The 72,089-nt window shown below is 38.4% G+C and overlaps 1 protein-coding gene and 1 pseudogene across 5 annotated transcripts; both read left to right on the plus strand.

The window, feature by feature from the left end:
- The first annotated feature begins 4,809 nt into the window (after window positions 1-4,809).
- Window positions 4,810-27,642, plus strand: LOC104110681 (protein DETOXIFICATION 40-like). 5 transcript variants are annotated; one of them, XM_070196232.1, is made up of 7 exons: window positions 4,818-5,442; window positions 5,531-6,162; window positions 6,258-6,314; window positions 8,894-9,132; window positions 26,324-26,442; window positions 26,702-26,788; window positions 27,421-27,642. In XM_070196232.1, exons 1-7 carry the CDS (start codon window positions 5,119-5,121, stop codon window positions 27,487-27,489), a joined length of 1,527 nt encoding a protein of 508 aa, XP_070052333.1. In that variant the 5' UTR covers window positions 4,818-5,118; the 3' UTR covers window positions 27,490-27,642. The 5 variants fall into 5 exon arrangements, 3 of the variants coding, with proteins under 3 accessions (XP_070052334.1, XP_009618511.1, XP_070052333.1); XR_011414316.1 differs by lacking the exons at window positions 26,324-26,442; window positions 26,702-26,788; window positions 27,421-27,642 and adding exons at window positions 9,658-10,056; window positions 16,418-23,113 and having other exon boundaries at window positions 4,811-5,442; XR_011414317.1 differs by lacking the exons at window positions 26,324-26,442; window positions 26,702-26,788; window positions 27,421-27,642 and adding exons at window positions 9,658-10,056; window positions 12,418-16,377 and having other exon boundaries at window positions 4,811-5,442.
- Window positions 27,643-28,257: 615 nt separating this feature from the next.
- LOC104115289 (protein DETOXIFICATION 40-like) lies at window positions 28,258-45,139 on the plus strand (annotated as a pseudogene).
- The last annotated feature ends 26,950 nt before the right edge of the window (window positions 45,140-72,089 follow it).

Raw genomic sequence — 72,089 nt, forward strand, 5'->3', positions numbered from 1 at the left:
TTTATGGAGCTCATTATGCCCAATTCTTCTGAGGATACCCGGAAGACCCGCTATTTTCTTTCTTTCTTGTCCTCAGCTTGAGCGGTGAATTGCTCATTTATGGTGATCCTTAACTTATTTCTGCATTCTTTCACAGGATCAATCTATACATATTCCTGTAAATCTCCAAAAATAAAATCCACATGATCAAGGTTAGAATAAGAAAACAAAGAAGAAGGGTCAAGTGAATATTCCTCTGGTATGTCCAAGACCATTTGTTTCTCATTCTCTTCTACCAAATGTTGCAAATGTGGAAAGGTGGATGGGGTTTTGAACTCTTCTTCCGTTGCTTCACACTCAACCGCAGCCTTATTTTTTATCATCTCAGTTGAATCAGAGTCCTCTTGTATCGTGGAAATCTCCCTCTGTAGACGCTCATCCTCTCGGGTAGGCTTATTCTCACAGGGTATCTCCTCTATGTATTTTCTATCAAAATGCAATGAGCTTTCTGAAAGTATATTAACTAGTGTACTCACTCGCGTTGTTAGGTTCTTAATTGCTACATTATTTTGCATAAAACTTTCTTCAACACTATTCATGAACCTATGCATAAGCACTTCTAAATTACCATTCCCCTATTGAGGTGGTTGTCTCACTTCGCTTTTGTTCCAGCCATAATAAGGATATTCATCCCAACCAGAGTCGGGATTATGCCTATATGAATTCGCATACCTGTACGGACTAGAAACAGAGTGAGATTGTTCAAAATACGAACCATAGGAAGAATACATACCTGCTTGACAGTCAACCCATAGATGATTTCTATCGCATTTAAAACATATAGTAGACCACTGATAATGTTCAGCTGCTAACTCTTCAACCATTTTTTTAGGCTGGTTGTACTCCATCTTCACATCATTTAGAGTTCAATATCTACAGAATCTTCTCCAACTTGTTAGATACTACAAAACAAATCTTGAAAAGAAGTTAACTAATAAAGAAAATAAAATAGAAAATGAAAAGAAAAAGAAAAGAAAAAGAAAAGAAAAAAATCTAAAACATAATTCCTGAATTAGCACCAAAAACTACTTTGAACACTATTGAATGTCAATCCCCGACAACGACGCCAAAATTTGACGAGCGCAAAACTCGCACTTAAATTATGCTCGCTAGTCAAAGATAGTATAGTATAATATCGTATCCACATGGATTAGAGTTAAACAGTATTTTCATAGTTTCTAGCTTGATTGCTATCCAAGATAATCAACAATCGATATTTATATGATTAATAACTAAAATTAACTAAGAATCTAAAGCTATTAACTAATGACTATCGAAACAAGGAATAAGCAAAGAAGGTTATCAATGGGGGAAGATAGGGTTTTGATAGGATAGGTGCAAGATAATTATTCTGGATCTAACTCTAGATAATTCACTTCTAATGTTCAAGTGAGTCTCTCGAATTCACTCAATTATTAGTTCAAACGTTTAGTAGAAACTCCTCTCTCGATTAAGTCTCAACCTCACAAGATGAACCAATTTAAGCCCTATGAAGATATGCAAGAATTCGTAGTGGATTGGTCTTTGGGATAACTTCTTTCGATTATCCTCCTAACTAGGTTTAATCAATGATTCAACTAGCCTCTTTCGATTACTTAGAAGAATATATGAACTCAATCAACAATATAATGCAAAGATATCACAAGGTATGCCTCTCTCGATTATATGAACAGGTGAATATAAATGCAACAATTAAATCATCCACAAACGATTCAATACATAAAACTAGAAATATAATCTACAAACAATCATCAATACACCAAATCAATCAAACCCTAAAGGAACTTACTCCATAGGTATGGAGAAATTCATCACAAATAAATTAAAGTATAAGAAAACATAAATTCAATCCAAACTCGGGCCTTGAGTGAGGAAAGAATGATGAAATCCTTGTGCTTTTGCTCTTCTCACTCCTCCTTAGCCTCCTTAGGTCGAATATGTGTCAAAAGCCCAGAAATAATATTTTTCCATGTATTTATACCAAGTAGGGTCGGACCCAGACGAAATCATCTTCTCCTAGCAGAAATTGGATTTTCACTCTATAAAATGCGGGGCATTAGTAGGGGAAATTCAGAAAGTTAGTTCTAATATGCAGCAGGAAATTGTACACGCGCGACACCCTACGCGCCGCGGCAGTGGGGATTTCTCATAATACAAATGTTTTCGTGTGTTTTGACGTCCAGACTTGGTCCTCGACCCCTAAACACGATCCCGGCTTAATCCCTTGGGCTTTTACTCAGTCTTCAAAGCTCCAAATTACTCAAATTAGGTCCATAATATCTACATCACCCGGAATCACTCCTACAAGGCATAAACACACAATAAGTGTAAAACACTATCAATTAAAGCTTAAAACGAATAAAGTGCAATGAATTAGAGTGCAATAAGCGACTAAAATACGTAATTATAGCCTAACCATCATTAATTGGAAAAACCTTTAGTTTGAGTCAACAACAACTACTACTACTACACCTTATTACCAAATAAGTTGGGATCGGCGATATGAATCCTAATTCTTTTCATTTAATTCAACTCATATCATCATCATTAACAAATATAATAAAAGTACAAGTAAAAATAGTAATAATAATAATAATAATAATAATTTTCTACCAAGTCTAAAACCTATTCCCAACTAGTAGGTATCACATATATGAATTTTTCTCTTTCGCTATGCCTATCTTTAGTTAAGTGTGCATTTATTTCAAGGATTTGTAGGTCTTCTGAGACAACTTCCTTTCATGTGATTTTAGGTCTATCTTGCCCCTTTTTTATATCTTCCTATATCATAGTTTTATACTTAAAGACCGGTGCATTTGTAGGACATTACCAAACCTTCTCAAGCGACCTTCTCTCATTTTATCCTCAATATGTGCTACTTGTACCTTCTAGTGAATATGGTCATTTTTAATTTTATTTAAATTTGTGTGACCGCACATCCATCTTAGCATTATCGTTTTCGCAACACTCATCTTGTGGATATGTTAAAATTTAGTAGCCCAACATTCACTACCATTTAACATAGCAGGTCTTGTAGTTGTTCTATAGAACTTACCTTTTACTTGAGTAAGTATCCTTCTATCACATAACCCCGGTTACACTCTATTTAAACCATTCGGTTTTAATCCTATGAGTAACAACTTCATCTATCATTCCATTCTCTTGAAACAACGAGCCAAGATGTCTGGATTGCTTGCATTTTGGCACCACAATTCCATCTAGTCTCACCTCAAATTCGCTCTTCTCATGCTGACTAAACTTGCGGTATATGAACTCAGTCTTACTTCTGCTTATATATCTTAAAGCCCTTTGTCTTAAGGTGTTTCTCTTTAGCTCAAGCTTTCGATTGTCACCTTCACTAATTTTATCGAGTAGCATAATATCATCTACAAATAGCATATGACTATGGACATGATCATGCTAAACTTGGATAATGCCCTTCGAGGAATCATATGAGTAGCCCTTTATCCCCGGTATATAGGAATTTGGGAAAGGGGAAAAAGAAAAACAAAAAATGGGAATTTTTTTAAAGTTCCAAAAATAGGAAATGGACTTCTATATTCTCTATGCAAGTATTTATGCATGTATATGCAATAGACATTATGTGGGTATATACATATGGAGATTTAATTGAGTGCAGTCCATAAGAAAGATCTTAAGAGATACATGCATGTGTTCCACTTTGTGCCATGTGGGATTTTCTTATCTTTTAAGAGATACATGCATGGATGTGTTGTCTTGACGGATGGTGCAGAAATTTAAAGCGGCCAATACCACTGGTTTAAAATTCTAGTTTTTAAAGTTATTTAACTTTAAATCAAAATTTTCATATTAAATTTTTTTCAAAACAAATATAAAGTTTAGATCAATAAAATTTTACTTGAGTAAGTATCCTTCTATCACATAACCCCGGTTACACTCTATTTAAACCATTCGGTTTTAATCCTATGAGTAACAACTTCATCTATCATTCCATTCTCTTGAAACAACGAGCCAAGATGTCTGGATTGCTTGCATTTTGGAACCACAATTCCATCTAGTCTCACCTCAAATTCGCTCTTCTCATGCTGACTAAACTTGCGGTATATGAACTCAGTCTTACTTCTGCTTATATATCTTAAAGCCCTTTGTCTTAAGGTATTTCTCTTTAGCTCAAGCTTTCGATTGTCACCTTCACTAATTTTATCGAGTAGCATAATATCATCTACAAATAGCATATGACTATGGACATGATCATGCTAAACTTGGATAATGTCCTTCGAGGAATCATATGAGTAGCCCTTTATCCCCGGTATATAGGAATTTGGGAAAGGGGAAAAAGAAAAACAAAAAATGGGAATTTTTTTAAAGTTCCAAAAATAGGAAATGGACTTCTATATTCTCTATGCAAGTATTTATGCATGTATATGCAATAGACATTATGTGGGTATATACATATGGAGATTTAATTGAGTGCAGTCCATAAGAAAGATCTTAAGAGATACATGCATGTGTTCCACTTTGTGCCATGTGGGATTTTCTTATCTTTTAAGAGATACATGCATGGATGTGTTGTCTTGACGGATGGTGCAGAAATTTAAAGCGGCCAATACCACTGGTTTAAAATTCTAGTTTTTAAAGTTATTTAACTTTAAATCAAAATTTTCATATTAAATTTTTTTCAAAACAAATATAAAGTTTAGATCAATAAAATTATTAGGGTTCGACTGAACTTATAACTTAAACTCTAGCTTCGCTGTGTTTCTATATGGTGGCAGACGCACGCATCTTTAGGCCGCAATTGATATTCATGTCTGATTATAGTCTCTTTTTGGTAGTATCTATTTGTTTGGAAGCTCCAATTTAAATTCTCATTATTGACTTTGGAGACATTAAAGTAATAGTATCACTTTCTCTAATCCTCCCAGATGGTTACACCATGCTTTCATGTCAGCTTTCTGTATAAACCAGTTCTTTTATTCAGAAATATCCCCAACCTTTGGACGTCTTTCTTTCATATATAAAACCTCTCTAACATTTTGACAAAAAACTCCAAATCTTTTTTTTGGGGCCAAGAGTTCACTCACAAGAGGAGAAGGCATGGGTCAGTCATTTCAAGATAAGGGGCCAAATGAACCTTTGCTAGAATCCGAACCGCCAACGTTGGCGGCGGAGCAAATAAGCCCTGAACTTGAAGAAATCCTGTCCGACACAAGCTTGTCACATCTTCAGCGGTTTGGACGGGCCTCGGTCATAGAGCTGAGAAATCTCTTCCGTCTAGCAGCTCCGGCAATCATTGTTTACTTGCTTAACAATACCACTTCCATGTCTACTCAGATCTTCTGTGGCCATCTTGGCAATCTTGAACTTGCTGCTGCTTCCCTTGGTAATAGTGGCATTCAACTTTTGGCCTATGGCGTCATGGTAATTTTGTTAATTCACCTCACAAAGATTAATGATCTCTATACTGCTCTTTTACTTTGTATACTTACAATGAACAATATTGGAACAGCTAGGAATGGGAAGTGCAGTTGAAACTTTATGTGGGCAAGCATATGGAGCTCACAAGTATGAAATGCTTGGGATATATCTCCAAAGATCAACCATTCTTCTTATGCTTACCGGAATACCACTTACAGTGGCCTACTTATTCTCTAAGCCAATCTTGATTTTACTAGGACAATCCAAGAAATTAGCATCTGCAGCAGCACTATTTGTCTATGGTCTAATTCCCCAAATTTTTGCTTATGCTGCCAATTTTCCAATCCAAAAATTCTTGCAAGCTCAAAGCATTGTCAATCCTAGTGCATATATAGCAGCTGTGACATTAGTTTTTCACCTTTTCTTAACATGGCTTGTGCTTTATGTATTTGATTGGGGATTGTTTGGAGGAGCTTTGGTTTTGAGTATTTCATGGTGGATAGTTGTGATTGCGCAATTTGTATATATTTTGTGGACTGATCGATGTAAGAAAACATGGAATGGATTTAGCCTGCAAGCATTTTTTGGAATGTGGGATTTCTTCAAATTGTCTCTTGCTTCAGCCGTGATGTTGTGTCTCGAGACTTGGTACTTTCAAATTTTAATTTTAATTGCTGGTTTGCTTCCAAATCCTGAGGTAGCATTGGACTCTCTAGCTGTTTGGTAAAACCGTCTACTTCCAAATTCAATAATTGTGCTCATATTTTTATTTTGTTTTCTTATACTTTCTTTCTTTAATGGTATATTTTTTTATGCAGTACGACAATTCTAGGGTGGGTATTCATGATTTCTCTTGGCTTCAATGCAGCAGCAAGGTTAGTCACCGTTTGATCAATTATCTTAAAAAAGATATATCATGCCCATTTTTTGGGTTAATTATCTCCTGTATATAACACTTTCCAAGAAAGTGCTAGTAATACTTTGTATAATACTAATTTTATACAAATCACACATTTTATGCATCAGTACTTAATTGATTTGATTTCGAATTTTTTCAACTTCTTATATAAAATAAATATAAATTACCCTAAATACTTGGTCTGATTATAGCATATATCTAAATTTATCTATATCTATATTATATTAAAAGTGGAAAGCCCTTAAATCAAAAATTAAATTACGAAAATACCCTTTTAAATAATGTAAATACTTTACATATATAAAATGACACAAAATACTAAATTTACTTGAAAAGATATGATCTTTCATATTAGTATCTAATGTTCAAACTGATTTCTAACTAACAGGTGCCTATTTTTCCTTTTTTTTTTTCCAATCGTATTGCCTTTTCAAAAAAGAATATAAAACGTAAGGTTGCCTTTCAAAAGTAGAACATAGTATATCTTCAAAAGCCTTACAAGCACCATTTTATTTATACTCAAAACATCCAACGTCTCTCTGCCAATATAAAACATAAAGTAACAATCATTATTCCCAAATGTTTTTCTCTGATGTATTTAATCATTAGAGTTTCACCGTCAGCTATATATTCTTCTTTCTTTTCCTTTGCGAGACAAATTCTGTAAGTTCTAATATAATTCTTTAGTTTATGTACAACGTTATCTTATTTTATATATATATATATAAACATGCTCAAGTTCCATAGATATTAAACAACCTATAAAAGAGTGTTTATAGGATAAACTTGGATAATGAACTAATACTTCTAATATCAAAAGAAAAGAGAGGAGACTCAGTCAAATATAATCTGAAAATAAAATATTAATAAATAAGATATTTCTAATAAATTATTTGTTAATTAACCTAACAAAGTTTTCCATTAAATATTAAATTTTCAACCTAATCAGTTTTATTTCATACAATTATTTTTATGAATATATTAGCAATATGAGCTTATGTTTCGCTTATTCAATCACTTTGTCACATTCATGGATTATGTTATTTGGCTTAAATTAATTATTTGTTTGCGAAGTTTGTTATTTTTCGGGACAAACTTCCAAAGCATAGTGTCTTTTGGCTTGAGCTTCGATTTTGGAATTGTTATCTTTTTCTTAGAGATTTAAGATTTCATCCAATATAAATTTGTCTTGTGATCTTCCAACAGAGTACTTGGATTATTCGGTCGCATAATTGGTAATATTTCTACAATTTATAAATTGAAATTTTTTCAATATAAATGACTAACATAATAATAATTTTTTCGTTCAAGAAGTAAAAATATTTAACATTATTTTTAATTTCAAACAAGAATGGTAATTATAATAGATTTATTATTCATACAAACTTATATTTTATTCGTTCATCTATAGTTATTTATTTAAAATTTTGTTTCTACAATATGGTACTATTTACATTGTCAAAATTAATATAATTTAACAAGTCGAGAAACTAATTTCTTAAAAACAGACATAACATTGATTCGATTAGCCCGATTTCATCAGTTCAGTCGATTTTAAAAGTTCTTTTAACACCCCTACAGGCTATAACCTGTTAATTACAAGAGTAGATGCTTTTCTGTTTACCTTTTCTATTTTATCTGAGAATTTATTAATTAGAAAATAGAAAATAAAAATAACTCTGGGCGTGATTATTAAAACAGCTCTTAATTTTAGAAGATAAGGTGAAATCGAGAGAATATGAATTCATTGGATACTTTAATTCCATAGAAAAATCTCCTACATATAATATGAGACAGAACATATTTAAGGACACCAATAGACCACGACCACACGTGTATCTTGAAAGGAATAAGACCAAGAAAGTGATAGCAAGACCAATAATTCGAAATCGGCCAAAATCAGAAATGACTGCTCCACTACGCATGGAATCACTTCACTCCAAAAATAGAAATGCAACTCAAGCAAGTTGATCTTTGCATAAATATCTCAGCAAAATCATCATCATGACATTTCGAGAAGAAGTTCTGATAACAGTAATTTGATAAGGATTTTACATAGTATATACTTTCTTAATGTAAATTAATTTTCACAACAAGTATAAATAATTATATTTTTAAATTTAAAAATAATGCTTCTATTTTTTTTAAGAAATAATTATATTTTTAAATTTAAAAATAATGCTTCTATTAACTTGTTAATGCTTCTATTTTTTTTAGTTTGTTCCAAAATAAATAATTATATTTTTAAATTTAAAAATAATGTAACTTAAACTTCTCATTTTATTATTAATATCAAACTTTTATAGTCTCACAAATAATATGACATATTTAAGACCACAAATTTCAAAAGTCTTATAATCATACAGATCACATGTTTAAAATCATATATGACATGCTTAGAAATGTAGGAAGTGGTTTTTATTAGAACCTGTATCATTAAGATTTACCTGTAATTATTGTACAAATATCCTGATTACATGAATATATTTTTTGCAATGTCAGTGTACAAAACTTAAATTCATTTTAAAATGGCAGTGTGAGAGTGAGCAATGAGCTAGGAGCTGGACATCCAAAATCAGCAGCATTTTCTGTTGTGGTGGTGACATTGAGTTCCTTTGTCATTTCTGTAATCTTTGCAATTCTGGTGTTATTACTGCGGCATGTGATGAGCTATGCCTTCACGAGCGGAGAAACCATAGCAGAAGCAGCCTCTGATCTTGCTCCGCTCTTGGCTCTATCTCTCATACTCAATGGTATTCAACCTGTTTTATCTGGTAAGTTTCCCATTAACGTTCTGTTGATATTCTCTTTAATTATTTTACTTTCTCTTGAGTTCTAATTTTTAAACTTTCTAAGGGGTAAAGTTGAATGATTTTTAATCTTGTCTATTATATCAAGAACTGGACAAATCTCATCGGTGATCTTTTGTAAGCACGTAATTTTTGACCCGTACATCAGAATTATTTTCAATAGTTTTAGTATTTTTAGAATATTTATTGAAGTTTATTTCTATAGGATTTTACTTTATTATTAATTTTAATTCTAGTTTTAAAGAACAAAAATTAAAAAATACAAAAAAATAGTTTCATATAGTTTGTCTTAATTAATTAAAATTAATTTTACATTTAATAGTATATATTAAAATTATTAAGTTTCTTAATTTATGGACCTTTAGAATTAAAGAGTCCAAAATTTGGGCCCAAATTCGGATGGGCCATTCCTCTTAGCCCAAAATCCTCATAACCTAAAAAATCCAAAAAAACCCTAAAATAAAAGAGGCTCCTCTCTCATTCTCACAGGAGGAGGGCACGAAAGAAAACAGAGAGAGCTAAGAAAGATTGCAGCAACTGTTGCGCATAGATGGTAGTGATGCAGCTCTCGCTACAGCATCCCGGTCAACGCCATCCTTAGCTCTTCCACCTGTAGCTCATCTTTGTTAACATCATTAAACCAGATCCAAAGTCCTCGATAAGAACACCCCAAACAGTCATTAAAACCATACACGAAAATAGCCATTGCCGAGGTCGGTTGCGGTGGTATTCCGTTCCGATCGAGTCGAGTTCGCGGTTTGGAGGTTTTTCCGGTCGCGGTCCAGATCGTTTTTCTTTTCAAGTTCCGTTATCAATTTTTGGATTTTGATTCCATCTCACAGCTGCTTTGTTAGAGATTTGATTTGGATATTCTTCTTAAATACAAAGGTCCGATTCTTTCCTATCTTTTGGGTATTAAATTCTTGAATTCTCTTATTTTAATTAGTTCCATGTTTACGGTAGTTAGGCGTGAGTTTTTGTTTTATCCTATTACTGTTCAATTCATGGATACTAAGATTTTCATTTGGATAATAAGTTTGTGCTTGTATGACTGAAGTAACTGATTCATGAGTTCAATTTTAATTTGATAATTTAGTTCTTTAGTTGGTTGGTTTCCATTTTAAGGAGTAAAATCGTTTTAGATTAAACTTTTGAATTCTTTTAAGTAATGACGTGATACTGGTCTAATTTAGTCTTGAAAACTAACATGTTATGTTTTTATTGATAAAACTGGAATCTTGCTCATAAGTGGGGTAATAGATTTATTAGCTTTTGTTGATGAGCCAATATGAATTTTGTTTGGATCTGATTAAGATAAGCATAAGAATAATGATACGTATACTGCTTTCATTATATTGTCTTTATTTTTGTTTAATTTGTCAACCTCTCACAATAATTTCCATAATTCATGACCTCACAAGCAATCTCAAAGTAGTTTAAGAAAATAACTCACGAACACGCGCTAGTTGCTTTAGGCGCGACTAATAAGCATCGTGATTATGGATACGGTTCCCGTGGCATGGTCGCGATACGTAAATTCCAATTCGGGTGTACATTTCATGTGACCCGATCATAACTTCGAAAAAATAAAATTAACATGTTGTAAATCGCGGGTGCGTTTCACGTGGCGCGGTTTGCAATGTGTACAAAAACAAACGAGTGCGCGACATCGCGACTTATTCAAATAAATTTCATAAGTACTAAAAGCGGTTTTAAAGGTAAAACGCACAATAGGTTTTTAAACAATGTAATGAATCAGATAATTAAGCCAAGTAGTAATTGTTAAGCGACCGTGCTAAAACCACGGAACTCGGAAGTGCCTCATACCTTCTTCCGGATTAACAGAATTCCTTACCCGGTCTTCTGTGTTCGCGGACCATAAATAACAGTCAATTTCCTCGATTTGGAATTTAAAAATAAACCAGTGACTTGGGACACCATAAATTATTCCAAGGGGCGACTCTGAATGAATAAATAATCCCATTTCGATTAATGTCACTTTAATTGGAAAAACTCCCTATTCTCATATCCCCTCGGGAAAAAGGAGGTGTGACAGCTCTGGCGACTCTGCTGAGGATCGAACCCAGAATCTCTGGTTCAGGGTTCAGAATTCGAGCTTAGAATAGCTGTTATACTTGGTTTTTGTCTATTATCTGATTTTTACGTGTTTAAACCTAATGTACTAAATGTCGTTTTTTACCGCTTTGATATTATGTGAACTTTATATAAACTATTACGAAACTCTCCTTTTCTCTGAGTCTTCTAAATCTTCTGGGGATCGTGCGCTTCGCGTGACTTCTTTTCTGCTAGAATCATATCCTAATTTTAGAACGAGGTTCGGACAAGTTTTAAAGCCGGTGAAGCTTCTGTATTCCCGGTACGCTGTCTCCCCTCCCTCCCTCCCGACTCGAGTTGTCTGCTCGGGTAAGCCAGGTCTAGAACAATACACCCTGGATTTAAACTTAGAATAACACAGCCTCATGCCGGATCCTTAGTAGGTACGTTTGGTTGCATCACGTGCATTTGACTTAGGGGACTCAACACAGGGATTGGGTCCGTCTAGGATAGGTGTACCCAAAATTAAAGGACCATCATGATGCATTCTTTACGTGCTACTTGTGCATTAATTTGCTTGGTTTGTATGTTGACCGGCTTCTTGAGTTAGAAAAAAAAATCAAAAAAACAATAGAAGAGAAAAACCAAAGAGTGAGGTAGGATAGAAAAACGCCTGGTTTTGGCAATCCCGGTATTCAAAAAAACAAACCTCGTTACTCTGTCAAAATTTCAAGAATAAAGAGAGAAAAGCATTTCAAAACAAATCATATTTGTCTGTGCATCAAAATTGACCGAACTACGCGGGTTTGATTCTTATTGGATGTGAGATACGTAGGCAACCCTCATCGGGTCCGGACCCATTTTTGCAAATATAACCAAATAATGCGTCATTTTGTCATTAGGGGATGCCATTTTCTGTCCAAATGGCCAGAAATGTCCCGACGGGATGCCGAAAGGCTTGTTTTGCAAGAATATCCACCTATGACTCTTTTTCTAATTTTGACCACTTAGCAAGCACAGTTTTAAAATCTTCATTTCTGAAGGGCTGAAGGGTCGTATTTGCAAAGGTGGCCTTGAGTTGTTTGAGTTTTATTTTGCAAAAATAATCTTTCTTTTGGGGTGGTCAAAAATAAAAAATAAAAAAAATCAAAAATCACTTGTTTTTAACCAGTCACCTTAAATAAAAATATGCAGGATGAGCACTGTTGAAAATATACCTTTTCGAGTCAAAGACGAGATTCCATTAGGACTCAACATGTGGTGGAACGACCTGGGGGAGGTCGCCAAGCGTTCTGTGATAAAGGCTTTAGGTGGGCTCACTGGTCTTCTGGAGATTAAACCAAGAGTTGATATAATCGAAGCTTTGATACCGTTTTGGGACCCGACACACAACGTTTTTCACTTCTCTAATTTCGAGTTGACCCTTACACAAGAGGAGATAACAGGTTATGCTAGTTTCGAAGGGAAGCTAAGGCATCAATATCCAGTAGCACCAAGAACTGTAACCCCTCATAAGTTTTTGGACCTCTTGAGAATTAGCCGGCAGGCTAAAGATGAAAATTTAGCCGGAGGATTCTGCACATTCCATTTCTTATACAGCCGGTATAGTGACCCCCATAGATTTGAGGCTCCGGACTCTGGTTTGAATCATCAGGGAAATAAAGACAAATGGGAAGCACGCATGGGTTTGGCCTTTGTGGTGGCATTTTTAGGCACTCTGATATGCCCAAAGAGTGGCAGACATAGAATTGGGGCTCGTAGGAGTGGCCGACTTTATGGTCAAAAAGGCCAATGACACTATCATACCGATGATTCTCGCATAAATTTACCGAGATTTAACCGCTTGTCGAGCCGGGACAAAAGTTTTTTGAGGGTTGCAACTTGCTTTTACAAATGTGGTTGGTAGAACATCTTTGTCATCGCCCAGGTTACATGAACTACGGTCTGATCAGACTCAATTGCATCGAAGAATATGAAAACCGAGTAAACGGTCATGAGTTTCCAGAAGGTACTGAGGCATGGTTCGCGTATTTGGGTTCTTTAAACGCAAATCAAATTGAGTGGACTTTCGGTTGGCTCCTGGTCGACGAAGTTATTTACATGTCCGCCGGAGTGTGCTTTCTTTTATTAATGGGTCTTCAGAGTATTCAGCCATATGCCCCGCATCGGGTCTTACGCCAATTGGGCAGATGCCAGACAATCCCCTATGACGAAGATTTGAGTCCACAGGTTATTGAACTATGCCCAAAAGCTACATTCCCAGAAAAAAGGTTCGCCAGATTTGGCACCAATGTAGGTTCCTGGAGCCACAGACTCAAGTACGGGATTTGTCCACGGGTGAAGTAGGATCTAACTACGCCACATGGTATGGTAAAAGAAGTCGGGTCGATCAAGAGCCAGAACAGCCCGCCAAAAGGCCCCATGTCCAATGGAAGAAGATGAGATGGTCGAGTACTTTCTTCAAGCCCTAGAGCCTACTTTGGCCATTTGATCTCAGCCATAGGTAAGTCCTTCAACGATGTGGTAAAGATGGGAGGAATGGTGGAAGAGGGACTCAAGTCAAGCAAGATCATGAGCTACTCCACCATAAAAGCAACCACACAGGCAATTCAAAGTGGCACCGGAAGCCTGTTAGGCAAAAAGAAGAAAGATGATGTCGCTATGTTTGTCTCTGGATCATGGCGTGGCCCAAGGGGTTCGCCTCACCAGTACACCCAACCTCGACCCCAACCTCAAGCCTATACCCAAGCTCCATATAATCCATCCCAACATTATTTCCCACCACAAGACCCTCAATATTCAGTCAGACCACCCCAATACCATGTTCAACACGCACAGTCATATGCGCAACCCCCTCCTTACCCGCAATGGCGTGCTCCTACTCCATAAAATCCTTATCCACCCCCACAACCATACCGAAACCTTACTGGTCCAAGCTTTCGACCAAGGCCGGATTATAGAAAAGAGAGGCAACAGCGGAAAGAAACCTTCACCCCTCTTAGAGAGTCATATACCAGTTTGTTTCAAAGGTTGAGGCAGTTGGACGTTTTGAGGCCGATTGAGCAAAAGACACCAAATCCACCTCCAAGGAACCTTGATTATTCCCTCAGATGTGCATATTGTTCTGATGCCCCAGGGCACGACACAGAGAAGTGTTGGCATTTGAAGAGGGTGATCCAAGAGCTTATTGATACAAATCAAATTGTGGTCTAGAGCCCGGAGGCGCCAAACATCAACCAAAATCCTTTGTCGGCCCATGCAGAGACATATATGATTGAGATAGTTCATAAGGATGGGGAGCCCAAGAATTCTTCCAAGTCTGTCATGATGATCCGGGCTAGCGAAAGTAATCCAGTTAAAGCTCCAGATTCTACAAAAGCAATGCCCTTGACAGTTGAAGGGGTGTCGGAGAAGCTAAGCACGCTCAACGTGAAGCCATCTGTATTGGTTGTAAAAGGGCCTCTGATTGATGTTGAAGCGAACCAAGAAAAGCAAAAAGTGGTCGTGCCAGGGGTCCCGGGCAAGCTTGTCATAATCGTGGAAGGGGCTCGTATTACCCCCGTTATTATTAAGCCAGTGACCCAGTTACCAATGGTTGACACAAAGGCCGTCCCGTGGAATTACAAACATGTGATAGTAACATATAAAGGGAAAGAAGTAGAGAAAGAAGTCAATGAAACCGGAGGACTGACTCGTTCTGGGAGATGTTTTACCCCAGAGGAACTGAGGAAAGCCAAGCCATTCAAGAATGGCCACATCCCAGTAGAAGCCAGTCACCGAAGAAGAGGCTGAAGAGTTCCTGAGAAAGATGAAAATGCAAGACTATTCCATTGTAGAGCAGTTAAGGAAAACACCAGCTCAGATCTCTCTTTTGTCTTTGCTGATACATTCAGATGAACACCGCAAAGCCCTGATGAAGATTTTGAATGAGGCCCATGTTCCTGATAAGATCACGGTGAACCACTTGGAAAATATTGCTAACAAGATTTTCGAAGCAAACAGGATCACTTTCTTAGATGATGAACTTCCTATGGAGGGTACAGAACACAATCGAGCTCTTTATCTCACAGTGAAGTGCGAGGATTCTACTGTCTCAAGGTTACTGGTTGATAACGGTTCTAGTGCAAATATTTGCCCTCTGTCCACTTTGCAAAAGTTGAAGATCGGCACTGAAAGGATCCACATGAACAATGTATGTGTTCGAGGCTTTGATGGAGGAGGGAAAGATTCTGTCGGTGATATAATGCTCGAATTGTCAATAGGGCCAGTTGAGTTCACTATGGAGTTCTAAGTGCTAGATGTGGCTGTCTCCTACAACTTGTTGTTGGGCAGGCCCTGGATACATGCTGCCAAGGCAATCCCGTCTTCTCTGCATCAAATGGTAAAGTTCTAATGGGATAGGCAGGAAATAGTTGTGCACGGTGATGAGAACTTATCTGCTTACAATGACACAACTGTTCCATTTATTGAAGTTGAAGATGATAAAGGGCCTTGGGTTTACCAAACGTTCGAAACAGTGTCTGTCGAGAAGATTCCTGAGGGAGAATGCATTCCAAGTCCGAAGCTACTCTCCGCGTCCGTCATGGTAGCAAATGAAATGTTGAAGAATGGTTTTGTGCCGGCCAAAGGTCTGGGTTCGTCTCTGCAGGGTATTGCGCATCCGGTGTGTCCACGTGAAAGTTTTGGTACATTTGGTTTGGGATTCACACTCATAGGGAAGGACGTGAAAAAAGGCTAAAAATTTGAAAAGAAAGGCATGGTCACTACCTAAGCCTGTTCCACATATCTCCAAGTCTTTTGTCAAGCCAGGGGTCGCAAAACGCCCACTATCAGCGGTCCCAAAACCTATGGTCGACTTTGATGAAGAGCTGATCAAGAGGTTCCAGAGTCTGTTTGATGAGGTTAATATGGTGAAAATCGGGGAAGGTTCCAGTAATGCCGATGTGCAGCTTGTTGGGCCAAATATGAAGCTTAGCAATTGGAAAGCTACTCTTCTCCCCACCCGGAAGGAGGTTTGGTAGTTTGCTTTGTTTTCCTTTCTGTTATCTAGGTTATTCTAGGGTTGTAATCCAGATTTTTATTTTTTGCTTATTTTGATGTACAAACCCTTCTATCCTTTTATTTCAATGAAATATAATTTTCCGTTTTCCATTATTCCTGATAGCATTTCATTTTTTGTTTTTCTTCTGTACAGTTCTTTTTATGCTGGTTTCAATGACATGATATGCATGGGGAATTTTCAGCCAAATCTTAAAAGCCAATCTAATTCTGAAATAATAATCCAAGAAGTAGAGTGTGATGATGAAACAGAATATGATGAAGAAGCAGCATTTGAGGAAATCAATAGAGAACTAAAACACTTTGAAGGAAAACCCAAGCCTAATTTGATAGAAACTGAAGCAATCAATTTAGGAGATCAAGATAATACCAGGGAAACCAAGATAAGTGTGCATCTGGAACCACAAATCAAGGAAGAAATAATCAAAGCACTGTTCCAATATAAAGATGTCTTTCCATGGTCGTATGACGACATGCCGGGTTTGAGCACTGATTTGGTAGTTCATAAATTGCCAACTGATCCGGCATTCACTCCTGTCAAGCAAAAATTAAGAGAGTTCAAGACTGATATGAGTGTGAAGATCAAAGAATAAATCACAAAGCACCTTGATGCAAAGGTCATTCGGGTCACTCGATATCCCACTTGGTTAGCTAATGTGGTGCAAGTACCAAAGAAGGATGGTTAGACTGGGGTATGTGTTGATTATCGTGATCTCAACAAGGCAAGTCCAAAGGATAACTTCCCATTACCGAACATCCATATTCTGATTGACAATTGTGCCAAGCACGAGATCGAGTCTTTTGTAGATTGCTATGCGGGATATCACCAGATCCTGATTGATGAGGAAGATGCAGAAAAGACAGAATTCATCATGCCATGGGGGACATATTGCTACCGGGTTATACCATTTGGTTTGAAGAATGCTGGGGCAACTTACATGAGGGCAATGACTACCATATTTCATGACATGATACACAAGGAAATTGAGCTTTAGGTAGATGATGTGATCATAAAGGCAAAGAAGAAGTCCGACCATGTTGGAGACTTGAGAAAGTTTTTCCAAAGGCTCCGCAGGTCTAACCTCAAGCTTAATCCGGCAAAATGTGCATTTGGTGTCCCATCTGGGAAACTGTTGGGATTCATAGTCAGTCGAAGCGGTATTGAGTTGGACCAGTCAAAGATCAAAGTCATCCAAGAATTACCACCGCTAAAGAACAAAACCGAGGTGATGAGCCTTCTCGGAAGGTTAAACTACATCAGCAGGTTTATTGCTCAACTCACCACAACTTGTGATCCCATCTTTAAGTTGCTGAAGAAGAATGTTGCAGTTAAGTGGACTAATGAGTGTCAGGAAGCATTTGATAAGATCAATAGTTACCTGTCAAACCCACATGTGTTGGTCCCGCCGGAACCTGGGAGACCTTTAATTCTCTATTTGACGGTCTTGGATAATTCTTTTAGTTGTGTGTTGGGTCAACACGACATCACGGGCGAGAAAGAGCAAGCCATTTATTATCTCAGCAAGAAGTTCACTCCTTATGAGGTTAAGTATACTCTTCTTGAAAGGACATGTTGCGCCCTGACTTGGGTGGCACAAAAGTTGAAGCATTATCTGTCATCCTACACTACTTACCTCATTTCTCGCATGGATCCTCTAAAGTATATCTTTCAGAAGCCTATGCCCACAGGAAGACTGGCAAAGTGGCAGATTTTACTCACAGAGTTCGACATCATCTTTGTGACTCGGACCTCGATGAAAGCCCAAGCCCTGGCCGATCACTTGGCCGAGAATCCGGTGGATGAAGAATATGAGCCACTAAAGACTTATTTTCCTGATGAAGAAGTGATGTATGTTGACGAGGCTGATCATGATGAAAAGCCAGGTTGGAAACTCTTCTTTGATGGAGCTGCTAATATGAAAGGTGTCAGAATAGGGGTTGTACTCATTTCTGAAACAAGGTATCACTACCCCGTAACAACTCAGCTTCAATTTTATTGCACTAGCAACATGGCTGAATACGAAGCATGCATTATGGGTTTGAGGCTAGCTATAGACATGGGAGTTCAGGAAATACTGGTTTTAGGAGATTCAGATTTGTTGGTTCACCAGATTCAGGGAAAATAGGAGACTCGGGATTTGAAGCTCATACCGTATCGAAATGTCTGCATGATCTTTGTCAATGATTCAGGTCAGTAAAATTCAAGCATATTCCCAGGATTCATAATGAGATAGCCGACGCCTTGGCTACTCTGGCGTCAATGTTACACCATCCAGATAAGACTTACGTCGACCCTCTGCATATCCAAGTCTATGATCAGCACGCTTATTGTAATGTGGTTGAAGAGGAAATTGATGGTGAACCTTGGTTCCACGATGTCAAGGAATACATCAAGTCAGGGGTATATCCGGTACCTGCCACAAGTAATCAAAAGAGAACCATTCGACGTCTGGCTAGTGGATTTTTCTTAAGTGGGGGAATCTTGTACAAGAGGACTCCAGATCTAGGATTACTAAGGTGCATAGACGCTAAACAAGCTTCGACTATCATGGCCGAAGTTCATTCCGGAGTTTGCGGGCAACATATGAGTGGGTATGTCTTGGCAAAGAAAATTCTTCGAGCAGGTTATTATTGGCTCACCATGGAACGAGATTGCATCAGCTTTGTTTGCAAATGTCATCAATGCCAGGTGTACGGGGATTTAATTCATTCCCCGCCATCTGAGTTGCACACAATGTCTGCACCTTGTCCCTTTGTTGCTTGGGGCATGGATGTCATTGGACCAATTGAGCCGGCAGCGTCAAACGGGCATAGGTTTATTCTGGTGGCCATTGATTACTTTACCAAGTGGGTCAAAGCTGTAACTTTCAAGTCCGTGACTAAGAAGGCGGTGGTAGACTTTGTTCATTCGAATATCATTTGCCGGTTCGGAATTCCCAAGATAATCATCACAGACAATGCTGCTAACCTCAATAGTCATTTGATGAAAGAGGTATGCCAACAGTTCAAGATTATGCATCGAAACTCCACTCCGTATCGTCCTAAGGCAAACGGAGCTGTTGAGGCTGCTAACAAGAACATAAAGAAGATACTTCGTAAGATGGTGCAAGGTTCCAGGCAATGGCATGAAAAGTTACCTTTTGCTTTACTGGGTTATCGCACTACTGTTCGCACCTCGGTAGGTGAGACTCCTTATTTGCTGGTATATGGAACTGAGGCAGTTATACCTGCGAAAGTTGAGATTCCATCCCTTCGGATCGTGGCTAAATTTGAAATTGATGATGATGAGTGGGTCAAAACTCGGCTAGAGCAGTTGAGTTTGATTGATGAAAAATGATTGGCAGCAGTATGCCATGGTCAATTGTATAAGAAGAGAATGGCAAGAGCATACAACAAGAAGGTGCGTCCCTGGAAATTTGAAGTGGGCTAGTTGGTATTGAAACGCATCCTTCCACATCAGACTGAAGCTAAAGGCAAGTTCGCCCCAAACTGGCAGGGGCCGTTCATTGTGACAAAGGTGTTGCCCAATGGTGCTTTGTATTTAACAGACATAGAAGGTAAATGTGTGGATATGGCTATCAATTCTGATGTAGTCAATAGATATTATGTATAATTTCTTTGCTTATCTTCAATCGTATTTTGTACTAGGCATGTTTAAAGTTGGAATGACGATGACATTTTATTCTGCTATCCCAAACACTTTTATCATTTGTTACCTTTTTTTTAGCATTATTTATTTTCTTTCACACCCCTCTTTTGGAATCAGAAGTAGAGCTGGAAATAGAAAAGAAAAAGAAAAGACAAAAAAAAAAAAGAAAAAGAGAAAAGCAAAAGAAAGAAAAGAGAAAAAGAAAGGAGAAAAAGAAAAGAAAAAGAAAAGCAAAGTAACAAAATCAAAACAACTTTTACTAGTTTGAACTACGTTCGACCTGATTCCTTTTAAGGATATGTAGGCAGCCTTACACGGTTCGGTCCCATCAGAATAAAAATACAAAATTCCCCAGATTCGAAGAAATTGGGGCAGAAGTTTTAGTTTTGTAAAAAGATCTGATTCCAAAAGTTATAATTTTGAACCCCTTCATCTTAAATTATTTTGAGCCTACATGCCACCTTTTCTTTCTAACCCTGTCCAAAACCTACACTACAGTCCAAAGAAAGACCTTCTAATCAACTTTGAGGATGCCAAGTCAAGTGAGATGGAGGTATAATTTACATCATGGGCAGCACCTTTGTTCATGGGCACAAGGAAAAGTTAATAAATGAGTGTCTTATTGGTGAAAACCCTCACGGGCACCATAGGGCGATGGTGAATCGAGAGAAAATTCAAATGAGAGAGTCTTATTGGTGAAAATCCTTACGGGCACTGTAAGGCGACAGTGAGTTAAGAGAGGAACAAATGAGAAAGGCTTGATGGTGAAAACCCCTTGAGGCATTACAAGCCGAATGGGGTTCATGACTTTACAGAGAAATTGAATTATGGAAACCCCGGTTTTGAAGTATGAAGACATGGCATGAACTGAAATGTGATTAGTTGGATGGATTAGGCTGATCAATCCGAAATGCATGTCATGATCATTGGATCCAGTTACTTCATTCAGATAAGTCTCTTTTCCATTTTTCTTCAAATAGTCATCTCTGTTTTTTTCCTTTTTATTCCTAATTCTCGAAGTCACTTCGCTTCGTTTCTTTTGGGTCTATTCTTCTAAGTCTATGTCAAATTAGTCTTTGTTAAGCAAGCAAGAAAGGACTTCAAAGCTCATTACCAACTTTTTATTTGCACCAAGCGAAATTCGGCCAGACACATCACAAGTGACATGATTTAGAATGAGCAATGCGGTGGTAACTGAAGTTCAGGTGGTCAAGTGATTCATGAATTTGTAGGAAATGTAAAGGTTCAACAGTTGTCAGAATGAAAGTACCATACGACAAGTTGAGTGTAAGGGATTCAAGTCATTCAGAGGTTTTGTGGTCGAGGTCCGATCAAAAGGTCAAACAATTCTTTGTAGCCCGAAGAAGCTAATCAAAATGAAGCGGGGTAGTGGCAGAAGCAGACACTTTCAACAAGGATGCCACAAACTAACCACCACATTTTCAAACTGACAAAATTTTCTTTGTTTTAAGCAGGGGCAAAAAATCTTGTTTGCTTTGCCAGGAATCCCCTGTGAGGAAAGCATGTTCTAGATAAGTTCAGTTTTAAGTTTTCAGGACCCTCCTGGATAATGAGAGTTAAGTTCAACTATTCAGGACCCTCCTGGATATTGGGATTTAATTTCAGGTTTTCAGGACCCTCCTGGATAATAGGATCTAGTTTTAAATTTTCAGCACCCTCCTGGATAATGGGATTCAACTAACAATCAATGAATGTTCCTGGTACAAACTGGGGCAGAAAACTCTCTGTTTTGTCTGTGTTGTTGTGATAGCAGATGCCCACTTGGAGAATGAGGGAATTTATTTTAAGTTTTAAGTCAGCATCAGGCGCCCACCTGAAGAACGAGGAAATTCATTTCAAGTGTTAAGTCAACATCAGGCACCCACCTGGAAAATAAGGGAATTCATCTCAAGCGCCCACCTGGAGAATGGGAAATTTATTTCAGTTTTAAGTCAGCAAGCGCCCACCTGGAGAACAAGGGAATTTATTTCTGTTTTAAGTCAGCAGGCGCCCACCTAGAGAACAAGGGAATTTATTTCAGTTTTAAGTCAGCAGGTGCCCACCTGGAGAACGAGGGAATTCATTTCAGTTTTAAGTCAAAATCAGGCGCCCACCTGGAGAATGGGGATTTTATTTCAGTTTTAAGTCAGCATCAGGCGCCCACCTGGAGAACGAGAGAATTCATTTCAGGTTTTAAGTCAGCATCAGGCGCCCACCTGGAGAACGAGGGAATTCATTTCAGGTTTTAAGTCAACATCAGGGGCCCACCTGGAGAACGAGAGAATTCATTTCAAGTTTTAAGTCAGCATCAGGTGCCCACCTAGAGAATAAGGGAATTCATTTCAAATTCAAGTCAGTATCAGGCGCCCACCTGGAAAACGAGGGAATTCATTTCAAGTTTTAAGTCAACATCAAGCGCCCACCTGGAGAACGAGGGAATTTATTTCAGTTTTAAGTCAGCATGTGCCCACCTGGAGAACAAGGAAATTTATTTCAAGTTTTTAAGTCAGCATGCGCACCTGCAGAATGAGGGAATTTATTTCAAGTTTTAAGTCATCAGGCGCCCACCTGGAGAACGAGCGAATTCATTTCAGTGTTAAGTCAATATCAGGCACCTACCTGGAAAACGAGGGAATTCATTTCAGGTTTTAAGTCAGCATCAGGCGCCCACCTGGAGAACGAGGGAATTTATTTTAGGTTTTAAGTCAGCATCAGGCGCCCACCTGAAGAATGAGGGAATTTATTTCAAGTTCAAGTTTGAGAGGCATCAAGAGCCCTCCTGAAGAACAGGGTCAACTTTTAGTTTTCAAGTTCAATTGAAGTCAGCAGGATGCCCACCTGAAGAATGGGGTGAATTTTCAGTTTCATATTGAAGGATCAAGTGGAGATTCAAGGAAGATTCAAGACAAGAAGTAGATAGGATCTTGTATTTTTTTTATTTTTGTTGTAATTTTTTCTTTCAATTCATGATGTAATGGCAGGGACCGCAGACCGAAACCTCGACGGAACCTCACTCAACTCTCTCATCCTCTCCACACACTCCATCACTTCATTCACTTCTGAACAACACGTGACCTGAATCCTTTATAGCCAAGGATATGTAGGCAGCTCAAATACCATGGCTCGGTCACAATCATTTTGAATAAGTGTCGGGTCAGAAATCAATTACGTCGCTTACTTGTTTCTTTGCTCAAAAATACTTTGTGTTTTCAAGTAAAGAGGGGTAGCTGTAAGCACGTAATTTTTGACCCGCAAATCACAATTATCTTTAATAGTCTTAGTATTTTTAGAATATTTATTGAAATTTATTTCTATAGGATTTCACTTTATTATTAATTTTAATTCTAGTTTTAAAGAACAAAAATTAAAAAAATACAAAAAAATAGTTTCATATAGTTTGCCTTAATTAATTGAAATTAATTTTACATTTAATAGTATATATTAAAATTATTAAGTTTCTTAATTTATGGACCTTTAGAATTAAAGAGTCCAAAATTTGTGCCCAAATTCGGATGGCCCATTCCTCTTAGCCCAAATCCTCATAACCTAAAAAATTCAAAAAAACCTTAAAATAAAAGAGGCTCCTCTCTCATTCTCACAGGAGTAGGGCACGAAAGAAAACAGAGAGAGCTAAGAAAGATGGTAGCAACTGTTTCGCATAGATGGTAGTGACGCAGCTCTCGCTACAGCATCCCGGTCAACGCCATCCTTAGCTCTTCCACATGTACCTCATCCTTGTTAACATCATTAAACCAGATGCAAAATCTTCTATAAGAACACCCCAAACAGTCACTAAAACCATACACGAAAATAGCCATTGCCGAGGTCGGTTGCGGTGGTATTCCGTTCCGATCGAGTCGAGTTCACGGTTTGGAGGTTTTTCCGGTCGCGGTCCAGTTCGTTTTTCTTTTCAAGTTCCGTTATCAATTTTTGGATTTTGATTCCATCTCACAGCTGCTTTGTTAGAGATTTGATTTGGATATTCTTCTTAAATACAAAGGTCCGATTCTTTCCTATCTTTTGGGTATTAAATTCTTGAATTCTCTTATTTTAATTAGTTCCATGTTTACGGTAGTTAGGCGTGAGTTTTTATTTTATCCCATTACTGTTCAATTCATGGATACTAAGATTTTCATTTGGATAATAAGTTTGTGCTTGTATGACTGAAGTAACTGATTCATGAGTTCAATTTTAATTTGATAATTTAGTTCTTTAGTTGGTTGGTTTCCATTTTAAGGAGTAAAATCGTTTGGGATTAAACTTTTGAATTCTTTGAAGTAATGACGTGATACGGGTCTAGTTTAGTCTTGAAAACTAACATGTTATGTTTTTATTGATAAAACTGGAATCTTGCTCATAAGTGGGGTAATAGATTTATTAGCTTTTGTTGATGAGCCAATATGAATTTTGTTTGGATCTGATTAAGATAAGCATAAGAATAATGATACGTATACTGCTTTCGTTATATTGTATTTATTTTTGTTTAATTTGTCAACCTCTCACAATAATTTCTATAATTCTTGACCTCACAAGCAATCTCAAAGTAGTTTAAGAAAATAACTCACGAACACACGCTAGTTGCTTTAGGCGCGACTAATAAGTATTGTGATTATGGGTACGGTTCCCGTGGCATGGTCGCGATATGTAAATTCCAATTCGGGTGTGCATTTCATGTGACCCGACCATAACTTTGAATAATAATAAAATTAACATGTTGTAAATCGCGGGTGCATTTCACAAGGCGCGGTTTGCAATGTGTACAAAAACAAACGAGTGCGCTACATCGCGACTTGTTCAAATAAATTTCATAAGTACTAAAAGCAGTTTTAAAGGTAAAATGCACAATAGGTTTTTAAACAATATAATGAATCAGATAATTAAGCCAAGTATTAATTGTTAAGCGACCGTGCTAAAATCACAGAACTCGGGAGTGCCTCACACCTTCTTCCGGGTTAACAGAATTCCTTACCCGGTCTTCTGTATTCGCGGACCATCAATAAAAGTCAATTTCCTCGATTTAGGATTTAAAAATAAACCGGTGACTTGGAACACCATAAATTATTTCAAATGGCGACTCTGAATGAATAAATAATCCCATTTCGATTAATGTCAATTTAATTGGAAAAACTCCCTATTCCCATATCCCCTCGAAAAAAAAGAGGTGTGACATCTTTTGGACGAAATGACAAATTGTAGATATCGTTTACAGAATATGATCGTCACTATACGTTCGGCTGAGAAATTTTGATGGACTGAATCGACAGAAAAGCAAAAAATATACATATTAAAATGTTTTTCACTCTCGGCCTCTAGGGTCACGGGCGAATCTAGACTTATTACACTGGGTCATTTGAACCAAATACTTTAACGTAAAATAAATTTATATGTAAAAGTTTATCAAAATTATACCAAATAATAAATATAAACTTATAAGAATTTTAAAATTATAAGAATTTTAAAAATTGAATCCATATAGTTCAATTCTGAATTTACTTCTGTCTAGGGTAACCTGACATGTTATAGAATATTCGATTGTTGAACGTAGATAGATATTTGCGAATTGTTCTTCACAATATGATACCCTAGGATTCTGATGAACCTAGCCAACTATTTTGTTGTTTAAGAAATCTTCAATATATGCTTTGCATGTTCTTCGAAATGATTTAATATTATTTTTCTAGTTTTATTAGAGCTCGTCAAAAATTATTTTATTGACTAAACTTTTTGAATTCCATTTATTCTATATCCTGAATAATACAACTTTGCAATTAGTAGCTCTTTTTTAACTTCTTAATTGAAGTTCAATATTAGCTTTTTCAGTAGGAATTAATCTTTTGCATTTCTATCTATCTCACCTTTACAAATTATCACCTTAAAAGCCAAGAAATTGGAAAGAGGGGAAAACTCTTAAACCTTCCAAGTGGTAGAGAAGAAGAGAAAGAAGAAAAAATAATAATTCAAGCCTTTGTTTCTAACCTAATGTTTCTGTGAGGAAATGATCTCCTGTGACTATTTATATTTTAAGTAGCGAAAGTAATATTATATATAAAGATATCGTATATTTTATTTATCAATTTTCTATGTTATTTTTTTACCAATCTCCTTTAAAACGGGTTATAATTAAAAGAGCATTTATAATGGATCATAAAACTGATCTCCGCTTTGTTTTTTTCGGAAGAGAAGTTCAATCAGAAGATGCATGTGATTTTTGTTTATGTATACAGATATCTTTAGAAGTTTAATTAATTGATTGGATTATCATGGAGTATTTGTTCTTTAGCGAATGATATGATCACCAACCTAACAATTTGTCGCTCTCATGCATCATCAATTAAAGATCGACATAAATTAATGTATGTTAATTAATTAATATATACATGAATTTTTTTGAAGGGGTTGCTGTTGGGTGTGGATGGCAAACTTTTGTGGCCTACGTTAACGTGGGATGTTACTACGTTGTTGGCATTCCATTGGGTATTGTTCTCGGTTTTAACTTCAAGCTCGAAGCTAAGGTATATTCTCTTTACCAATTCTTTCACAATTTTATATTTTTAAGTTGAAAAAAAAACTTATTAAATTTATTATGTGAATATTATTCCAATCCCCATGACAACTAAAAAAAGACAGAATTAAAACAGTAATTGTTTTTTCTCTTTACGATGGAGTAATATTAAGCATGAGGAAAAATGTAAAATATTATTTTTAATTTGAAATACTTTTTGTTCTTAATTATGACCAACTGATGTTAATTTTGTTTTGCTGAATGGGAAGGGAATATGGTTGGGATTGTTAGGAGGAACAGCTATGCAGACCATCATCTTACTGTGGGTGACTTTTCGAACCAATTGGGAGCAAGAGGTATGTTTTAGAATTTGGTTACTTGTTTTATTTTTGAAAGAAAAAGAAAAACGTTTGCTTGAGCAGTCTTTTGAGGGAAAGAAAAAAGTTATCTTTTTTTGAAGATTTCCTAACTCAGTTTTTCAAATATTTTCAAAAATGATTTTTTTTTGGGAGCTTTTGAAAGATTTGAAAAAACTGAATTTGCAAAAATGGGTCAAACAAACACTTCTTCCCTTAAAATTAATTTCGAAAAACTACTTTCTAAAACCTAGTGTTCAAAAATACTCTACTAGTAATTTTCGATCATGCAATATAATTAAAATCTGACCCTTGATCAACCGTGGCAAGTTAAATTACCTATGTATATTATAAGCATAATCAAATGTTCCAATAGCACTTTAGCTTTCGATGATTTAGTAGAAATTTAGTTGTTCGCCTGATAATATAATGATTCTTCTATAAATTACGTACAAAGCCTTTTTAATTCACTTGTATTTTTTTTGGCTAAATATTGTTTAGGTTAATGTTCGAGCTAGTGGAAGTGTTTTCCTGTAATTATATAGCCAACGCCCAACATGTTTGACGATGAATATGTTGTTTGTTCACTTTGACTGGCTAATTAAGCTCTGTTTTCTACTTGTGTTTTACAGGTGGAAAAAGCAAAGAGCCGATTAAATATGTGGCAAGACCAGAGTAAAAAGCCATTGTTGAATGATTGAGAAGCAACAGCCGGAAAATTAGCTAATTCAATTGGACCAATGACAATACGTCATCCCATATTTCACTGTCTTAATTTTCGTACTTTTCATCTCTAGGCACATTAACCGTTGGAAAATTGTTAAAGAAAATGGGGTATGGGTATATTTTAGCCATTCCACATGCTTCATTTTTTTAGCAACAGAGAGGGGTCTTATAAGATTGGGAAAAAAAAAAGGGAGGGGATCTTAGATGCGGAAATTGCAAAGTTAAGAACAGATTATCCACAAAGTTAAAGTGTGTAGAATTTTGGGGGGGGGGGGGGGGGAGGGGGGGTTATAATATGTATTATTAAATGATAGTTTTGCAAAGTTAAGATGCAGATTATCATTTTCTGTTTTTGAAAAATACCGAACCTAAAAAACTTTTTCGAAAAAAAAAAACAAAGTTCTCAAAAAGACTTTGCATTTGCAACCTAAGAAGGCATTTAATCTGTACATGAACTTATTTGATTCATGGAGATATTAGTGAACGAAAGATTGGGAAGAACTTTTTTAACATCAAATCATATTAGCACCAAAAGATACAAAATTGAGACCTTTTGGAATTTAAACATAATCAAATGATAAATTGCACCAAATTCACGCTACCAGCAGTAGCATATATTCTAACTCTAGGCAAAGAATTTATCTGATTTCCTCTTTTCTAAAAGTGACTCTTCACCCTAGGAATAAGGAACTTCTTAGTAGACAACACTTAATTATCTTCTTAATGGATCAAATCGACGCGAATCTAAATGAGTACGTTTCAAATACCGAAAGCATACAGAAAAAAGATATGATTCTTTAGGTGATATTTGAAAATTGACATATCATTAGTAAACTGTATAACAAAAAGAGAGAGAGAGCAATGGAGTGTAAGAGAGAATGTGATGAGCCCTGTGAATCCATGTCACCATCATCGGCAGCACCAGAAGTGTTAGAACCGAATCATCAAACAATAAGCTCTGAGCTTGAAGAAATGCTATCAGATAAAAGCTTATCTTTTTTCGTGCGATTTCGACGTTCAATCAAAATCGAATTAAGTAATCTCTTGCCTCTGGCAGGCCCGGCAATTATAGTTTATATGCTGAATAATCTCATTTCTATCGTCACTCAAATCTTCTGTGGACGTCTTGGGAGTTTTGAATTAGCTGTGTTGGCCTAAGTGAAGGTTAGTTTTGAAGATTGACAAAGGAAGCTCAATCATGAACCATGTCCATCCCCTGTGTGCATAGACACGGGCAGATTTGAGCACGTGGGATGCACGTGAAGGAGATAAGCTTAACTTGGTCTAATTATTATCTCCTGATCGAAAAGGGTTGCATAATTGATAAGGAGAAAGATTCCTTAATAAAAAAGAACACTATCCAAGATAAGGGAGGAGTTAGAGGTTGAGATCAACTAGAACTCTTCCACCTAGAAAGAATAGCATTAGAACTCTAGTTATTTCTTCAACTACTAACTCTATATAGTGCAAGATGTTCTCACTCTATAGGTGACGCACAAAACCAGAAGTTAAACGTGAATTGAGAGCAAAATAGTATGGCATTTTGCAAGCAGTTCATGTGTAATTCAAGTGTGCGAACCTGAAGCTACATGAACCAAATAGAAGAACCAGTTCCAAGTGTCTGTCTTTTATTCTAGTTCAATTGTAGTAGGTATTTTCATATTGTACCTTTCAGCTTTATCTAGAGACAATTGTAATGGGTACTCAAAATATTCAAGTTAGAGTTAACTTGAAGTTGTCGCAATAGTTAGAGGCTGGTTGCCACAACTGGATTAGAGTTAATCCTAGGTTTACAAAAGTGTTTTGTAAATACAGTTTTTGGCTCAGTGATTTAGTGGAGAATTTGGAAAAATCCTACTGGGAAGTAGGTCGTGGTTTTCTCACCTTTTGAGCGAGGTATTTTTCACGTAAAATACTTGTGTTCTTAAATTTCTGCATTTATTATTTCGCAACAGTAGTATAAGGAACACATAGAAGAACCAGGTCCTTCTATAATCTGTGCACGCGAAAAATTGGACGCCACACAAATCACCCCTCCCTCTTGTGTGGTATTGAAGTTAAAACGTCAATTGGTATCAGAGCAGGTTATCCTTGAAAAGACTAACACCTTAGGAGAAGATCAAGAAGAGTGCACCACCTGAAAACTGGGAAGGGCAATCCACTGCTAGGCCACCACTCTTCAACGGCCAGTATTACTCTTGGTGGAAAAGCAGGATGAGAGATCACATCATAGGAGAAGACTATGAGCTATGGGACATTGTCACAGATGGTCCACTGGCTACCATGAAGATAAATACCGAAGGAGAAGAGGTGCCAAAAACAAGAGCTGATTGCACTGCTGACGACTTGAGGAAATAAAAGAAGAATGCTAGAGCCAAAAAATGGCTTGTTTGTGGACTCGGTCCAGATGAGTACAGTAGAATTCGAAGATGTACCACTGCTAAGGAAATCTGGGACACTTTACAAGTGGCCCATGAAGGAACACCTCAAGTGAAGAGGTCCAGAGGAACACTACTATATTCTCAATATGAGAATTTCACCATGTAGGAAGGGGAAACCATCCAAGAGATGTATACAAGGTTCACCACACTGACAAATAAACTTAAGTCTCTTGGAAGGATTATTTCTGAAGAAAATTCTGACAAGGGTTCTGCCAGTTACTTGGGAGAGCAAAATCACTGTCATTCAGGAATCAAAGAACATTGTCACTTTTAGGTTGGATGAGCTAATTGAAAATCTCACTGCTTATGAACTTAGAAGAAAAACCATGAAGATGGATATACCCAAGAAGGAAAGGAGCCTGGCACTCAGAATCACTGAAGGTTCTGAGCTAGAAGATGATGAAATGGCTATTATCACAAAGGACTTCAAGAAGTACCCAATGAGAGGAAAGGGTTCTTCAAGAAGTGGAGGCTACAGTAAACAAAGGGTTCCTGAAAACAGACCAATGTGGGCTACTACAAGTGTGGGAAGACTGATCACCACATCAAAAACTACCCTCAATGGCTATGGAAAGAGCTAAACGAAGATACAGAAAGAAGGAACATGTTCATCCCAAGAAGAACAAAGGATCAACAAAGGCTATGGTTGCTGCTTGGGGAGAAAGCACAAATGAGGACTCAAATGATGAAGATGGAGATTAACAAGCACTTATGGCAATTGGAGAATCCGATGAGGAATCTGAAGTAAGTATAATCCATCTAAAAGACAAGATTAAGTCTAAAGAAAGGCTATCTGAGTTACTTCTAGATTTCATTGATGAATCTGAGGATATAAACAATGAAAAGAAACAACTGTCTAAGGAATGTATGATTTTAAAAGTAAAGTGTAAGAACCTGAAACTCAGAGTTAGTGAAACTATAAGTGAAAATACTGCACTAAAGAACCAGGTTCATGCATTTGAATCAAATATCCTAGAACTTAGATCTGAAAACATAAAACTGAAATTAGGAACAAGTAAGAAGACAACTGATTGCACACAACTCACTCTAGAAGAAAATGTAGGTAAACTAAAAGATGAGTTGTATAAGAAGGATGAGCAGGTTAGAATTTTGAAGGAGGATCTAGGCAAAGTCAAGCATGAACTAGAAAAAACTTGTAAATGGAACAGGTCCTGCGATGCACTTTCATGGCTACAGGGACATCTTAGTAGCAATAGAAGAGGGCTTGGCTTTGGAAATCTTCCACCTAAATGGAATCCCAAAAGAAAGTACCTTACACTTCCTGAGAATAAGATTTGTACTCACTGTGGTAAAATGGGTCACTATAAAAGTGAATGCAATACAAAAGATAAGGCAATCCAAAAGAACAAAGAATTTATTCAAGGGAAGAATAGGCTATCAAGTTGGGCTAAAAAGAATCTGATTCATCCTTTTGCCTATAGAATGGGACCCAAACTAGTTTGGATTGCTAAGACTAACCCCTGATTTTCTTTTGCAGGTCCAAGTGAAGGGGAGCAGCCAAATATGGTACATGGATAGTGGCTGCTCAAAGCACATGACAGGAAGCAAGAACCATTTCCTTTCACTTGAGGACCTCAAAGGAGGTAATGTCTCCTTTGGAAATGGGAAGAAATGTGAGATCATTGAGGTTGGTAAGGTAGGTAAGACTGACTCTCACTCGATTGAGAATGTCTATTTAAAAGATGGCCTAAAATACAGTCTAATTAGTGTATCACAACTGTGTGATAGAGGTAACTTGGTGGCATTCACCTCTACTAAATGCTTTGTGATTAATCTTACCACTGACAAGATTGTTTTGCAGGGAAAAAGAGTGAACAATATATATATTGTAGATCTGTCCACACTGTCAAAAAATGAACTCACTTGCTTAAGTGTATTGGACAATGATCCCCTCCTTTGGCATAAGAGACTTGGACATGCAAGTCTGAGTCAACTCAACAAATTAGTCTACAAGGACTTGGTGATAGGATTGCCTAACATCAAGTTCAAGGAAGACAAAGTTTGTGAGGCTTATGAAAGGGGGAAGCATGTAAGATCTTCCTTTAAATGCAAGAAAGTGGTAAGTACCACCAGAACGATGGAACTGGTCCATATGGATCTCTGTGGTCCAATGAGAATATTAAGCAGAGGTGGTAAAAGATATGTGATGGTGCTTGTTGTTGATTACTCTAGGTTTACTTGGACATTATTTTTAACATCTAAAGATGAAGCATTTGACATGTTCACTTTTTTTGTTAGAAAAACTCAGAAACAACTAGGTAATCAACTTGCATCAATTAGGTCTGATCATGGCACTGAATTCGAAAATGCTAAATTTGCTGAATTTTGTGATGAGCATGGCATCGATCAAAATATTTTTGCTCCTAGGACTCCAAAACAAAATGGAGTAGTTGAAAGAAAGAATAGGACACTTGAAGATATGGCTAGGACTATGCTTCTTTCTAGTAAACTGCCCCACAGCTTCTGGACAGAAGCTGTAAATACTGCATGCTACATCATAAATAGATGCATGACTAGACCTCTTGTTGAGAAGACTCCCTATGAGTTACTTAGAGAGAGAAAACCAAATATATCTCATCTTAGGGCATTTGGATGCAAGTGCTTTGTGCACAACAATGGTAAAGACTCCCTAGGCAAGTTTGATCCCAGAAGTGACGAGAGAGTATTCTTGGGATATTCTTCACATAGCAAAGCTTATAAAGTCTATAATAAAAGAACTATGTGTGTTGAAGAAAGTGTTCATGTGAGTTTTGATGAAACTAACTTCTTTCTGAGAGACAGGAACATGATGATAAAGCAATTGGGCTGGTAAGAAACTTAAATAAAGCCACAGCCCAGACTGAAGCTGCACTGGAAGAAGGAACAGGTGATGGAATGGGTTCTTCCACCCAGAGCAACATGACAGGGGGAAACAAAACTAAGAGGAAATAATTCCCAAACCTCAATGGAACCTGTCCATGAACTTGTTCCAAGGCAACAAAACACTGAAGGAACATCAAGGGGAAACTAGTTGGTTGTGAAACCTTATAAGTATCAAAGTTCTCATTCCATTGAGAATATAATTACTGATCCAATCTCTGGAATCAAAACCAGATCTTCATTAAAGAATCTTTGTGCTTTTGATGATTTCTTATCTTTTATTGAACCTAAAAATGTTGCTGAAGCTTTGCAGGATGCAGGCTGGGTAAATGCAATGCAGGATGAACTCAACCAATTTGAAAGGAATCAAGTTTGGCATCTGGTACCAGCACCCTTGGACAGATCGGTAATTGGCACAAAATGGGTCTTCAGAAACAAACTTGATGAAGATGGAACTGTTACAAGGAACACGGTAAGATTGGTGGTTCAAGGATATAGCCAGGAAGAGGGCATAGACTATGATGAAACCTTTGCTCCTTATATGGAATTCACCCTTCACCAGATGGATGTCAAGAGTGCCTTCCTCAATGGCTATCTAAAGGAAGAAGTGTTTATCAAGAAACCTCCGTGGTTCTAAAGTAAGGAGAGTACTGATCATGTGTACAAACTTGACAAAGCACTTTATGGGCTCAAGCAAGCGCAAAGAGCATGGTATGAAAGATTATCAAAAGTTTTGCTTGAGCATGACTACAAGAGAGGTAAAATTGACAATACTTTATTCTTGAAAGAAAAAGGTAAAGATCTCTTGGTAGTTCAAATATATGTTGATGATATAATCTTTGGATCAACTATTGATAAGTTAAGTAAAGAATTTGCTACACTAATGGGGAGTGAATTTGAAATGAGCATGATGGGTGGACTTAATTTCTTTTTAGACTTACAAATTAAACAAAATTCAAATGGAACTATGATTCATCAGTAGAAGTATGTAAAAGAGTTGCTTAAAAGGTTTAAAATGGAAGATTCCAACGAAATTGACACTCTTATTGCAAAATCTACAAAGTTGGATATAAGTGAACCTGGTTCATCTGTTGATCAGAAATTGTATAGGGGAATGATTGGCTCATTGTTGTATCTCACTGCTAGTAGACCTGACATTGTTTTCAGTGTAGGCCTTTGTGCAAGATTTCAGACAAATCCAAATGAGTCTCACTTGACTGGTGTCAAGAGAATTTTGAGATATCTAAAAGACATCATTGATCTCTGTTTATGGTATCCAAAATGTAGTAATTTCAATCTAGTGGGATATGCTGATGCTAATTATGCAGGTTTTCTAGTGGATAGAAAGAGCACCTCAGGTATGGCACACTTTCTTGGCTCATGTCTTGTTTCTTGGGCTACCAAAAAGCAAAATTCAGTGGCCTTATCTACTGCTGAAGCTAAGTATGTTGTTGCTGCTTCATGTTCTGCTCAATTGTTGTGGTACAAACCGCAATTAATGAACTTTAGAATTGATGTTGGTTGTATCCCCATTTTTTGTAATAACACTAGTGCTATTAGTATGACCAAGAACCCGGTTCATCACAAGAGAACTAAGCACATAGATGTTATGCATCACTTTTTGAGGGATAACTATGAAAAAGGGTTGATCACTGTGGAATTTTGTGCTACTGACAAGCAAATAACTGGCATCTTCACAAAAGCTCTAAGTATAGATCACTTTGAAAGGAACATGTTAGAATTAGGGATGATTAAGATCACCTAAAAGGACCGGTTTAGAATTCACAACGACAAAAAAAAAATTAAAAAAAAACTAAAAAATAAATTTATTTTTGGTTAGAAAATCTAAAAATGTGTATATAATTAGATTAATTTTTGCTGAGACTCATACTTTCAATAGTATACTCTTGTGCCATGTGTTAAAATGACTCATTAATCTCTAATGATTTTTTCTCTATTTTGGCAAATTTAGACTTACACAAAAGAATTATCAGTGAAGAACCTGATTCATCAAGATAAAACGGTATGTTTTCTACACTCTGCATAATTTGAAATAATAATATTTGGATCATAAGCAGAGTCATACTTAATTCCAAACTCCTTTTGGACCTATCCGTTACAAGTGAACCAGTTCCGTTCAAAAGAGTCCCAACCGAATTGAAGTATCTAGATTCTAGGGATACACTCCAAAGTCTTTTCAAAACTGAAATTCAGTTTGATTAGACTTTCACACCCACTATCATCCCTTCCACCACCCCAACCTCTAAGAAAAGAGTAAAGATGCTTTCTCGTAAGGTTGTTGCGGAGAGAGAACAAATCAAGAAAATAAATGAAAAACTTGAAAACGGCCCTAGAAATCTGATGAATCTGCTACTGAGGGGGAAGAAACGGTTTCTTCTGAAACTGAACAGGTATCTTCTGGCTCTAAAGTTACTCCTGAGATAATTTCTGAAGTTGATACAAATTTGGAGAATAGGTTTGTGCTGGTAGGGTCTATAGGAGGTGTTGAAACTATAGAGTCTCGAGAAGTTGGTGGTAAAAATAAAAAAAGGAAAATAAAAAGAGAGCAAGGGAGTTAGGAGTGATGTGAGGGGAAAGGGTAAAAACCTGTAAGTTTAACCAAAGACACAGGTGCAATGGATGTTTGGAAAGAGAAATCTGGTTGAGTAAACGAGAGTGTACAGAAAACAGGGGGAAGTGGGTCTGGCGAAGCTGCTGAAGGGCTTGTTCAACTTGGGAAAAATATCGATGATGCCAAAAGGGGGAAAAAAAGTTGTGCTTTACACTTTGAACAGTGATGTTTATAACCTAATAAAACCTGGTCCTTTATGATAAGTGGAAATTGTTCTAACGTTGTGTTGATTTTGGGCTAAGTTGAAATATGGCCTAAGCTTATGAAAAGCACAGAGTTTGTCATCATCAAAAAGGGAGAATTTGTTGGCCTAAATGAAGGTTAGTTTTGAAGATTGACAAAGGAAGCTCAGGCATGAACCAGGTCCATCCCTTGTGTGCATAGACACTGGCTAAGGGAGGAGTTAGAGGTTGAGATCAACTAGAACTCTTCCACTAAGGAAGAGTAGCATTAGAACTCTAGTTATTTCTTCATCTACTAACTCTATATAGTGCAGGATGTTCTCACTCTACAGGTGACGCACAAAAGCAGAAGTTAAACGTGAATTGCGAGCAAAATAGCAAGGCATTTTGCAAGCAGTTCGTGTGTGATTCATGTGTGCGAATATGAAGCTACATGAACCAGATAGAAGAACCAGATCCAAGTGTCTGTCTTTTATTCTAGTTCAATTGTAGTAGATGTTTTCATATTGCACCTTTCAACTTTATCTAGAGGCAAAACTCAAAGTATTCAAGTTAGAGTTAACTTGAAGTTGTCACAGCAGTTAGAGGCTGGTTGCCACAACAGGATTAGAGTTAATCCTAGGTTTACAAAAATATTTTGTAAATGCAGTTTTTGGCTCATTGATTTAGTGGAGAGTTTGGAAAAATCCTACTGGGAAGTAGGTCGTGGTTTTTTCACCTTTTGAGCCAGGTGTTTTTCACTTAAAATACTTGTGTTCTTAAATTTCTGCATTTATTATTCCGCAACACTAGTATAAGGAACACATAGAAGAACCATGTCCTTCTATAATCTATGCACGCGAAAAATTGGACACCTCACAAATCATCCCTCTTGTGTGGTATTGAAGTTAAAACGTCAAGCCACTTCTTCTCTTGGCAACGTTGGTATTCAAGTCTTTGCCTATGGTATCATGGTAAGTTCAGTACCTTCTGACACCAACTCTGTAATAAGCTACGCATTAAGCACTTTTAAGCTGCAGAATGTCAATTTCATGCTTATGGCATATCTACTCATTTTAACTTTTTGTTTGGGCAAAGATTATGGCACGTCTATCCACAAAAATAAAATTTTAGAGTGTTTGAATAGTAACCACTCTGTTGAAAGGGCTAAAAGTGCCAGACCATTCAATTTTAGGAGACTTTATAATTCATTAATCGCGATCTGTGATGCTACTGCTTACAATAAATATGACAATTTCCTAAGGATTTAAGCGATATTTACTAACAGTAGTATAAAGATAATACTTTTACATTATTACTGTATCTTAACATGTTATAACAATGTCATATTTATCAGTTATTGCTTCACTGTTTGTTGCTGCAGCTTGGAATGGGAAGTGCAATGGAGACCTTGTGTGGACAAGCATATGGAGCGCAGAGGTATGGGATGCTAGGTATCTACCTACAAAGATCAACACTCATCCTTATGGCCACAGGAATTCCACTCTTATTCATCTACATCTTCTCCAAGCCAATCTTGATTCTACTCGGTCAGAAACCAGCGATCGCCTCAGCAGCTGCAGTTTTCGTCTATGGTCTAATTCCCCAAAATTTCGCGTACGCAGCTAACTTCTCAATTCAAATATTCCTTCAATCACAGAGCATTATCAATCCCAGTGCTTACATTGCAGCAGCCACCCTGTTTGTTCATAGCTTCTTTACATGGCTTGTTGTGTACAAAATTGGTTGGGGAATTTTGGGTGCTTCATTGATGCTGAGTTTTTCGTGATGGATTATAGTTGTAGCACAGTTTGTGTATATTTTGTCAAGTGAAAAGTGCAAGAAGAGGTGGACAGGTTTCAGTATGCTGGCATTTTCTGGATTATGGGATTTCTTGAAACTGTCACTGGCTTCTGCGGTGATGCTCTCATTTAGAATGCTGGTACTATCAAATCCTTGTGCTGATTGCAGGGCGGCTCAAAAATGCTGAAATGGCACTGGATTCTCTTGCCATATGGTAAATGAATGGTTTCAATATTTGAATATTGGTGTTGAATTAAGCTTATAGCATAAAGATTTACCAACAGAAAATTTTTTAGATAGTAAAATAACTTGGTAAATAAGATTCCTTTGCAGTATTAGTAACTAGGAGGAAATATAAGCATAAACATTCTCTTTTGGCTTTCAACCTTTTCTTTTCCTTTCTTTTCTTGTTTGACTCGCGGTTTGACAACTAATCAGTCAAGAGAACCTCATTTGATTGTATTACCTGAATGTTAGATCTTGGGACAACAATATTCATCAAAGGCAGATTCGGGATTTGAACTTTATGAGTTCTGAATTCCGCAACAACAATTTGAAGTGATAATAATTGAGTTCTAAATTTAAAATTTATACATATATAGTGAATCTCATAATATAAATACAAGGTTCAGGACAAACCTATTAGGTAATGCTGAACTCATAAGTTGCCTTCTAGGAAGGCCCCTGATATTCATATCAATATTTGCTCTTTCTAAGAATATTTAATCACATTTATCAAACAAGTATGCACCCATGTTCTCAGACTTTAAATTAAATTTGACCTGCAGCATGCAAATACTTGGATGGGTTTTCAAGATATCTTTGGGCTTCAGTGCAGCTACAAGGTTAGTGAAATGTTAAACTTATGCAATCATTATTCTAATTTCTAGTACAATACTATATATTTGCTACCTATTAAATGCAGGGATTCTCTCATAATTCAACCACGCTTTCAAACATTGAATGGCAAATAACTAAAATATGGAACAACGAATGCAAGGAGGAATAATAATTTGAAGAAGTTGATTTATATATATTGAAACTGTGAAGAATTTCTTATACTATATGTTCAATTTAGCCGGTTGTGTCACGTTATTGTTCTATTTTTCGAGGTGTCATATCAAGCTTGATATGAAAAGTTATCTATTTTTGTAGGTCAATTTAACAAGTTCATGTAAAAATATACACATTATCCATGCATAGATTCTGAACTCTATTTCGAAAACTCTGTTAATTATTTGCCTACCTAGGATGATGACAGTGTTAGGGTGAGCAATGAACTTGGAGCAGGACATCCCAAATCAGCTGCTTTTTCAGTTCTGATGGCAACATTATGTTGCTTCCTGATTTCACTATTTTTTGCAATCCTTGTTCTTACGTTACGGCATGTCATTAGTTACATTTTTACCTATGGAAAGAATGTCGCAAACACTGTCTCCGGATTAGCCCCGTTCTTGGCAATGTCAATCCTGCTCAATGGCATTCAACCTGTTTTACTGGGTAAGATTTTCTTTTGTTTTATGAAATTAAATAGTTTGTAATCAGATTAAAAAAAAAGGCTCATGTTTATTAATGTTGGTACGTAGTCATGGATTAACTTTGCGATTGTATCCATCATTATTCTGGCCATGGGCTATTCTTTTGGTCCAGATCTGATACACTTAAATTAAGTTTTCACTTGTGGTTATATTCCCTTTCTAATACAAAAGGTGTTGCTGTTGGATGTGGATGGCAAGCTTTTGTTGCATATGTAAATGTTGGTTGTTATTACATCATTGGAATTCCAGTTGGGTCACTTCTCTGCTTCAAATGGGATTATGGAGTCAAGGTATATGTTATAATTTTCTATACATTTTGTTCGGGCATTTTCTTATATATATATATACATATATAATACTAAATGTGTTAGGATCGGGAACCCGGGTAGTGCGGAATTTAGCCAAACAATGGTATAATGACAATAACAAAGACAATGGAAGATGATAATAACGGCAATTAAAGAATATAAAGAAGACACAAATTTAATGTGGTTCGATCAAGGTAACCTACGTCCACAAGCGGAGAGGAGCAATTTCACTATACCAACAAGAGTACAAAAGAGAGTACAAAATTAGAGTAAATACTCTAATTAATCCCAAATACCCCAAGAGAATAACCTCACAAGATCACTCCAAAGAAAGGGTTCACACAAGTATTTCCCAACACTCACTCTCTTATAAAATATTCTATAATGAAATAAAGGAGGAGAAAGAAAGACAAGAGTGAAAAGCTCTTGAATTGGTGTGTTTGCAAATGAGGAGAAACTCCTCTATTTATAGCAAGAAATCCTTGGCCTAATAATGGATATTATGTCATGGCAAATGTCATGATCCACAAATTTGTTATAATGGATATTATATCATGGCAAATGTCATGAACCACAAATTTATTATAATGGATATTATATCATAGCAAATGTCATGAAAATTTGGCCATATTACAAATCTCCACCTTGGCCTAATTTTGGCTTATAGTAAATTTGCTCCACTTTCTCCGCAAAAATCCCAATGGGCAAAATCATTCTTCATAAATGCCAATCAAGTTCAGGCAAAGCTTGAATTTGGATACTGGAAGAGGTTTTGTGAATATGTCAGCAGGATTGCCTCTAGTGTTGATCTTCTGAACAGAGACTTTTCTTTCAGCAATGGTTTCTCGGATGAAATGATACTTTATATCAATGTGCTTCATCCTCTCATAATACATTTGATCTTTAGTCAAGTGAATGGCACTTTGACTATCACAGAAAATGGTAATACCACCTTGGTGTAAACTGAGTTCCGCAAATAGACCCTTCAACCATAAAGCTTCTTTGATCGCCTCGATCACTGCCATATATTCTGATTCGGTAGTAGATAAAGCTACTACATGTTGTAATGTAGATTTCCAACTAATAGCGCAACCCTCGATGCAAAATACATAGCCTGTCAGTGATCTTCTTTTGTCAAGATCACCTGCATAATCTGAGTCTACAAAACCAACCAAAGTGTTAGTATTTCTCCCAAACTCCAAACATGTGTTTGAAGTACCTCGCAAGTATCTGAGAATCCATTTCACAGCATGCCAATGTGCTTTACCAGGGCAAGCCATATACCGGCTTACCACGCTCACTGCTTGCGAAATGTCTGGACGTGTACAAACTATTGCATACATAATACTGCCGACTGCACTGGAATAAGGAACCTGTGCCATGTACCTCTCTTCTTCCTCTGACTGCGGGAACTGAGCAGCTGATAACTTAAAATGAGCAGCAAGAGGGGTACTAACTGGTTTAGCATCTTTCATGCCAAACCTTTCCAAGACTTTCTCCAAGTATTTCTTCTGGGTCAGAAATAGCCTGTTGACTTTTCGATCTCTTTTGATCTCCATGCCAAGGATTTTCTTAGCTGCTCCCAAATCTTTCATCTCAAATTCACTTTTCAGCTGACTTTTCAAATTGTGAATTTTTGTTAAATCCTTAGCAGCAATGAGCATGTCATCAACATATAATAATAGGTACACAAATGAACCATCATTTAACTTCCGAAAGTAAACACAACTATCGTACATGCTCCTCGAATAACCATGACCCAACATAAAGGAATCAAACCTTTTATACCATTGCCTTGGAGACTGCTTTAATCCGTACAAGGATTTCTTCAACAAGCAAACATGATCTTCTTTTCCTTCAATTTCAAATCCTTCGGGTTGATGCATGTATATTTGTTCCTCAAGTTCTCCATGTAAGAAAGATGTCTTAACATCAAGTTGTTCTAATTCCAAATCATACATGGCAACGAAGGCAAGCAAGACACGAATAGAGCTATGCTTAACAACAGGTGAGAAAATATCATTAAAATCAACTCCTTGTACCTGACTATAACCCTTTGCAACTAATCGTGCCTTATACCTCGCATCTTTAACCCCTGGAATGCCATTCTTTTTCTTGAAGACCCATTTGCAACCAACAATTCTTTTTCCTGATGGCAGCTTCACAAGAGACCAAGTACCATTTTTGTGGAGAGACTCAATTTCTTCATTCATTGCAATCAGCCACTTGGCTGAGTCAGCACCAGAAACTGCTTCTGAATATTTTGATGGTTCTCCAATTTCTTCAATTTCCTGTGCAACTGAAAAAGCAAATGTAACATAATCTCCAAACCTTAATGGTTGTTTACCTTCTCTTCTTGGTCTATGTTTGGCTATAGAATACTCTTCTTCTTCTGGTTCAACTTCAGGAGTCTCAACTTCAGGAATTTCAGCTTCTGTCTCAACTTCAGGAGTTTCAACTGTATTTTGCTCCAAAGTTGATGAGCTTGGCTCAGAAGGAATGCCAATCTCAATCTCCACCTGGTTCTGTGTACTCTTTCCTTTATCTGTATTACAAGAACTAGAAGACTCTTTTCTAGAATGTAACATAGAGGATTCATCAAAGGTTACATCTCTGCTAATTATAAATTTTGGTGCCGTGGGATCAGGATACCATAGTTGGTATCCTTTCACCCCAGATGCATACCCAAGGAAAATGTACTTTTTATCCCTTGGCTCTAATTTTTCATCATTTACATGCATGTATGCAGGGCAACGAAATATCTTTAAATCAGAATAATTAGCAGGAGTACCTGATCATATTTCCTCTGGAGTCTTAAAGTTCAAAGGTGCAGAAGGAGTTCGGTTGACAATATAACAAGCTGTAGAGATAGCTTCTGCCCAAAAGGCGTTTGTCAACCCAGCATTTGAAATCATGCAACGAGCCCTTTCCAAAAGAGTTCTATTCATCCTTTCTGCCACACCATTTTGCTGAGGTGTCATTCTCACAGTACGATGTCGAGCAATTCCTTCATTCTTGCAAAATTCGTTGAATTCATCATTACAAAATTCCAAGCCATTATCTGTTCTAATCCGCTTAACCTGTTTTCCTGTTTGCTTCTCAATCAAAACTTTCCATTGTTTGAAATTTAAGAAAACATCACTTTTATTTTTCAGGAAATAAACCCAAACTTTCCTTGAATAATCATCAATGAAAGTTAACATATACCTGGCACCACCTTTTGATGGGGTACGTGAAGGACCCCAAAGATCTGAATAAATGTAATCCAAAGTACCTTTTGTTCTATGAATCGCTGGAGATTTGAAGCTGATTCTTTTCTGCTTCCCGAACACACAATGTTCACAGAACTCCATATTTTCGTTACTTTGGCCACATAAGAGACCTCTTTTACTGAGGATGGAAAGACCCTTTTAACTTATATGCCCCAATCGCATATGCCACAATTTGGTGATGTCAGAATCTGATTTATCTGATATTGAAACTGCAGCAGCACTTGTAACAGTAGATCCCAAAAGAGTATACAACGTACCAGATCTGCGTGCTTTCATGATCACAAGAGCACCATGAGAAATTTTTAGAACTCCACCTTTACCTGTGTACTTGCACCCAAGAGATTCTAGAGTGCCCAAAGAGATAAGATTTTTCTTCAAGTCAGGAACATGTCTAACATCGGTGAGAGTTCTCACCATACCATCATGTATTTTGATTCGGACTGTACCTTTTCCAATAACTTTGCAGGCAACATTGTTGCCCATCAAGACAACTCCACCTCCAATAGATTCATATGTGGTAAATAAATCTCGACTGGGACACATATGATAAGAACAACCCGAATCTAAAATGCACTCATTGTTAGATTTGAAACTATTATTAGTTGCTAAAAAAAATAGTTTCCCCAGTCTCATCAGTAGCTACACTTGCTTCGGCAGTGTCAATATTTTTGTGGTCATTTTTCTTTTATGTATGCTTTTTTTTATTTTTTAATTTAAAGTTCAGAAATAATGTGACATTTCTTATGACAATATTTGCACATGACATTTCTGTATCTGAATTTTGACCTTGATTTAGGTTTCTCACTACTTGAATCTTTCTTATTGGATCTACCTCTTATGAATAAGCCTTCCCCTTGGTTCCCACTAGTTTCCCCAGTAATATCTCTATCTATTTGTTCTTTTGATTTCAAAATAGATTTGATATCTTTATAAGAGATATTATCCTTTCCATAAAGCATAGTATCTCTTATATGTTTAAACGACTGGGGTAAGGAAACAAGCAATAACACAGCTTGATCCTCATCTTTGATTTCAGCATCTATGTTACTTAAATCCATAAGAAGAGAATCAAAAGTATCAATATGAGTAAGTATAGAGGTACCTTCAGCCATACGAAAAGTGTAGAGTTTTTGCTTTAGGTAAAGTCTGTTTTCTACTGTTCTTTTCATATATAGGGTTTTAAGCTTTTTCCATATGCCTTTGACTGAGCTTTCTGTTGCAACTTCACGCAAAACCTCATTTGAAAGATTTAAAATAATACCTGCTTTTGCCTTTTTGTCTATGAAAGCAAACTCCTCGTCCGTTATTTTATTCGACATCTTCTCCTTTCCTTGCAGTGTCAAATCTAAGCCATCCTGAATTAGGATAGCTTCCATCTTTAATTGCCACATTCCAAAGTTTGTACTTCGGTCAAATTTCTCAACATAAGACTTTGTTAGAGTCATTTTGGCCAGTTAGATCTGACTCTGATATCAATTTGTTAGGATCGAGAACCCGGATAGTGCGAAATTTAGCCAAACAATGGTATAATGACAATAACAAAGACAATGAAAGGTGATAATAACAGCAATTAAAGAATATAAAGAAGACACAAATTTAACGTAGTTCGGTCAAGGTGACCTACGTCCACAAGCAGAGAGGAGCAATTTCACTATACCAACAAGAGTACAAAAGAGAGTACAAAATTAGAGTAAATACTATAATTAATCCCAAATACCCCAAGAGAATAACCTCACAAGATCACTCCAAAGAAAGGGTTCACACAAGTGTTTTCCAACACTCACTCTCTTATAAAATACTCTATAATGAAATAAAGGAGGAGAAAGAAAGACAAGAGCGAAAAGCTCTTGAATTGGTGTGTTTGCAAATGAGGAGAAACTCCTCTATTTATAGCAAAAAATCCTTGGTCTAATAATGGATATTATGTCATGGCAAATGTCATGATCCACAAATTTGTTATAATGGATATTATGTCATGGCAAATGTCATGAACCACAAATTTGTTATAATGGATATTATGTCATGGCAAATGTCATGAAAATTTGACCATATTACAAAATGAAAATTAAAATATAATCTAGATAAAGTAATAAATATTATATATATATATATATATATATATAACACCACGATTTTAAGACTAAGATATAAGTAAATTCATAATACTGACTTTACATTGTTTCATGCAGGGGATTTGGTTAGGCATGATCGGTGGGACAACAATCGAAGCCTTTATTTTACTGTTCGTCATTTTTCGAACAGATTGGAATGAAGAGGTAAATACAATGAGTACTCACACACACACACACTCTACACCCTTCTTCTCTCTGTCACAAACACACCAACATATATGGTTATGTAATTGGGAGTTTTAATTTACAGGTGGAGAAAGCGAAGAAACGTTTGGATAAATGGGAGGACAAAAAAAGAATAGTCTTGGTCGTACGTATTAACAAGCATCCTGTATGATTCGCTATACCGATGAGCCAAGATTTCAATTTTATCCACTAAACAATGAAATTAGATGCAGTCAAGATTTCAATTTTATCCGCTAACTGTATGCACCATGTTTATCAGTAAAACAGTACAATTAAATTTGTTACGTGATTTATAGATAAATGAATTGATTTGATCCAAAAAATGATAAAGAGATATGAATAAAATTAAGATTTAACAATTAAAATTAAAGAAGATAACAAGTCTGCCTCCGATCTCGATGCTTCCGAGGACAAAGTGAAAGAAAGCTGTGCTAAGTAGTAAAGTATAGCTTTTTTGTGTATAATGTTTCATATGTCTACAATGCCTGCTGACCATGCTATTTATAGCTCTATCTAGGAAAATAAGATCCTAGTATCAAACTCCTCTTAAATGATAATAAAAGAGTCATTGATGACATGTAACGACAAGTCTTGAATGCAAATATTCTCTGCAACGGTCGCTCATTTAATGTTAGTAAATATTTCCTCATTGAATGCTATCCGACGACAGACCTTTGAACTTTTACCATCGACTACGTTCTCTTCGAAATTTATCTGGTACCGGCCACACTCGTTGTATTGGTTATTTCCTGATTTGTCGTTTGCCTATCTTCGGTTTACGTGTCATGTTTAAAATACCATTTGACCGTCTGTTATCAACTAATTTTACCCCATACAGATAGTCTCCATACTTTTCGTTTACATAACTTAGTGTTACCGATAAGTACATGAAGATACCTTTCTTGGCGGGAAAGTTCCTGAACAGTTTTTGACGCTTGAAAAGACGCACGTCTTCTCACATTTAATACTCTGAACACGTGTTGCCCCACAATTCAACAAATATTTTTGTCGGTTTTCGAGGTAATCATGACCACAATTTTTGCCGTCTATAACTTCTGTGCTACTCATCATTTTTACTTCTCCACTTTCACAATTTACATAACTCTTTCTTCTTCTCTGCATTTGCTTAGAAACCCTTTTACCTCCTTCAATTTTCTTCAGCAAGAACTTTTCTTTTACAAACCTCATACCTCATGTCTTCATACACTGGTTCCTCCGGTAATATCGGTCTTTTCTTCGGCGGAGGCCCGAAGAAAAACAAAAATAAGGAGGTTGACGTTGAGTCTGATCCTCCAACTGTTAGAACCATCATACCTCTTCAACTCAATACTGTGAATGATCTTCAAGAGAAAGTTCCTTCTGGACCTTCTCAAAGCAACCGGTATTGGCCAGTTAGTAAGTATCTCTCCTCTATTTGCCCTTCTAGTATCCCAATGGTGAAGGAGGACTGCAACTGCCCTAATATTGAAATCCTCGCCCTGAATATGGTGGAGCGAGTTACCTACTCCAAGGAAGGGTTTACGTATGTCTATACATATCCCTTTACCTTGGGTCCATTCTCTTTGGGGTCGAGCGAAGGGCTCGACGCACTAATTTTGGAGTTCTGCCACCGATATCAGTTGTGCATAGAGACGGGGAAAACCCTAACTCTTGCACACATAATGAACCTTTACTCTCCCAATATTTTTTGTGGGGGAGTAATGAACCTTAGCAAGCGTGGTCACCACTCTCCCCTCACCAGAGTAGACGATAACAATGACTGTGGATGGATGAAACGGTTCGTCGTTATTGCCACCAGGGACATCATCCTGACCACAACTCCAACTTTTCCTGAGTCGTGGAACTGTTTTTGTAAGTTTTCGGTTATTTGGTTCCTTTGTCCGTGAAAAGGTCATTTTCTGTTTTGCTAATTTTCTGTATTCTTCATTTCAGCTACCCGCTGAGAATTTCCATGAGTTCAAGGCCTGGACCAATGGGTTCATAAAATTTGGAAATCACAACTCCAGAATCCCGTCGGTGGAAGGAAATGGCCCCTAAATACGGGTGGAGAGACAAGCACCATAGTAAGCCAAGTCACCCTTTCATTTATCTTCATTCAAACATAAGAAATCCCATGAATAGATTGTTTACTCCTTTTTTGAAATACAAGACTTCCTAGGGCTCTGTCATCTTCCCCAAAGTCGACGTATTAGATGACCCCGAGGAGGCTAGGAGTGTGTTGCAAGATGCCCTTGCCCGGAACAGAGCTTGTGAATCGGCCCGCGCTTCCTGTGAGGGTGCCTCATCTCGGAGTCCCCAGTTCGAGAGCAAGAAACCAAATAGGAAAGGCCCCTCCTCGACTGGAACTCAGGAGAAGAGGGCAAAGAAATACCAACCGACCCGGCCATAGTACCTACAATGGTCCTCTATGATGAGGGAGATGCCAGTGATGGAGTGGCTTCTCTTCAAAGGAGAAAAGAATCTTCATCAGCTCAACCGGGTGTGCTTCAAAGCCCAACATCAGGTGAACTTGAGGTGCTTTGGGGTGAGATGGTCTTAGTTGAGAATGCTGATTCTTGCTTCCCGGCCCCCATCGTTGACTCCGGACAAATGGGTTCGAACCCCGAGCCTTTATGCCTCCATCTACTGAGCACACAACAATCACCATCCCTTTTTCCACAATCGCTTCTTCCCTTCTACGCCAATAAATTTACACTTCCCGTCACCAGCTGCTCCTTCACCAGCACTAACTGCATCTCCTCTACCAGTATCAGCCGATCTAGAAAGGAATGTTTCTCCTTCTCGCTCTCCTGACCACGACAACTGGGGAGCACTTATGCCATACCTTCTCAGGATCCCCAAGGAAGGCGAAGCGCCACCCTTTCGATTTCGAAGGAGTGTCATCTTCTTTCCAGGACGGTGGAGCTTTCCAACTATATGAAGCCGCTGGCGTCGGTGAATGATTGGAAGAAAATGGGCTCCCTTTCTGGGGAGTGCCCAATAAATAATAGTATGCACTGTTCGACGCATGTACCATATTAGTTTCTCCTATCTTATTTTCTTCTTATATGTTGCAACAGTTGTCCTATCTTTAACTTTCTCTTTATAGGCCAACCTTCTTACTTCTGAAGGCCTACAAAGGTTGATCCTTGACAAACAAGGACTTGCTTCCGAGCGGAATCAACTTTTTACTGAAAGGAACCAGCTTGCTGCGTGCCTCTCGGCTGGAGGCAAAAGCTACAGAGGTAGATGAGCTCGAGGCTCAGTTACAATAGAGTGAACAAGATAAAATGGCCCACAGTCAAGAAGTTGCTCAATTACATGAAAAGCTTCAAGAAGCTAAGGCTAAGTGGGCCAAGCTTCATAATGTCGTAACCGCCGCTGCCGAGCGCGTGTCTGCCTTCGAGGAGCAAATCATTAATTTGAAGTCAGACTTGCGCTCCAAAATCGAGGAGGCCAATGCTGTCGAGGAGAAGAGGGTCCGAATGGAAGAGAGGTTGAAGAAGACCATGGAGCAAAACCGGCTTCACTCAACTACCAATGTTGATCTTGATTCCCGTCTCAGCGCCATGAAAGCCGAAAGAGAAGGGCTCCAGAACGAAATTGATAAACTCCGTGCAAAACTCCAGGACCAAGAGGATTCCCTCATTTCTGAGAAGACTTATGCTATATATCATATGAGGAGAAAAACCTTGGAGGAGGCCAAAGACGGCATTGTCGATATTGACGATCACATTGCCAAAGCTCGAGAACAGAAGTTAACTGCTCGTGAAAATCTTCCTGTTCGGCCCGCTGCAGCTGACTCCTCAAATACTAATTCTGAGTGTTTGGGAACCAAAAGGGAGACTATAGAAGATGAGGCACTGAACCGGTAGTGGATCCGCCTTCCTTTACTATAGATCATTCTCCTCCTTCGGGTTCTGGCGGCAATGGTGTATAATATTTCTCCTTTTTTAAATATATATTTTGTAACTATGCCAAACCTTTCATCGAGTTTTCCACTTGATAAATAATTAAAGAATTTTTTTCTCAAGTGTTTTGCAAAAATATCCCTTTTATGTTTAGTCGATTAAAGCTTCAGGTATATTTTCATCTGATAACTTTCGATTCCGGGCATAAACTCTTCCGGAATCTATCCTTTACTATGAGAGTTTCATAAGGGAGGGCCCTTATGTTTACAGTTCTCTTGAAAAGGGCGTCTCTTGTTCATTCCGGCACAAGCATTTGAAGTTTTAGTTAACTTCGAACGATAAAATTAACTTATCATTTGGACAAGAAATAAGATAAAAATAAAAGGACTTTATTTTATTCCCTCTATATTAAAAGTACATAAGTATTTATTTGCTTAAGTAAATAAAACTTCCAATACATATGGCTAACTTGTACAACTTATTTCTACGGGGCTGGTCATGCAGTCCTCGGCCCTGATGAGACATTATTGATCCCGCTTCTAACAGTTCCCGATTTTTGTGGCATTCTTGGTGTCGTATCATATATTATTCTCCCCCAGTGTTTGAATGCGAAGCATGCAAATTCGAACACCGAAAGGTTTATACCCGTATTGCTGCTTCATCGGTGGAAACAACTTATGAATGGTTAAATAATCCTTTTTTAACGATGGAAGGCAAAGCTTTCCATTGAACCAAAGATTATTTAACCATCCACATAGTCGTTTGCCATCGATGTGAAAATTTCAATACCTTGATATTAAAAGGTCTTTCCTTTACCGATAACGCTTCCTTCATAGTATGCTTTCCGTCGCTGCCTCGTTAAAAACCTTGCTAGAAAAACCCGATTGGGAAACAAACTGGGAAGGGAAAAAAGTGCAGCATTTACTTTCAGTATTGGTTGAAACCATTAATAATAATACCTTTTGAGGTGAGTCACGTTTCAATTGTTGGGTAGTTTGACACCGTCTTGATTTTCCAACTCATACGACCTTTTACCGGTGATAGTTGAAATTCGGTAAGGACCTTCCCATGTTGGTCCCAGATTCCCAGCATTGACTTCCCGACTTCTCTGAGTTACCTACTCAAAACTAAATCTCACACTTTGAAATAATAGAAATAGGCACTCCATACAACCGGGAAATCTCCTGAATATAGGTCTAGGCCAGCCTCTTTGAAGTGCATGTAGTCATCACCGAAATAAGGTGTGTAGACATGGTCAGTCTGCCGACAATGACCCAAATGGCATCAAATTTCCTCAACGTCTGCGACAAACAAACCACGAAATCCATAGTGATGCATTCCCACTTCCACTCCGGTATAACCATCTGGTGAAGTAAGCCACCTGGCCTCTGGTGCTCGTACTGAACTTGCTGGAAATTTAGACATCTCTCCACATACTCAACTATATCCTTCTTCATCTGCCGCCACCAGTAATGCTTCCTCAGGTCACGATACATCTTTGTGGCACCTGGATGAATAGAATAACGTAATTGTGTGCCTCCTCTAGAATCGTCTCCCTCATGCCATCAACATTAGGAACACATAAGCGACCCTGGAGTCGCAAAATGCCACCATCACCAATAGTAACCTCCTTGGCATCACCTCGTAGCACTGTCTCCTTAAGAACCCGCAAGTGCAGATCATCATACTGACGAGCCTTGATCCACTCAAATAAAGAAAACTGAGCCACAACACATGAAAGAACTCGATTGGGCTTTGCGATATCCAATCACAAAAGTTGGTTACCTAAGGAAAGGATGTCCAAAGCTAATGGCCTCTCCTCTACTGAAATGAACGCCAAACTATCCATACTCTCGGCCTTTCCGCTCAAGGCATCCGTGACCACATTTGCCTTGACTAGATTATAAAGGGTGGTAATATCATAATCCTTTAGCAACTCAAGCCACCTACGCTGCCTCAGATTTAGGTCCCTCTTCTTAAAAGTTGTAAACTGCGGTGAACTGTGTATACCTCACACGACACTCCATAACGATAATGCCTCCAGATCTTGAGAACATGAACTATTGCAGCCAACTCCAAATCATGCACATGGTAGTTCCTCTCATGGAGCTTCAATTGGCATGAACCGTATGCAATAACTCGCCCCTCCTGCATTAATACACAACCTAAACCGGAATGTGAAGCATCACAATAAACCATATATATTCTTGAACAGGAGGGCAAAACTGTTACACCCTATATTTTCGTACGTAAAAGTGCGTCGTAAGCAAACTAATGTAGGACCAAAAATGAGATAATATTTGAAAGTATAAAAAGTAAGTTAATCATGTTACCTCGGAGGTTACAAATATTGAATATCATGAACAACAAATACAAAGAGGGTTGGAAGGTTCAGAAGCTAAAGGAATTGAAGAAAATAATGTTTCGTCGAAAGTCGACAAGTTGGGAATATTATAACATGTACTTTTGAGGTGAGACTAGGGTGCTTAACATGAAAAGGAGATTATGTTATGATTTATATTAGTCGTATGACAGACGTGTTTTATGTTTTGAAGTCAAGCGAGTTGTGGAACAAAAGTCGATGAAAGTCATCACAAGTTACGTTCATAAGTTTTACTAAAAATTGTGGTCAAATGTAACTGCGATTTTCTCCCAATATACTTAGAGTTACAGGGTGTTCCACCCATAAAATTGAATATCTATGAGTCTACTTTCTAACACATTAAACCGTTTGTCATTAAGACATTAAAGTTGAGAGATATGGGCATTTTTGCGAGACTGTGCAGGCTGCTAGGTGACAAGTAGGTGTGTCACCTACTTGCTTAAATGAGAACCCAAAAATAGGCCATTTCGGGTCGTACAAAGAAGCCTTTAAAGGACTATTTTCTTCATATACTAGACTGAAAATAGGGCATAATAACCAGACATAAGTTCTCCAAAAATCCTCCCAAATATTTCCCACAAACTCTAATTGATTTTCTCTCCCTTTCAAGTTCTAATTGGAGGTAAAACCTAGAGTTTGAAGAACCAAGATAGGAACTGATTTATCCAACAAATAAGGTGAGTTTACTGCTCTCTTTCATCCATTGTTTCTGCTGTAAATTCATGGTAAGTCGTTCTATACTTGTAAGAACTCACGGGACGGTGATCGGAAGCCGTGAGTTTGAGTTATTCACTTGTAGCGGACTCTTTTATGGACTGTTTTATGTTGCGGTTGGGCTGCATGTTTTACTACTGTTTTGTGGGATTTTGGAGGAGTAAGGGGATGGAGAAACACCATATAAATGTAGGGTGGTGGGCTGATTGTTCATCATAACATTTTTGAGTCGTTTGACACTACTACGGTGGTCGTTTTGTGTATGAAGAGATTGAGGTGTGTTGGGCTGTTTTGTAGTACTTGATGGTGTATATAAGGCTGGAAAATAATGTATATATGTTGTTATTGTTGTGTTATTGTGTGGTTGGTGTTATCTTGAGTTTGGAGGAAGTAAGGATTATAGGGGAGATGCTGCACATTTTAATATAAAATAAGCTTGTCGTCCGTTGTGCGATAGTTGTACCTTTCGTAACTTAATGATAGTATTATTATCGTTGTTGTAGATTAAGGTACGAAGAGGTGAGTTCAACTTGGTGATTGGAAAGATTGTGATAAGGTATGTTAAGGCTAAGCCCTTCCTTCATTTTGGCATGATCTCGTAATTACATGTGTTTAATAACGAGGCATAAAGAGAAGTTCATACTCCCGAATTTATATACACTATCCTAGTCTCATAAGTTATAGTATTCTCCCTTATCGTGACTTCAAATTCAGTTTAGTTTTGTCTTTATTCAGTCAAGAGAGCAAAGGGTCTATATATACACAGTATTATAGTATTTTCACCACCATCGAGCTAAAATTGGTGGGCAGGTCCCTATTGGGCAACCTCTGATCAAATGGTAAGTTTTATATCGAGCCTACTATGGTCGAACGCCTATGAGCGAGCCCGGAATGGATGAGATATAGAGCCCAGTATGGCCTAGATCCTATGAGCGAGCCTACTACGGCGGAGTAGTTACACGTTTCGAGCCTTATAGGGCTGGACATTTATTTTACTTATTATATTGAGAGAGTTGAGTTAGTATCAGCAGGTAAGTATATCTCCAGATCATCTTTGACTCCTAGTTACTTTCAGTTATCATATTATTGGTTCAGTTATTTTATTGCCTTACATACTCAGTATATTATTTTGTACTGACGTCCCTTTTCTGGGGGCGCTGCATTTCATGCATGCAGGTTCAGACAGACAGATGGGTAGACCTCCTCAGTAGGTGTTGCCCGAGTTCAGCCTGATCGGTAAGCTCCATGTCCTTCGGAGTTGCCAGGTCTAGATTTTGTGTACATCTTATGTATATCTCTATATATGTTATGGGTAGATCGGGGCCCTGTTCCGATCACAGTACATCCATCAATATAGGCTTGTAGACATATCCTGTTAGTTAGTGCAGTATGTTGGGCTTGTAGGCCTTGTATGTATATTTTGTTGGTTTGTCAGCTGTAGTGGTTATGACGGCCTTGTCGGGCCAGCATTATATTGATGTTTAGTCAGCATTAGTTTCCGTTCAGTTTTATATTTTGCTTCGCAAATTATCTTGCAATGTATCCCCATGGCCAAAGTATGATATTATATGTTCAGAGTCCCTTAGTCGCAAGTTGGTACGCAAGGTTAGGTTAGGCACCGGGTGTCGGTCTCGCCCCCAAGTTCGGGGCGTGAAAAACTTGGTATCAGAGCAGTTCTTTCCTAGGGAGTCTACAAGCCGTGTCTAGTAGGGTCTTGTTTATAGATGTGTCGTGCACCACATTATATAAGCAGGGAACTACAGGGCATTTAGGAGTTGGTTACCCTTATTTCAAATCTAAATTGTGCTATAGAACTAAGTTATAGGAAATTTGAATTAAACTTACGTGTTGGTGTTTGCATGTACAGATGACGGTGACTAGGAAGACTACGGCTAGCCAGAGGAGAGATACAACAGCAGGTGAGGGGACCAGCAGGGTACCCCCAGTAGATGGGGCCTAGTCTGAGGCCCAAGGCGAGACCCCTACTCAGCCATTACCGGCTCCTCCACCACCTGAGGACATTCCTAGGGATACCGCACATCCTGTTCCCCCTCTACTTCCATCAGATCAGAACTTGAGGAGTGCGGTGCATTTGTTAACACAGTTGGTAGCTACCCAGCAACATGCTAGGGCATCAGCTAGTACAGGATCTTTTGAGGGGTCTGGAAGTTCAAGGGTCCGGGAGTTTATTGCTTTGAGTCCCCCAGAGTTCACGGGGACAGATAAGAGGGAGGATCCACAGGATTTCATAGATCAGCTTCACAAGATCTTTCAGGTTATGCATGCCACAGAGAAAGAGGTAGTTGAGCTAGCAGCTTTTCGACTCCGAGATATCGCCATCCTTTGGTATGAGGGATAGGAGAGGTCCAGGGGACGTGACGCACCTCCAGCTATTTGGGAGAATTTTTCAGATGCCTTCCTTGACTAGTACTTACCGCGGGAGATCCGACAGGCTCGGGTCGATCAGTTTCTAGCCCTCAAGTAGGGAAATATGAGTGTTCGAAAGTATAGTCTCTGTTTTGACTCATTGTCCAGATATGCACCATCTATATTTTCTACTATGCGGGACAAGATTCACAGGTTTATAGCAGGGTTGGCCCCAGAGTTAACCGAGGCACGTGCCACCGCTGCATTGCAGGATAGTATGGATATCTCCCGGATTCAGGCATTCACCCAGAATATAGAAAGGGGTAGGCGTCAGCAGTAAGGTATAGAGAGGGCTGAGCAAGGGAAACATAAGAGAATGAGATTTCCCAGGTCTCAGGAGCAATCTCAGGGTAGTTATAGGCCCCACTACTTCGGACGGCCACCTAAACCTCCGCCACCTCAGTTACAGGGTTACAGGTATGACCGCTATACTCAGTCAGGACCAGGTGAGAGCTCACGGGCATCGGGTTTGCAGCGACAGCGAGGTTCTACGCAGACATGGTCATTTCCACCGCGGTGTGACATCTGTGGTAGAGAATACTTGGGCCAATGCCGAGCAGGTTCTGATGATTGTTATACATTTGGGCGTCCATGGCATATGATGCGAGATTGCCTAAATTGAGATTCTAGGGGAATAACACAACCAACGAGTTCAACAACATGATCATATATGCTCATGCATCCTTTAGGGCGCGAGTCTCAGTCTTTGGCTGGTAGAGATTGAGACAGAGGTAGAGGTTCCAGTTCAGGTGGTAATCACAACCATATCTATGCTTTAGCAGGTCGACATGACCTAGAGTCTTCACCAGACGTTGTGACAGGTATATTGACCATTTGCTCTCATGATGCTTATGCCTTGATAGACCCAGAATCTACTTTATCGTATATTACCCCATTTATCGTGGGAAAGTTTGGTATGGTGCCTGAGATACTAAGTGATCCTTTTGCGGTATCTACACCGGTCAGAGAATCGATTATTACTAGACAGGTTTACCGAGGTTCTACGGTGACAATTTGTAGTTGTCAGACCTCAGCTGACCTAGTTGAGCTAGAGATGATGGATTTTGATGCTATCATGTGTATGGACTGGTTGACAGCTTGCTATGCCACAGTTGATTGCCGAGAAAAAGCAGCCATATTTTATTTTCCGGGTGAGCCAGTCCTTGAATGGATAGGTAATACAGCGACACCCAGAGGTAGGTTTATTTCCTATCTAAAGGCGAGGAAAATGATCGCAAAAGGGTGCCGGTCTTGCCCCTCAGGTTCGGGGCGTGACATGGTCAACCCGAAGGACATGACAAGGAATTCGAAGTGGCCATATCGGATCATGAAGGCTGTCTTCGGAATATCGTTTTCCCGATCTCTGACTTGGTGGTGCCCCGACCTCAAATCTATCTTTGAAAAGCATCTAGCCCCCTGCAACTTATCAAACAAGTCATCGATCCTTGGAAGTGGATACTTATTCTTAATAGTTACCTTGTTCAGCTACCTATAATCGATACACATCCTCAGCGAGCTGTCTTTCTTCCGCACAAACAGTACCGGTGCACCCCAAGGTGAGGTACTGGGCCTGATGAAACCTTTCTCCATCAAATCTTTTAACTGCTCCTTCAATTCGGCAGGTGCCATTCTATACGGAGGGACAGATATTGGTTGAGTTCCTGGAAGCAAATCGACGCTAAAATAAATCTCTTGCTCTGGAGGAATACCTTGAAGCTCATCTGGAAACACATCTGCATACTCTTTGACTACGGGAATAGACTAAAGTGTAGGTATCTCAGCATCTGCATCTCTAACTCGCACAATCTGATAAATGCACCCGCCGTATTTATGGACTTGATAAATAGCCTATTCCGACCATTTTTAGATCTGTTCGTGATAGTATTTATTGATGATATTCTAGTTTATTCCCGTTTAGAGGATGAGCATGGGGACCACCTGTGAGTGGTACTCCAAACCCTTCGTGGTCGTAAGTTATATGCTAATTGTTTTAAATGTGAGTTCTGGTTGAAGTCTGTAGCATTCTTAGGGCATATTAGGAGATTAAGGCCGTGAAATCTTGGCCTAGACCTACCACTCCAACAGAGGTTCATAGCTTTCTAGGCTTAGCAGGATACTACCGGAGGTTCGTAGAGGGGTTTTCTTCCCTTTCGGCACCATTGACGAAGTTGACGCAGAAAGTAACTAAGTTTCAATGGACGGAGGCTTACGGGCGGAGTTTCCAAGAGCTTAAGAACATGTTTACCTCAACGCCAGTTCTCACACTTCCAGAGGGTCCAGAGGGTTATGCCGTGTATTGTTATGCCTTAGGTGTCGGGTTAGGACGTGTCCTGATGCGACATGGAAAGGTAATTGCGTATGCTTTGAGGCAGATGAGGAAGCACGAGAGGAATTTTCTGACCCACGACCTCGAGTTAGCTGCGATTGTCCATGCACTTAAGATATGGTAGCATTATTTATATGGTGTTCATGTTGATGTATTTACAGATCATAAAAGCCTACAATATATCTTCAAGCAGAAAAAGTTGAATTTGCGACAAAGGTGATGGCTTGAGTTGTTGAAAGATTACGATGTTAACATTCTCTACCATCCAGGGAAAGCTAATATTGTAGCTGATGCCTTAAGTCACTGATCTATGGGTAGCTTAGCACATGTAGAGGCCAAGAAAAGACAATTAACTAGAGAGATTCATCAATTGTCTTGTTTGGGGGTTCAGTTAGTAGATTCTGACGATGGTGGAGTTGTACTCCAAAACACTACAAAATTATCTCTCATAGCTGAAGTCAAGGAAAGGCAGTACGAGAACCCAGAGTTGGTCGAGTTGAGAGAGCGAGTTCCACAGCAGAAGAAGCCATTGTTAGAGCTCAAGGGAGATGGGATTCTCATATACAGGGGTCGTCTGTGTGTTCCAGATGTAGCAGGGCTATGAGATAGGATTATGTCAAAGGCACATTATTCGTGGTACTACATCCATCCTGGGTCGACGAAGATGTATCATGACATTAAGGATGTGTACTGGTGGAATGATATGAAGAAGAACATTTCTAAGATTGTCGCCCAATGTCCTAGTTGCCAGCAAGTGAAGATAGAGCACCAGAAGCTCGGAGGGCTAATACAGACTATAGAGATCCCGACATAGAAATGGGAGGCGATAAACATGGACTTTATCATGGGTTTACCTCGTTCTAATTGTAAATTCGATTCTATATGGGTGATAGTCGATAGGCTCACGAAATCAACTCATTTCCTACCGGTCAGATCAATATATACTGATAGCATCAAGGACAAGGATAGAGTTTTGGAAGCTCCAAGACCATTTACAAGATCTCAAGCTAAAGAGTTGCAGATTAAGGTTGCTGGACTTCAATGGCAAATAAAGAAGCTTTTAATTGTAGAGGAAGCGCTTAAGCCCAAAGTAAATAAATTATTCAAGTTTTACAATTATTTGGTGATCCAAATTGAATTCCAAGAGGAGGAAGATTGGGCTACCAAATCAGTCCTTGAAGTCCACCAAATGGGCTCAAAATGAGCTTAAAAGAGGTCCAAAAGGGGGTGTTTCAAAAGGAGCCCAATTGGAGTCCAAACCAATGGCCCAAACTAGTAGTTTTAAGGTCCAAATCTGCCCCAAATGGATTTGGCCGCCCCCCTCCCCCTCCCCCCACCTAATTTTAGTGACTTTTCTTACTCCTTAGCAATCACCCTACCTAATTGTAATGACTTTTTATGCCTTAGCAGCCACCCTACCTAATTTTAAGGACTTTTTATGCCTTAGTACTTCTATAAATAAGGAGTCCTTCTCATTCATTGAGAGACTTCATTATTGATTAAGTATATCATACTTTGAGAGTTCTTTTGAACCTTTGTTACTTGTGCTTTGAGATTTATCTTTCAACCTTTACTAGTTCATAGTTCAAGGTAGTAAGATTACTTCTCTATTATGATATCTTTGATTCCTTTGTGATATTCTTAGAAGGCGATTAATACTAGTTATTAATTGTTGTCTCAAGTTACTCGTAAAGAGGTCAAGATTCAAATGTATTGTTTTGATTTGCTTTTAAGTAAAGGCTTTTGATTTCTTCAATAAATCAAGACGTTGTTGCTTTGATCTTGTCGAGGCTATAGAACTTGCGTTCTTGGAAGCTCTTGGAATTCTTTCCTTGAATTTTCCCATATCCTTTATTTTCTGCCATTTAGTTCTAGTTGTTCAATTCCTTATTGTTATTGCTTTCGCATTTACTTTTCAAATTCTTACTCTAGTTTAGATTCCTGACCTAGTTGTTATCAAGTGGTATCAGAGCGGTTCTATCAATATTTCATTCTTGATAATTTTGGGGATTTCTTGAATACTAAGAGCGAAAAAAAATAAGTTAAAAAAAACCAAAAAAAAAAGAAGACTAAAATCAATTTTAAAAAAAATTGCTTGCTATCCAGGAACTTTCTTTTGTATGTAATTTGTTTCCAAAAACTATTAAAGGAAACAAAAAGAGGGGATCCCAGATTTCAAAGATAAGATAAAAATTTAATTTTTCTTACTCTTTCTAATCTAAATATATAATCATTTCCTTTTTGTTCATGTCTTGTTTCAACCGAGCCTAATAGTTCTAGGATTTGGTTCTTCTTTCATTTGTTCCCTAAAAATCTATATTTTACTACTAAAAACTTTATACGAGTTGGGTTTAACTATAAATCTACAAAGTATTTTGTTCAAAGGTTATTTCGAGAGAAAAAAAGGCAAAGTGTGTGTGAGAACAATTGAGAAAAAATTCAATTTGTCTGATAGAGTTTAATTATTTAAGATGTCACATACAAGTAGTGATGATGAACTAAGGGTTCTTCAAGAAGCCGAAATCAAAGCAAGAAATAATTTTACCTTATAAGCTATGCATCAATAATTCAAAAGGTGGAATTTGCAACTTCAAGAGATGAGGGACACCATTGCTGAGCAAAATGATACATTAACTGAACTTAGAAGGGAAAATAATGTTAGGCCCCAAGCTAGGAGAAATGTACCCCTTGCTCCCATTGTGAATCAAGAAAACCCTATAGATGATTTTAATGATATTGATTTTTATAGGGTGGGAAGAGATAGGAGGGGACAAAGAGGTAGAGTAGAAGATGATAATTTAAGCAGTATAAAGATGAAGATGCCATCTTTCAAGGGAACAAGGGATCCAAATTTCTACCTTGATTGGGAGAGAAAGGTTGAAGCCATCTTTGACTGTTACAACTACTCTGAGAGTAAGAAGATTAAACTTGCTATTGTTGAGTTTTCTGACTATGCTGCTATTTGGTGAAAAATGCTTACCAGGGACAGATTGCAAGAAGGACAAGCACCAATTGCTACTTGGGCTGAGATGAAGATGGTGATGAAAAAGATATTCATACCATCACACTTTCAAAGAGAGCTACAACAACGTCTTCAAACATTGAAGCAAGGGTCCATGTCTATGGATGAGTACTTTAAGGCTATGGATATGGCTATGATCCAAGCTAATTGGATGGAGGAAGAAGATGCTACAATGGCTAGGTTTTTAAATGGTGTAAATAAGGAAATAGCTGATGTAGTAGAATTACAACAATATGTAACAATAGATGCGTTAGTTGATTTGTCTATAAAGGTAGAAAATCAAAATAAAAGAAAGCAAACTAGCTCATGGAAAGGTCGGTCAAACACCATCTCCAAGAAGCCATGGTCGAATCAAGAGATGAAGAGTTCTTCTAGACCTCAAGAAGACAAGGATAAAGGTAAATTTGAGAACAAAGAGGGAGGTAAAACCTTTAACCCTAAACCTTTTACACCTTCTAGTTCTATTCAATGTCATAAATGTAAAGGAAGGGGACATATGATGCATGAATGTCCAAATAGAAGAAACGTCATTCTTAGAGAAGATAAAGGATATGAGAGTGAAAAAAGTGAGGGAGAAGAAGAGGGAGATGTGAGTAATGATGATAATATAGAACTACCTAATGATGGCATGATTGGGGTAGTTAGGAGGATTATGACTATCAATTTGGGAAGCAATAGTAAAGAACAAAGGGAGAATATATTCCATACTAGGTATGGTATAAAGGGGAGAACTTGTTCTATGATCATTGATAGTGGTAGTTGTGTTAATGTGGTGAGTTCATACTTTATGAAAAAATTGGGACTTGCATGCATGAAACACCCTACTCCCTATAGACTCCAATGGTTAAATGATAGTGGTGAACTAAAGGTAAATAAACAATGCATGATTTCATTCAATGTTGGTAGATATAAGGATTATATTCTTTGTGACATAGTCCCTATGTAAGCTTGTCATATCTTACTGGGTCGTCCTTGGCCGTATGATAGGAATGGTTTTCATGATGGAAGGAAGAATAGATATTCTCTTGGGCTAAATGGTAGGAAATTTACTCTTTCACCTTTATCTCCTTCTCGAGTGTTTGAAGATCAAAAGAGATTAAGGGAAACAATGGGAAAACCAAGGGGAGGGATAAAAAGTGAGCTTGAGGAAAAAGAAAAGAAAGGAGGCCAAGAGTTAGAAAAAAAAAAGAGATGGCCGAGAGAAAGAGGGAGAGGGCAACAATTTGAGAGAAGAGATAAAAAGGGGTTTGAAAAAAATAATAGAAAGTCTTGGTGAGAGGAAAGAGGCTAATGAAACAAAAAAAGAGAGTTTTTATATAAAAGCCAAAGAGTGTTTAAATGCAAGAAAAGAGGGGTTTCCCATAATACTACTTACTTACAAAGACGCTTTGATTAATTCTTAGTTACTTACTTCTTCTTTGCCAAGTAGTATTTCTTCTATTTTGCAGGATTTTGAAGATGTCTTTCCTGAAGATATTCCTAATGGATTGCCACCTTTATGTGGCATTGAGTATCAAATTGATTTTATGCCTGGATAACAAATCCCAAATAGGCCTTCTTATAGGGGTAATCCAGAAGAGACAAAAGATCTTCAAAAGCAAGTTGAGGAGCTGCTTGAGAAAGGCCTTGTGAGAGAGAACATGAGCCCTAGCTCTGTTCCCATCCTATTGGTATCCAAAAAGGATGGAACTTGGAGGATGTTCATGGATTGTAGAGCAATCAACAAGATAATGGTAAAGTGTCGCCATCCTATTCCTCATCTTGATGACATGTTGGATCAATTACATGGATCCAAAATCTTTTCTAAAATTGATCTAAAAAGTGGTTACCATCACATTCGAATGAATCCTGGAGATGAATGGAAAACTGCTTTTAAGACCAAATATGAGCTTTATGAGTGGTTAGTTATGCCTTTTGGCTTGACTAATGCACCTAGCACTTTCATGATATTAATGAATCATATCTTTAAGGATTTTCATGGAAAATTTATTGTGGTGTACTTTGATGATATCTTGATCTTTTCTAACACTTTAGAAGAGCATGTAGAACACCTAAAACAAGTTTTTGAAGTTCTGAGAAAGCAATTCTTATTTTCTAATCTTAAAAAGTGTACTTTTTGTGTGGATCAGGTGATATTTTTGGGTTTTGTGGTTAGTTGTAAAGGAGTTGAGGTTGATGAAGAGAAAATTAAAGCAATAAAAGAATGGCCTAAACCTAAGAGTGTAACTGAAGTTAGGAGTTTTCATGGACTTGCTAGTTGATGTTTGGCATATTTCGATATGTGTTGATGTTACTTTACCCATGTTTTAACCACTTCTTGATGTTATTTGATCTTTAAAATGCCCAACATGGTTTAATTATTGGTTTTATGACTAATTAAGTTATGTGTGACGATTTAAGGTGTTTGGAGTGCAAAATATGAAGAAAAGGTGGTCTAGCCAGAGGAAGAAGGGTTGGATGCGTCGCATCCAACCTAGAAAAACATCATCTTTCGTGCACCCTTAGCAGTGAAGTCGGCCCATAGCGTCCGCCATAGCATCCGAGACTGGGAAGTAGAAGAGAAGGGTGGATGCGTCGCATCCACCCTCGCATCCAAAACTTGGAAGTAGAAGAGAAGAAGGATGCGTCGCGTCCACCCTCACATGCAAAGTTAAGAAATGGAGGACGAGGTGGATGCGTCGCATCCACCTTAGCATCAACCCCTGAAGCCGATTTGGACTAGGGTTAGGAGAACTCTAGCCCACGACTTTTGGACGCAATATATAAGCTTAAAAACGCTTTTTTTAGGGGGAGATAGATCAGAGAAGGAGGAGAAGCTATAACCAAGTTCTAAAACCACGGAATTCGTCCTGAGTTCTTATTCTCTCTTTCTTTTATTGATTCTTATGCACTCTTATGAAATTTTGGATGATTGCCTGAATATGAGCGGCTAAGAACCCTATTGTTCTAGGGTCATGGGTATACATGAATGTTGATGTTTGAAGTTTAATTTGATGACGTTGGGTTTATCATATTGGGTTGTTTATTTAATTCTGTTTTTAATTATTTTGCTGAGTAGCTAACAGTAAAATACTATCTACGAATCTAGAGTTGAACTCGAAAGTGGGAACCCTAGATTGCATATAGAAGTAAATAGAGTAAGTTCTCAAACCCGGGCATCAGGGAACGGATTAGCGATTAGGATAGACATATACCTAATTGCCTTACTCGGTTGCAGTACAGGAATTGTAAATGCATTCTTGTTAAACTTAATTCCATAGACATATAGGTATTACGTTAACTTGAATAGGCGAGTAAGAACTCGACAGATTCTTACGAGTGAAATTAACCCTGTGAATCAACAATTCAGTTAAATCATTTAGTTATTTTAAACTAAGAATGCAACATGAATGTTAGATGACCCGTGACCCTGGAATATCATATCCTATTGATTGTTATTCAAAACTATTTAAGTGTTGTGTTTGATTCTTAGCAATTCATTATTTGCTAGTCTTTAGGTAGTAATTTAGAAAATTATATATTTTGTTAGAAATATCTTGAATCAATAGGCTATTCGAGTTTGAATTAGTCAAAAGTTAATCATAAGTCTTCGTGGGAACGATACTTTATTCACTACTTTATTACTTGACGACCACGTATACTTGCGTGAGTGTGTTTGGAACCGGCAAGTTTTTGGCGCCGTTGCCGGGGACTTAGAAATTAGCTACGTGACTAAGTTAAGCTTTTATTAGATATTTGTTCAAGTTTTAATTTTCAGTTTGCCTTGTTTGTGTCAACGCAGGATCTTCTCTCGAATGCAGAGGAGTAGAAGTGCAAACAACCTCATTCCTCTTAATCCAGAAATCGAACGAACACTACATAGAGTGAGAAGGGAACTCGAAGCTAGAACGACAATAGAAAGAGAGTTGGACATCGCAGTTCAACCACAACCAATAGAGATGGCAGGCAATGAAGAGCGTCCGGTGATTGAAGCCGCAAGGCCCAATCTTGCGAATATGACTCAGGCTATTGTGAAGCCTGATATCACTGGGCATTTTGAACTCAAACAGTACATGGTACAGCTGATTCAGTCCACAGGACAATATGTGGGTCTATCTCACGAGGACCCGCAGAGGCATATTCAGAACTTCTTGGAAATTACGGATACTTACAATTATCCGAACGTTTCCAAGGACTATGTCAGGCTGACACTATTTCCTTTTTCACTGTTGGGGGAAGCTAAGGAATGGTTGCAAAAGGAGCCCGCGAACTCTATCCACACTTGGGATGATCTAGCAAGGAAATTCCTGATCAAGTTTTTCCCAACTAAGAAGACAAAGTCGCTGAGGAGCCAAATTCTTGGGTTCCAACAACGGGATGGCGAGACACTTCGTCAAGCTTGGGAAAGATACAAGAAGCTACTCAGAGACTGCCCGCATCATTGTCAAACTGATGAGGTATTGGGTCACACTTTTGTTGATGGGTTAGATGAAGCATCAAAGATGAATCTTGACTCAGCTTGTGGGGGTAGTTGCATGGCAAGGCCGTATAGTGAAATACAACTCTTGCTAAATAACTTCACTGCTAATGACCATAATTGGCAAGGAGAGGGGGATTCAAGAAGGGGAATTAAAAAGAAGGCAGCCGGGTTGATTGAGCTTGATGACTTTTCCGCCATGAGAGCCGATATAGCAAAATTGGCAAATCAGATGAATAGAATGACAACATAACAAATGCAACATGTACAACAGATGTCTATTTGTTGCGAACTATGCGGAGACAGTCATATGATTGACATGTGCCCCACGAATCCTGAATCTATATACTATGTGGGGCAACAAAATAGAGGTTCTATGAATCAACATGCACAATATGGGAACACTTACAACCCAAACTGGAGGAATCATCCTAACTTCTCATGGGGCGGAAATCAACAGAATCAGAATCAGTATAGGCCTCAAGGAAATTTTACTCAACCTCAGAAGCCACCCCAACAAATGGAAGAAAGTACGAATGACTTGCTGAAAAAGTTGTTGCTAGACAATCAACAGCTCAGGACCGATTTCAGAAATCTTGAGAGGCAAATGGGGCAGTTAGCAGCAAACCAAAATACTAGACCTACAGGCTCACTTCCCAGTGATACAGAGAAGAACCCTCAAGTTAATGCAGTTACACTTAGAAACGGGAGGGAACTAGAGGAAGTGCCAAAGAAGATAAAGGAAAAACCTATACCTGAGGGGGAGCTGGCACCTAAGGCAATACAAGAGTCAAAGGAAAATGATGCAAGTTCAGAGCGAATGGAGGTTACAAGGCCACCACCACCTTTCCCCCAAAGATTGCAGAAAAAGAATGACGATCGCATGTTCAACAAATTTCTCTCTATGTTGAGTTAGGTTCAATTAAATATTCCATTAGTGGATGTACTTCGTGAAATTCCAAAGTATGCTAAGTACATAAAAGACATAGTGGCTCACAAGAGGAAATTGACTGAGTTTGAGACGGTTGCACTTACTGAGGAGTGCACATCAAGGGTCCAAAACAAGCTTCCCCAAAAGCTTAAGGATCCTGGCAGCTTCACCATTCCAGTGCGAATCGGTAATATTGACGTGGGACGTGCTCTTTGCGATTTGGGTGCAAGCATAAATCTGATGCCTTTATCCTTGTTTAAGCAATTGGGTCTGGGAGCTCCGAGACCAACCACTGTGATGTTGCAATTAGCTGATAGGTCCATAGCCTACCCCGAAGGAGTGATTGAAGATGTGCTGCTGCAAATTGGAAAATTCATCTTCCCAGCTGACTTCATTATTCTAGACTTCGAGGCTGATGAACAAGTTCCAATCATATTGGGACGACCTCTCTTGGCTACTGGTGATGCAATAATTAAAGTAAGAGAAGGGAAAATGATTATGAGGGTGGACAACGAGGAAGCAGTCTTCAATGTCTACAAAGCAATCCAACTTCCCCGCCACTATGAGGAGCTCTCTATGATATCTGTTGTGGAGGTGGATGAGAAACTTCTTGACACGAGTGTATATCTAGACGATTCTCTAGAAAAAGCAATCATGATGTTTGATAGCTTGGAGATGGATGATGAGGTTGAGGAGATGATGCATATCCTAGATGCATCATGTGCTTACATGCAAGGAATAATCCCGTTTGAGCCCCTGAATAGGCCAAGTGGCCCCCCACCAAAGCCGTCAATTGAAAAAGCTCCAAAATTGGAACTTAAACCCCTACCCCCTCACCTTCAATATGCTTATTTGGGAAGTTCTGACACTTTATCTGTTATTATTTCTGCTCACTTGTCTAAATTACAGGAAGAAAAGCTATTAAGGGTGCTACGTGAGCACAAGCGAGCAATTGGGTGGACAATGTCTGACATTAAAGGCATTAGTCCAGCTTTCTGCATGCACAAAATCCTCATGGAGGACGGACACAAGCCAAGTGTAGAGCACCAACGCCGACTAAATCCAATCATGAAAGAAGTGGTAAGAAAAGAAGTGATTAAGTGGCTTGATGCAGGTATTGTATTTCCAATCTCTGATAGTAAATGGGTAAGCCTCGTTCAATGTGTGCCGAAGAAAGGGGGGATAACCGTAGTAGTTAATGAAAATAATGACTTAATTCCTACAAGAACTGTCACTGGATGGAGAATTTGCATAGATTATAGAAAACTGAACAATGCCACCCGGAAAGACCACTTTCCCCTTCCCTTTATTGACCAAATGCTTGATAGATTAGCTGGCCAGGAATACTACTGTTTCCTGGACGGTTATTCGGGGTATAATCAGATTGCTATAGTCCCAGAAGACCAAGAGAAAACTACATTTACATGTCCTTATGGCACGTATGCGTTCAAGAGAATGCCCTTCGGTCTTTGTAATGCACCTGCGACTTTTCAAAGGTGTATGATGGCTATTTTTACTGACATGGTTGAAAGATTTGTAGAAGTATTCATGGACGATTTTTCTGTGTTTGGATGTTCTTTTGATAGTTGTTTGATGAACCTTGATAAAGTGCTAGCTAGGTGTGAAGAGACGAACTTGGTGCTAAACTGGGAAAAGTGCCATTTCATGGTACGTGAAGGTATAGTTTTGGGGCACAAGGTTTCAAAAGATGGTCTACAGGTGGATAAAGCAAAGGTGGAGACGATTGAAAAATTGCCCCCGCCGACATCCATCAAAGGCATTCGCAGTTTCTTGGGTCATGCAGGTTTTTATCGTCGTTTCATTAAAGATTTTTCGAAAATTTCTTCCCCTTTGTGCAGGCTTCTAGAGAAAGATGTTACCTTCAAGTTTGATAATGCATGTCTGAAAGCATTTGAGGAGCTGAAGGGAAGATTGGTGACTGCACCAATTATCATTGGCCCCGATTGGGCACAACCATTTGAGTTGATGTGCGATGCAAGTGACATAGCAATTGGAGCGGTGTTGGGGCAAAGGAGGGATAAAATCTTTCACTCCATTTATTATGCAAGCAAAACTATGAATCCAGCTCAGATGAATTATACAGTGACTGAAAAGGAGTTGCTTGCAGTGGTGTGGGCGTTTGACAAGTTCAGATCCTATCTAGTGGGAACCAAAGTCATCGTCTACACAGATCATTCAGCTATCAGATACTTATTTGAAAAGAAAGACGCCAAGCCGAGGCTGATTCGTTGGGTCCTCCTCTTGCAAGAATTTGACTTAGAGATCCGAGATCAAAAAGGGATAGAAAATCAAGTGGCCGATCATTTGTCCAGATTAGAAAGTCGGGACCATGTAGCTGAAGGAGGGTCAATCAAAGAAACATTTCCGGATGAGCAAATATTAGCAGTCACCTCAGGTGAAGTCCCATGGTATGCAGATTATGTGAATTTTATTGCAAGTGGGGTGACGCCACTAGAATGGACACCTGACAATAGAAGAAGATTCTTACATGATGTAAGGTTCTACATGTGGGATGAGCCATTCTTATATAGGCAGTGTGCAGATCAGTTGGTGAGAAGGTGTGTTCCTGAGGAAGAGATGAAGGCTATACTGCATGACTGCCATGCTTCGCTATATGGAGGTCATCACGGCGGGGATAGAACCGCCCAAAAAGTGCTACAATCACGTTTCTATTGGCCAAAATTGTTTAAGGATGCACATGCCTTCGTTAAAAATTATGATAGATGCCAAAGAACCGGAACTATCACGAGGAAGCATGAGATGCCCTTGCAAAATATTCTGGCAGTAGAACTTTTTGATGTTTGGGGGATTGATTTCATGGGACCATTCCCATATTCTAACGGGCACAGATACATCTTGGTGGCGGTCGACTATGATTCTAAGTGGGTGGAGGCCATTGCTCTTCCTACTAATGACGCAAAGGTAGTGGTAAGCTTTGTAAAGAAGCACATCTTCACACGTTTTGGGACTCCAAGAGTGTTGATAAGCGACGGGGGAACTCACTTTTGTAACAAATTGCTGAATAATATTCTTGCAAAATACGGAGTTAAGCACAAAGTTTTCACTGCCTATCATCCCCAAACGAGTGGTCAAGTAGAAGTTTCCAACAGAGAGGTAAAGCAGATTTTGGAAAAGACAGTAAGTATGAATAGAAAGGACTGGGCCGGGAAGCTGGATGACGCATTATGGGCATATCGCACTGCATACAAGACCCCAATAGGTACTTCTCCGTACAGGTTGGTTTATGGGAAGGCCTGCCATCTGCCCGTCGAGCTTGAACACAAAGCATATTGGGCGATTAAAAAGATAAATATGGAGATGGACTTGGCCGGTGAGAAGAGATTGCTACAACTCAACGAGCTTGATGAGTTTCGATTGCATGCGTATGAAAATGCCAAATTGTATAAAGAAAAGACCAAAAGATGGCATGATAAGCATATCCAACATCGTGAGTTTGAACCAGGTCAAGAAGTTCTACTGTTTAATTCAAGGCTAAAGCTTTTTCCAGGAAAGCTTAAATCTCGATGGTCGGGTCCGTTTGAAGTGGTTAGCGTGAAACCTCATGGTGCGATAGAATTGTGTGATAAGGGGTCCAATGCGACATTCTTGGTAAATGGCCAAAGAGTAAAACACTATTGGGGTGGTGACATTGCACGTCACAAGACCACGATGGATTTAGTGGAGGCATGAAGAACATGTTGCGTCGTGCCGCGACGTTAAATCAGGCGCTTCTTGGGAGGCCACCCAAGTTAGTTAGTTCATTGTTTTGTAGGAATTAGATCTTGTATGTATAAAAAAAAAAAATTTGTCCAGATATGAGAAAACGAGGCGGATGCGTCGCATCCCCCTCAGCATGAAAAAAATTGACGGGCCAATTGCTCAAGGCAGTGAAGTCTGCCTATCGCGTCCATGTCGCGTCCAACAAATTTTGAAGGAAGAAGAGGGGATGCGTCGCGTCTAAGCTCGCACGCACAGGTAAGTACTATATATTTTAACACATCTTAAGGAAAAAAAAAAGTAAGGCATACAAACGCATACAAATTCGTTAATCGAACTTGCGACGCATACAAACGCATACAAATCTCTTTAATTCAACTTGCGAAGCATACAAACGCGACAGGTACGCATCATCTTCTTCGTTCTTTCTTTGGCTTCTCTCCTAATTCTTCTCTCTTCCCTCTCTCAATGGTAGCAACAAGTAGGTTTTGCAATTTCAAATATCACACATGTAATTAAGAAAGGAACTAAAAAAGCCTGGGGTTTAGGGCTGTCGTTCTTGGTAGTTGTAATGGTTGCGAGATGATAAACTATAATTCCCTTCATCTTGTCAAATTTTGGGAGGGTAGTCGCATTACCCAACTGATAGAATGAACTAGGCACACTTGTTGCATATCACATGTTCGACGAATTGTCCATGAGGAAAATTTAGGCGTCGGTGAAGTCTGAGTAACCGAGCAACATTGGTATATGCTTGAGAATAGGTGTGGGGTCGAGTGAGGTGGTATGTGAAATTGACCGTGGTTAGTGAGCGTCGCTAGGATAGACCTCATGTTGGGCATAATGATATCTATATAGCGCAATGCTTATTTGTAAAAAAATTGAAGAGAGTTATCACATACTTGCTGAAAGCCATGAGCTATAATTCCAGGAAGTATTGAATGGCATGACTTTACGAATAATTGGAAGTGCAAGCTGTTGCAACTGCTTTAAAGCTGAACTTCGCTATTTCATATGCTAATTGTTGATTTCTTTGCATTGCAGGTACTTAGATTTGTAAAATGACAGCAACGAGTAAACCGTCCAAGCAACAAGACAAAGATGGTAACAAGCAACCTCCCAAAAAGCCTACCGGAAGGGCAGCAGGCGGCCCAAATCCACAGAAAAAAAGGAAGCGGACGGAGAAGGAAATGGAACTGCTGCCTAGGCAGTTAAGTGATGATTCAGAGCAAGAGGAAGAGGAAATATTAGTCAGGAGGACAGTGTAGAAGGGTAGTACACCAAGCAAAGGAATAGAGATAAGAGAGCCTGTGACATACCAAAGAAAAGCCTCCAAAAAGAGTGATCCGACTGATAAAGGGAAGGAGAAGATTACTACAGAATCTGAGTCCGAATCCGATTCGGATAATGACCTCCTACATGTCGACATGAGTGATGAAGATGAGGGTGAACCCATAGACCGAGTTGCTTGGGAGAAAAACTTTGTTAATGAGAAGGCATTCCGAGCCTATAAGAAGATACTGGTTTCAAAGAAGTATATTTCGAAAAAGCCGATCAACATCGGAACACTTAAGAAAAAGTACTCAGAGTTTCTAAAATCAATTCGAGAGGTGCAACAATGGGGACCCATCTTGAAAGGTCACGGCAAAGCCAACCTCACCATTGTTAGAGAGCTTTACGCCAATTGGCGTCACGCCAGGGGCAACATTGTGCGAGTAAGAGGGGTAGATATTAATGTGTCAGCTGAAGCTCTGAATAACTTCTTAAGGGTGCCACACACACTTACAGATAGGTTTGACTCCATATGCAAAACACCAGATTATGCACACACTAAGTCTGTCCTATGCCCTACCAGGAAGGATGCAGAGTGGAAGCATGGGAGTATGGAGTACCATTCTATAGCCAAGGAATTCATGAGTGCGTTAGCACGTGTGGCTCTAAATTTCATATGTAACCGCCTGATGCCATGCCAACACAAAACTGATGTCCCTCGTCACCGCGCACTAGTATTATATGCTTTATTAGAGGGGATACCGCTCAACTTAGGAGCCATCATGCATGATCAAATGCAGCGCACCAGGATGAATTACAAGTGGAGGCTGTTCTTTGCAAATACCCTATCGGCTTTCTTGACAGAGATGGGAGTACTATGGGACAAGGAGAATGACGACATTGAGGCTAAAGCTCCAGGACCATACGATGTCACTCATGTTCTAGAGCCGAACAAGGGAAGGTCTTCTAAGCTCACCATTCAACAATTATTTGAGCAGATGCAAGCAGATATGCAAGAGAACAGAGCTGAGCTGATAGCGACTCGTGTCGAGTTGAGTGCCACCAGGGATGAGTTGAGACAGACTCGCGCGGATCTAAGCCGAGTTCAGACCGAGCAGGCCACGATAATGAAGGAGATATCATTACTCCTCAGAGCTCTGGTTCAATGTGCAGGTACAGACATCTCACAGCTGATTGCATCATCCACTGCCGGACCATCCACTCCTGCTCCTCCTATAGTCACTGAGGCTCCACACCACAGGCCTACTGAGGTCGCTGTAACACCTGCTACAGAATCAGCTCCAGTTGTTGATGATAGGACAATGACAGCTTTCCCTATGCGTGAGGATGATGTTGAAAGGCCGGAGGGGGTCCTGATGAATAATATGGATGCAGATGCTCTTCCACAGACTGCGGATGAGCCCTCCACCTTGACTTGAGGGAGTTCTTCTCACCCTACTTTACCTTGTTTGTGTGCATTGGGGACAACGCACAGTCCTAAGTGTGGGGTGGGGGCTATTCATATTTTGTTGTATGGATGAATGTACTAAAATATTCACTGGATTAATGGCATATAATAGCAGTAAATTCATCTATATGGAGTAACTCTCAGTTTATTCTTGAAGTTAAAAAAAAAAATAAAAAAATAATAATAATAATAATAATAAAATAATATTCTCGAAATAAAATTTTTTTTAAAAAAAATCATCTATATATATAGTATCTTTGTAGGTAGTAATAATCCCCTGTGGTTTTTCTTTGTGCATCGGTTCTTTTCCATGGGATGTATTTTGAACCGGGTAGAAACTTTTTCTTTTAGAATAGATTAGAGTTAGAAAATAAATGGAGGAAGAAATATGAGATTCCGAGGGGGCTACTGACTTGTTTGATAGTAGCATAGTCAGGCTTTGGCATATGTAGGGCCTCTCCTATGTTTTGAAATTGATCATGAAGCCTTCATGTATTGGATAGCATGTTTGTGATACCTATGTCTCGTTTACATGACTTATGTTCACTTTGCGCTTAATGCTTAATATCTCGTGGCTCCGTGAACACTTACATTG

Source organism: Nicotiana tomentosiformis, chromosome 2, assembly GCF_000390325.3.
Source record: "Nicotiana tomentosiformis chromosome 2, ASM39032v3, whole genome shotgun sequence".
Lineage (NCBI taxonomy): Eukaryota > Viridiplantae > Streptophyta > Magnoliopsida > Solanales > Solanaceae > Nicotiana > Nicotiana tomentosiformis.

Bases quoted from the DNA above. Each gene is read 5' to 3' on its own strand.
- LOC104110681 (XM_070196232.1), top strand. From the start codon at position 5,119: ATGGGTCAGTCATTTCAAGATAAGGGGCCAAATGAACCTTTGCTAGAA. The intron at 6,315-8,893 runs GTTAGTCACCGT...TTAAAATGGCAG, and splicing joins GGCTTCAATGCAGCAGCAAG to TGTGAGAGTGAGCAATGAGC. The intron at 9,133-26,323 runs GTAAGTTTCCCA...ATTTTTTTGAAG, and splicing joins TATTCAACCTGTTTTATCTG to GGGTTGCTGTTGGGTGTGGA.